General features: G+C 31.7%; 2 protein-coding genes and 1 long non-coding RNA gene across 5 annotated transcripts; 1 reads left to right on the plus strand and 2 right to left on the minus strand.

The window, feature by feature from the left end:
* The first annotated feature begins 38,957 nt into the window (after positions 1 to 38,957).
* On the plus strand, positions 38,958 to 42,991 carry LOC129905972 (pro-resilin). 2 transcript variants are annotated; one of them, XR_008770680.1, is made up of 3 exons: positions 38,958 to 39,125; positions 39,180 to 39,347; positions 42,338 to 42,450. XR_008770680.1 is itself a non-coding variant. In XM_055981601.1 (2 exons), exons 1-2 carry the CDS (start codon positions 39,108 to 39,110, stop codon positions 42,989 to 42,991), a joined length of 672 nt encoding a protein of 223 aa, XP_055837576.1. In that variant the 5' UTR covers positions 38,981 to 39,107. The 2 variants fall into 2 exon arrangements, 1 of the variants encoding a protein (XP_055837576.1); XM_055981601.1 differs by lacking the exon at positions 39,180 to 39,347 and having other exon boundaries at positions 38,981 to 39,125; positions 42,338 to 42,991.
* On the minus strand, positions 41,185 to 42,981 carry LOC129905973 (uncharacterized). 2 transcript variants are annotated; one of them, XR_008770681.1, is made up of 3 exons: positions 42,872 to 42,981; positions 42,501 to 42,803; positions 41,185 to 42,431 (listed from the first exon to the last, which is right to left on the minus strand). It is a non-coding gene; the product is annotated as an uncharacterized LOC129905973 (long non-coding RNA). The 2 variants fall into 2 exon arrangements; XR_008770682.1 differs by having other exon boundaries at positions 41,185 to 42,803.
* Positions 42,992 to 49,016: 6,025 nt separating the features above from the next.
* Positions 49,017 to 50,996, minus strand: LOC129905971 (uncharacterized). Its single transcript, XM_055981600.1, has 2 exons — positions 49,961 to 50,996; positions 49,017 to 49,900 (listed from the first exon to the last, which is right to left on the minus strand). The coding sequence occupies exons 1-2, from the start codon at positions 49,970 to 49,972 to the stop codon at positions 49,154 to 49,156; spliced, it is 759 nt and encodes a 252-aa protein (XP_055837575.1). The 5' UTR covers positions 49,973 to 50,996; the 3' UTR covers positions 49,017 to 49,153.
* Between the last annotated feature and the right edge of the window lie 19,138 nt (positions 50,997 to 70,134).

A 70,134-nucleotide genomic window follows, 5' to 3' on the forward strand; every position in this document is an offset into this window, starting at 1 on the left:
AAATTCTGACTCTACTTCATTTTTCAATTAAGATCTGCTTTCGATCAAAAGAAAGAACATGTTGAAAAATAGAACTTTAATTATTTATTACCGTTATTTCAAAATTGTGAATACGAAACTGATTGAAAAAATAGTTCTGTCTGTTATCTATCTACAGTATAAATTTCATTCATATACCTGTTGAAGAAAAAAAGATAAAAATAAAAAACGTTTAAAAGCGATCAAAAAACTTGGGACAAAAAAACTTCTTTTTCCAGTTATTCGGTCAAAAATTATTTAAGAATACAATTTTTTTTGAACATGCATGCGCACAACTATGAACTATTATGTTCTATAAGTTTGAGATTTTTTGAACTCTACACAAAATTGCCAAAAATTAAAACCCATCTAAATATACCCCTAAAAAAGTTGTTTTTCAAAAAATTATACTTGGAAACGCAGATACTTAAAAATAGATTTGTTTTAGATCCCTAATTTTTTTTCATTATCTTTTGAATGGCATCTTTCAAATTGTCAAAAAAATTTCCTCTACCTATAATCACTACTTTGTCAAAGGTCTTCCTCATGTTTTGGTTTAAAAAAAAAACTACAGTTGAAACTCGATTATCCGAGATTCGATTAACCGAGACGCTGTATTATCCGTGATTATTATTTGAATTTCTTTCTCGACAATAAAAAAAATGTATTTATTTAAACTCTATTATCCGTAATAAACTCTACTATCCGTAACATGAGGACAGAGGAAGATCCTTCACTTCTCCGAACTATTGGAATTTCGTATTTATTGCATCTTACAGACACGCATGTTTTGTTTTGTATCTAGGTTTGTATTGGATAATATTCAGTTTTAGTTGGAAAAGCGCATTTACATTACCTAATTAAATCGAAGAAAAACATTGGGTAAGACCCCAGTCACATAATAATGCAACAATTTTTTAATTTTCTGTAAAGTTCATAATATTCGTAATTAAGCTCGTGATTTTGTAATTTACATATCGTCGGCACAATGCCAAAACCGCATTTTTTGACATTTTCCTTTTATTGCGTCATTTAACTTTCATCGATCCCTCTATTCCCTTTATCGATCCCAATCTTCCATTTGTTGCCTAGAAGCTTAAACCATCAATTTCCTTTGCACGAGACTCCATAAGATTGCTTGAGCTTCCAAAACTTTGAAGCCTTTTTCTCAAAACTACAATTTTCAAGATTCGTGGTTTTGGCTTTGTGCCCACGATATATATAGGTATTCAAACAAAAAAATTAATTGTTACGTATTTTGGAATAAATAATTTTCTGTTTGTTTTCTATTTTTTGAAATAATTTTTTTAATAAAAACTTATATGTACATATAAATTTTTTCTTGAACAAAAAGTTCTATTATCCGGGATTTTCGATTATCCGTAATGAGCTCGGTCCCGACCATCCCGGTTAATCGAGTTTCAACTGTATTTATAACTTGGTTTCGAATTAAAAAAATTTTTTTTTTCAATACTATTGTCATTCCTACAATAAATTTATCTATCGATTAAAAAAAAATTCAACTTTTAACAACGTCGCGTTAAGAAAATAGCCATTTTTTGCAATATTGTTTTACCCCTATTTACCCTATTAAATGATGGAATTTTTTTAAACTTTTGTATCTTCAATATAATCCAGTCAAATAAGGGTTTAACCTCGAAATGAATGTTAGTAGACATTTTTTTGCTCAATATCTTCCTTTTGCCATTCTATAAAATATCTCAAAAGTCTAGAAAAATCTCATGTCCGCTTGTCGCGATTTCAAGGTCAAATCGCGAAATGGAGATTTTCAAAATTAGCAAAAATAGGCTATGATATTATATACACATATGGTACATGATTTCAAGGTATTTTTTAATGCTGGTTCCAAAAAATCAAGGCAATCTGACGTCTCTGAAAAAAGTAATACCTGTTTTTCATCTTTCAACCCATATTATTATAACAGTTGCTAACTTACTACCGAAAAACCCTTAAAAGTAATGGTAGCGGAATCATATTTTGCATGAGGGTTTTCATATCCATTATCATTAAGAATCAGAACAATTCAATGCAAAAAAAACATTTATATCTATGACAAAATGGTATTTTTTTAGAAAAGGGGAAATTTTGAGATGTGCGCTAAGAAACATCCTGGTACAATCTTGGAATTAGTGCTAATAGGCTAATTTTTTTGTTTCTATCTTTGTTTGGATATTCTATAACTTATGTCAAAAATCTAAAAAAATCTCATGTCCGCAAGTTCTAATTTTCCAGGTTAAACTAAGTTAGGTGCAGATTTAAAAAAAATAATAAGAACACTTTAGGTTCTTATATATATACCAACATAACCCATACCATTTCAAGGTATTTTTTAACGCTGATTCCAACAAAACCCACAAACAAATCACTATGACCATCCCTGGAAAGTAATGTACCATATTCATGTTGATCTGACACAAATATCTGAAGAGTAGTTTTTCAATTTTTTCAAATCTGCACCTTATCTTCAAACCAAGAAAATTAGGACTTGCGGACATGAGATTTTTTTAGATTTTTGAGGGTAGTTAAAGAATTTTGAAACAAAGATTAAAATGAAAAAATTAGCCTATAAGCACTTATTCCTAAGATGAACAAGAATCTTCTTTAGTGCATATCCTAAAATTTCCCCCTCCATCAAAAAATACCATTATTTCGTAGGTATATATATTTTTTGTAATGGATTGTTTTGATTTTTAATAATGATGGATTCTAAAATCTTCATGCAAAATTTGGTTCATCTACCATAACTTTTAAGGGTTTTTCGGCAGTAAGTTTGCAACTGTTATAATAATATGAGTTGACAGATGATAAACAGGTATAACTTTTTCCAGAGACGTCAGATTGTCTTGATTTTAGATTTTTTGGAATCAGCATTAAAAAATACCTTGAAATCATGTATCATATGTGTATATAATACCATAGCCTATTTTTGCTAATTTTGAAAATCTCCATTTCGCGATTTGACCTTGAAATCGCGACAAGCGGACATGAGATTTTTCTAGACTTTTGAGATATGTTATAGAATGGCAAAAGGAAGATATTGAGCAAAAAAAATTTCTACTAACATTTATTCCGAGACTTACCCTTTTTTTCTCCTTATTTTACTGTAGTAATAGTTTATTTTTAATTTTTAATTGAAATTTTTGCCGCACTGCTAAAAAATTCAGGCGGAACGGGAGAAAATGGCGTCACTTTTTCATGGATGCTACCTTGGTTCATCGATTTATAAGACGTTATCACGTCAAAAATAAAAAAAAAATAATATGAATGTTTGAAGTGTTATAACACTTATATAAAATCTTAATGGTGAGTGATACAAGAATGCTTTATATGAACATTTTTTTGTAAAATGACCTCAGCTACGAGTTTGAACATAATTTGGATCTACTTTTTTTTAAATAAAAGCTTTTGTTACCTTTGACTCCTCTATAACGAGCCTAGAAGACAGATTAAACTTTTCGCAGATTGTAGACCACCCCATTAAAAACTTCATGTCTACAAAAAAAAAAATAAGCCTGTTACAATTTTCCTTTCTTAGACTAAAAACTTAGACTTAAAATTTATTTTGAATTTAAAATTTTAGGTACGCATTTTCCAGGGAGCAAGGCTTAGAATTATGAGACTTGATATTTGGGAATATTTTTTGAAGTTATCCTTTTTTGCGGCGCGCGTTGGGGTATGAAAATTTTCTTTTTCAAATGAAATGTCAAATAGTTCAGTCAATGAGGAGTAAAATGCAGGGGATCTGAAAAAAGTTGTGACGTCAGATAAGTTTGGATGCAGTATTGAAGAGGGGTTTATTCTGAGTATTATAAATCTCAGTTTGCGTATTGTTTTTTCTTGTCGGGCATCCCCCATTTTGAAAAACGCATTAGTCTTAAAATTTCGAGAACTACTGGTCGGATAGAAAATTTTTTAGATAAAAATAAAATTATCTTTCCTTCTCTAGTATAGTATGTACATCATTTTCTCATACTTTCTGAGTAAGAGAACCGCAAAGAAGTATATCATTTTCAGTTATTTCCCATATAACTTTAAGGGTTGTTTAAAATATTTAAAATATCAAAAATTGCACTATTTGTGGTACTGTAATTCAGAAAGTATAACTCATAGAGAAAAATAATGTACTAAAGAAAGAAAGATAATTATATTTCGAATTTAAAAAGTTCTCCCAAATTTTCCGTCCGACCAGTCGTTCTCGAGATATTAATGAGTTTTTCAAAATGGCGGACGCCCCACAAGACCAAACAATGCGCAAACTGAGATTTATACTCAGAATAAAACTCTCTTCAATACTCCATCAAAACGTCACAACTTTTTTCAGTTTTCCCCCCATTAACTGAAATAAAAGCGGTTAACAAGAAGCACCATCTACAAATTATGTGCCCATAATTATGCCAACATTGTAAAAAAAAATAAATAAATACAAAAAATAAAACTACAAATAGGAACATCAATATTCAGGTGTTGATTTTCGTTCATAGAAGTACGTTATGGCGCACAGTGGATCGAAACTGTGAAAAAGTGGTCATGGGGCTGTAACTTTTGATCTAATGAACGGATTTTAAAACGGTTTTCGCTATATTGCTTCTTGAAATTCACAGAATTGAATTCAGTACATTCATTACAAAAACTTTTTAGTTCTTTAATTTTGTTTTTACCTAAAATATCAGTTAGCATACAAATATTACCAAATCCTTATTTAACTACATAGAAAATTATTATATTACATTGTTGTCTCATTTATTAATTTAAAAAAAGAGTTTATTTTGTTTAGTTTTCAAAAAAACTTCTTATGAATAAAAAATAGATTAATAATAATAAAATTTGATATATTTTTTTAACAAATTTTTAACAAAAAAACTGGATTAATAGTTATCTTACTTAAGTTTAAATTTTTCAAAAAACAAAAAAAAAAAAAAATACATTCTATTTTCTGAAACAAGAAAAAATTCAAAGAACAAATTTTTTGTAAGACAAATTTTAATTCGAAGCCACCAATTTGTTTTTTTTTTCTTATTTTAAGCTTACTTAGTACGCTGCTAAAGCGAAACGAAAATGTTTCTAAGTCTCCAAGTCAATATAGCGAAAGTCAAAACAAAATAAAGTCAATAAATTTAAACTAGAACATAATTTTGAAAACAAATAACTGGAAATAAAAATTCACAAGGCGCAAATTTCTTTTGGACCAAGAAATTTGACCTGAACAAATCTACTAGTAACTAAAAATTTTTTTTGCGTGAGGTGACATCATATTTTACACAATTACTTTATATTCATATATCTAACGTTTTAAATAATTGCTGAATAGTTGATTGCATTATTTTTATAAAGAAGCTTGATGAAAAAATTATTTTTTTAGACGAGAATATTTTTAAGAAAGTTGGCCACTTAGGTTTCTATAGATTTATTTTATACTACAGGTGTTTAAAATTTTTCATAAAATACTTTTTTTACATTTTGCATCAAAAAACAGATTTCAAATTTTTTTTTACGAAAATGTGCAATAGCTATGCAGTTTTTAAAAGCGTTTATGTACTCATATGTACAATTATTGTAGAAAATGATAAAAAAAAAAAATAAATAAAATTCATTCATTCGTGGTTGCAGTGAACGAAAACATAAGATGATAAATTTTAAAATACACTGAACGAAAAAAAGCCAATATTTTATGAACTGGTTGCGATAGAACATTTTTCTATCTGTTTTTAGAACAGTCATAAGTGTAGTTATCAGCCGTTTTAGGGTTGTCCATTCTCTATTGCACACCCTGTTTATATTCAGACATATTCTAAACAAAAATTCCCAGGGAAATGGTTTTGGGAGAAGGGCCCCAATCGGAAAAATGGCGAAAATTTCCATTTTTTTGCTTTCCCCATATTCTTAACCATTGAAGAATGAAATTCAACTTAAAAAAATAATGAAATTTCAGGAACTTTTAAGTTAGGAGTTTTTTTTCAGAATAGGCCTGATTATGACGTTTACAACTCAACTTCAACTTTTTGAATCGTTATACCTAAGAAACGGTAGGCCTTAGGAAAAAAAGTGTCATGACACTTTTTATATATAATAATCTGGTCTACAATTCTTGCATTAAAATTTTTTGATAAGACTTACCGTTTTGCTGAAAATCGTGAAAAACCAATTTTTGTGACCTTTGACCCCCCGTAAATTTTTTTCCAGGCCTTGGATCGATGAGGACTTTTTAGATTTAATTTATGATGGTGTTTCCAACAATCCTACCAATTTTCAGCTTGCTGGGAATTAATGTAACCTCAGATGTCTAAATTGACCGGACTATATATTCTTTCATCAATTAATTAATTGCCAAATTGACGCTCCTGACTTATTAGGTTGCCTCGGCGTTAACTATCCGGGAGGATCTCACCACCTACGAAGATTTGAACTCTTACATATTGACTTTCATAGAACAAACTATGGTATAAACGAGCCTCTTAACCGAATGAGCAAACTTTATAATTTAAACGATATTGACTTTAATATGAGCAAGATGAAATTAAAACCTTTATTTCGAACCAGTGCTCCACAGACGTTATTGTCAGTTAATGTTTTAATTAGATTTTTAAATTTTATTTATGTTAGTATATCATTTTAGCTAATATTAATTGTATATTGTGCATGTGGATAGTATTTAATTGTTTTTGTCCTACTAACTACTAACACATGGACTAATGATGAACCATCTCTAAGCTGACTACATCAAAGAATCTGAAGTGAAAAAAAGAAATTGCTTGAGCGGTTTTTGAGAAATCTAAAAAAAAGTGTACTACAAGTTATAGGTACGAAAAAAATCGATTTTTTTGTGGTTCAAGAATATGTTTTAAAAAATATCTTGGAATGCAATATTACTAAGGATCATTGTTAGTATAATTGTGCTAAATTAGAACAAAATCGATGAAGCCGTTAAGGAGATATATGGAAAAAATCAAAAAATCAGACGCAAAGTCCAAGTACTAGAATTTCACCTTGTTACAGGGGGAGTAAGGGGTATAGATACAAATCTGAAAAATATTAGAGGATTTTTTTTTATTTATTTGGAGACGATTGAGCGGATGTCTTCATAAACTTTGTGTTAAGGACCACCCTAATGTACATATATAAAATTTCATATAATGTTCATTTGTTGGTCGATCTGACAGTGCTTTACTTAAAAAAAAACTTAAAAATTAATTGTTTTTACTCATTCTTGCTTTAGTTTTTTGGTCAATCTGCTTGACATTATGTATTCAGTATTTATATTCTTGCTTTTAACTACCCCATGCCACTTTTAGCTATAGCCAAATAACACCAAGCCTTCCCTTTGCAGATTGGAAAAATACTACCTTAAGGCCCATTTCACACGTATGGCGGCTGCTCCCGATATTCTATCATCCCAACAAATTGGGTCCGTTCACGTACCGATCCAAGGGTATCTGGATACCTTTGTGTTGTTGTTATCCCATATACAATCTCAGCTGATCGTAAACATGTGTACAAGCAAAAAAATCCAAAGGTATCCTAAAAATTTCTGGATTCTCGTGTATATTATGGGAGATTTGAAAGCTGAAACACAATCACGCTTTGCCGTCGATTTTGACAACTGCGAAAAGTTCAACTATAGGAAATCTGTGTATCCTCACACAATGACGCTTTTCTTACGTACGCTTTTTTTGACAAACGTAAGGAAACGTAAGAAAGCGAGCAAAAGTTCAACCAGACTGAACTTTTGCTCGCTTTCTGACATTTAACAGACATAGTTGCAGTCACCCACATTATTATTGCGCCAAATGTGAATTTAAAAAAATAAATTATTGCAAAACTATGTGTGTTTTTGAATTTCTCTATATAGATTTTGCACAAAAAAACGACATCGAGATATTTTAAATCAAAACAATTTACGTATTAAAAACAAAAAAAAATTAATGATGTTTTAGACTGAGTTTTATTGTTAAAAACAATATATTTTGATTGGTTTTGTTTTTATAACTATAGGATTAAAGAATAAACTAATTTCTATGCATTTTTTAAACACATTAATATCCTTTTTCATTTTTCCACAATTAAATCAAGATAAAGACTTGGCCCAATAATTTTGTGAGTGACTGTGTTCTTTTTTATTTGACAGCAGATTTTATGTTGCAATCAGCTGTTCAAAGTCAAAGTGACAGAAGCGCGCTTTGAGGATTTCTCAACGTAACGCAACGAAGCGACGCCCTAAAGCGTGATTGTGTTTCAGCTTTGAAGAACAGCTGATTCGTGTTCACAAACGTATCGGATACTTAGGTATCTTGGATAGGGTATCTGTGCGTACGTGAACGCACCCATTGGCTCTTATGATAAGCACATTCACCTAAACACATTCCAAGAAAAAAAATTTGTCACGCGAAAAACACGATTTCATCCTGTTAATGTTTTACAACAAAAGAAGGATTACCTGTATAGAAATTTAGAAAATGTAATTATTAGCTGTGTTCTATTATTCATGTGATCCAGAGCAGGTTCTCGTTTTGTTATTGTTATTTGTTATTGTCCAGACTTCAAACTCCCTACAATTAAAGAGGTAACACTTACTCTATCCGATCAAGCTAAATACCTAGGTCTCATTTTTGATAAAAAAACTGACCTGGAAGCTCAATATTGAAGAAAGAGTTAAAAAAGCCAATGTGGCACTCTTTTCATGTAAAAAAGCCATTGGTGGCAAATGGGGATTTTCTCCTAACATTGCACACTGGCTGTACACATCGGTCATAAGACCAATACTTACATATGGGATGGTAGTTTGGTGGACCGCACTGGACAAAACGATAAACTTAAACAAGCTTATCAAAGTCCAAAGGTCAGCAAGTATGTGCATAAGCGGTGCGCTGAGGTCAACCCCTTCTGACGCCCTAGACATACTTCTAAATCTCACACCCCTAGACATCTTCAGCAAACAAGTAGCAGCTAGCTCAGCTACTCGTCTAAAAGCAACCTCTCAGTGGACCAGTAATCATATTGGCCACACAAACATTCTAAACAACTTCGGATTCCTTCCGGATCGTCTAGACTATACCACACCTCAACTGGTGTTCGATAATAATTTCCAGAACTCCATTCCCTCCAGAACTGAATGGGAGAACCTTAGTACTCTGGATAATGACTCTTTACACTTCTATACTGATGGTTCAAAAACCAATGAAGGTGTAGGAAGTGGCATATTTTCGGAAAAACTGAATCTCAGTCTCTTCTTCCGCTTACCAGACCAATGTAGCGTGTTCGAAGCAGAAATTCTGGCGATTAAGGAGGTTCTCTCTTGGCTCAGAGAAAACGTAATATCCAACACGGATATTCGGATCTTCTCGGACAGTCAAGCAGCCATTAAATCTCTTGCCTCTGTCTCTACAAACTCAATCACGGTCCTCGACTGTCAAACATCTCTAAGGGAGATGTCTGAGCAGTTTAACATTCACCTCGTATGGGTGCCGGGACATAGAGACATCCCAGGCAACTGCAGGGCAGACGAACTTGCCAAACTAGGAACAATTACTCCTCTTTAACCAGAAAGGAACAATATAGGAACACCTATCGCTACATGCAAACTTATGCTAAAGCAGGACGCTTTAAAGAAAACCAACCTCAGATGGACTCAGAGTAATACTTGCCTAGCTACTAAACAAATATGGCCTTATATAGACTTGAAACGTTCAAAGGGTTTGTTAAATTTAAACAGAATGCATATTAGCTGCACCGTAGGTGTCCTTACAGGACACTGTCTAATAGGTAGACACGCAAAAAGAATGGGCGTGTTCTCTAACGATTTCTGCAGAAGTTGCATGGATGAAGAAGAAGAGGAAACTGTTCAACATCTTCTGTGCACCTGCCCTGCTCTATCTAATAGAAGAAAACTCTATCTAGGAGAATTCTTCTACGATTACACTAGTCATCTAGTGAAAACGGACGTTAAAAGTCTATCTTCATTCATAAGAAGCACCGAGTGGTTCGGCTAGTGAGTCCCAACTTGCTAGTCTTTTGTGGTATCACAATGGATCCATAAGGGTCTAAGTGTGTCGGGTAATTTGCCTGACAGCCACTACTACCTAACCTAACCTATTTGTTATTGTAACTAACACAGAAATAATAAAACACAGCTGTTGTAGCCTACAACTACAACTTGTACTATAACTTGTCACGACGCGTCGCACATAGAGGTATTTCAACAATCTATTTTTTTTATTTTTTTTTATTTTAACACACAAATTACAAAAATCAGTTGTTTTTGTTACAAAAAAAAATTTTTACGAAATAAATGTTTTTTTTTTTGAAAAAAAAATTTTTTTCGTGAATTTTTTTTTTGAAAATAAATTAAGAAAAATGTTTTTAAATGCCCAAAATACAAAACTTTTTGATTTCCGGAGAAAAAAATTCATATTTTAATTTTTTTAATATTAATTATGCAAATATATTAAAATTTTCTATGTGCTGAAAATTCGCCCAACGGCTGTTAAGAACTTGTTAGGTAAGGCGTTCAAATTTTCATATAAATAACAATAATTGCGGGATCTAGCAGGATTCACAAAGAAATTTCTTTTCATACATAAAATTCTTATTTTGGCTCTCTAAAAAAATATTAAGGTAAAACAAATTTCATAAAATGAATTGTATTTGAAATGTCTAATACCTGTAGTTTCCATATCCATCACTATTTTCACCAGAAATAGTTCAAACACCGGAATTTTAATAAATAACTAACCAGCGTTGCCGCGAAGAAAAAAGCAGAGAGGGCCATTTCGAATTTTTTTGAACAAAAATAATGTTGTAAATTCTTTAAATAGATTACTCCATTTAGTTTTCGTTTCTGAAGATTTAAATACAAATATTTTTGAGTCACTTCCACTTCTTTCTAACTCTGTACATCATAAAGCTATTATTTTGTCTATTTCAATCTATAATTAAGATTATATTATAAATTCAAGAAATCCAATTATTTCATAAATTCAACATAAATAATTTAGATTTATTGAAATCTCATTTAAATTGTATAAATTGGCGTTCTGAATTTAAAAACAATGAGCTACAATTTAATTTTTGTAAATTAAAACGATTTGTAAGTGCAGCTTTAAATAGTTCTGTTCCTTTGGTTAAAAAAAAGCCGAATTCTAGTCCAAAGTGGTACAATTACCGCCTTAAAAAAACTTAAAAATGCAAAAAATTCGGCGCATAAACGTTATAAAAAATCTAATTTTATTAATGACTATGTAGTTTTCTGTTGTTTGAGGAAAGAGTTTGTATTCCTTTCTAAGTTCCTATATTGCAATTATGTTCAATCAATTGAATCTAAATATAAATCTTATCAAAACAGTTCTGGAATTTTATTAACTCAAAGCGCAAAAGTGTAGATTTTCCTGCGACAATGCATTTTAATCAGAGATTTTCAAGTGATCCTAATGAAATCGCTAATATGTTTGCTGATTACTTTCAAGGTATATATAATTCTACGTGTACTGGTGAGGTAAATGTTAACTATAGGTGTGTTTTTTATTACCACCGGTCTTAACAGGACAAAAAAAACGCCTCGGGGCTTAACCTGAAATCTTGGCAGCACTGTATATTGAATGTTCCGAAAACAGCAGACACAACAAAAATTTAGAGTTGTCATATTTTTCGCTTTCGTCGTTTTCTTGTATTTTTCATGTATGTTTTACAAAGAGATACAAAAATGTATGCTAGCAAAACTATTTTAATACATTTTGTCCTTCCAAACGTGAGTTTTCAGGTTTTTAAACAAATTCTAAACAATTTATGAAAAAATTAGTTTGGTAGCACAGATTTAAAACTCTTCAAAAAGTTAAGCCCAGAGAAATCTCCGGGCTAAACAAATAAGCCCAAGGGGCTAAGGTGTTGTTGTATTTAACATGTAAATTGCTTAGCCCAGACTGCGTTTTTTTTTGTGCAGTTAAGACCGGTTGTAATAAAAAACACACCTTATGTTAAATCTATTCCATCCATAATTGAACATTCAGCCTTAAAAATTGATCTAGCTGATTAGCTAAAACTCCTTAAAGAATTAGAACCCAGTCATAAGCCTGATATTTTAGGATTTTATCCCATAGTTTTACGTTATTGTGCTGATATACTTTGTGTTCCATTAACTGAGCTATTCAACCAATCGTTGTCTTCTGGAATTTTCTTAGAAGAGTGGAAAATATCGGTAATAACGCCTGTGTATAAATCTGGGAAAAAAGATGAGGTAAAAAATTATAGGCCAATTTCTAAACTTTCTATCGTTCCAAAGATGTTAGATTGTCAAAGATATATTTATCAATCTTATAAATGGTCTTGTGTGTAGTTCCCAACATGGGTTTTGGAAGGGCAGATCTACTGTCTCAAATTTAGTTGAATTAACTAACTTCTTTATTAACTCTTTAGAAGAAAATAAACAAATTCATACAGTTTACACGGATTTTACAAAGGCATTCAGCAGGGTCAACTTAAAAGTGCTCATAAGAAAACTTGAGTCCTATGGAATTAATGGGTCATTGCTGAGTTGGTTCGGTTCATATTTATATGGTTCATGTCATTGACGACATCTGTTCCAATAGGATTCAAGTTACCTCTGGTGTTCCTGAAGGAAGCCATCTGGGTCCTCCTATCTTTCTTTTATATATAAATGATGTGTCTAACATTCTCAAATTCTGCAAATGTCTCTTATTCGCAGACGACATAAAGTTTTTTGCAGTTATTTCTAGTGTCAATGATTGCTTGCACTTTCAAAACGACCTAGATGAATTTTGTAGATGGTGTAACCTTAATGATCTCAAACTAAATATCGATAAATGTGTTTCCATGTCCTATAATAGGTCCTTATATCATATAGTTCCTTTATATTCTTTGGAAAATGTTGATCTTAAGATCGTTCATGATGTTAAGGATCTAGGTGTCATCTTCGACGAGAAACTAACATTTAAACTTCATATTAATTCTGTTATTTCCAAAGCTAATTCGATGTTGGGATTTTTAAAAAGAAATTCCGTAGATTTTAAAGATCCTTATACTCTTAAATCCCTTTACTGTAGTATTGTTAGGCCTTCGTTGGAATATGCTTGTGTTGTATGGAACCCAACAACACAATGTGATGTAAATAGGATTGAAAGTGTTCAAAGGAACTTTTTGCGCTTTGCGGTAGTGATAACACAATTCATCATTCGTATCAGTCAAAATATTTGTTACTAGGAATGCAAACTCTGCTTTCACGCAGAGAAATGTATAGTGTAACGTTTGTTCGTGACATTCTATGTAGTTTTGTAGACTGCAAAAAATGTACTTGCTTTAAGGGGTAATATCACCTTGTAAACCACGAAATCGAGCGTCATTTTCATTAGCGTATAAAACAAAGAAGAAATATTATTTTCTTTTGGTGTTTGTTTAGTTTAATTAAGTATATTAATAGGTAACAGAATAGGCTAACGTTAAATTCTTTAATGATGTGAAATTTTTTAAATGGCGGTGTAGTCCAGGATGTTAGTAAAATCCTGTGCTCCCATCGGGCGACCAACTAACTCCTACAGTTTTTAACCGATTGGGCTGAAATTTTGTGTCTAGCTTAAAAATACTATTCTCTAGTGAAGTACGTAGGATTTTTTTGAAATATTAATTTTTAAAGAAATGGCATAAGTTTGAAAAAAATTATTTCATTCCAAAAAACAAAATTCGTTGAAAAAAGACCATAAAATCGTTAAATTTCAATATTTCAAAAAAATCTACGTACTTCACTAGAGAATAGTATTTTTAAGCTCCACGCAAAATTTCAGCCCAATCGGTTAAAAACTGTAGGAGTTAGTTGGTCGCCCGATGGGAGCACAGGATTTTACTAACATCCTGGACTTCACCGCCATTTAAAAAATTTCACATCATTAAAGAATTTAACATTAGCCTATTCTGTTACCTATTAATATACTTAATTAAACTAAACAAACACTAAAAGAAAATAATATTTCTTCTTTGTTTTATACGCTAATGAAAATGACGCTCGATTTCGTGGTTTACAAGGTGATATTACCCCTTAATTTCTATATATGCACCTTCGGGAGCTTTAAGACAAAGGCAATTACTATTTGATGTTGCACATTGAACATGTTATGGATTTCGTGAGCCCATAAGCCTTTGTTGTAGATTTTTTAATGAAGCTTATTATAATCTAGATATAAGTTTAAAAAGAAATGTTTTTAAGAATTTGTTGTTGGCTTATTTAAACCACAAATGTATTTCAAGAACTTAGAATTTATATTTTCAAATCTGTTGATTTTGTATCGTAGATTAAATGAATAAATAAATAAATAACTCCATTAAAATTAATTTTACAAGAGAAAGAAAAAACTTCTCAAAATGGTTTGGTTCTTGTCAATTTAAAAGAAAAATCCAAAATACTATTTTTTGTGTTGAGTAGTGCTCTTCATACTTCATTTCTATGTGAAAGTAGCAGGGTTCAAACCTTGCTCCAATCGGAGCAAATTTGCTCCACTTTTGAGGAACAAAAGCAATCTACTCCAAAGCTCCGATTTTTCGAGATTTACTTCACCTTTTCCACACAGAAAAATTGTTTTACTAAACTAACCTAACTAACCGCATTGATATGTTTGAAATTTAAATTGTATTTATTTTAGAATTACAAACACATTTTCGAACCTTCACTTGCATTTATGAGGTTTATAAAACAATATAAATTGGTCCCAGGTGAATTTATCTGAAAATAATTTTATTTTATGAACCAAATTTGCCCAAATTCATAGTTGTTGTTTAACTAAAACTGGAGTTTATCCAATGCAATTCAAATGGGATAAACTCGAATTCTTCATAAAAGTTTCTTAAGCAGTGTCCATGCATACGCCCCGGGCTCCCGGCCCCATTGAAAATTTTCTAAAAAATTGACTTAATTTAGAAAAAAAAATATCACAAATCAGCGGTTACACCAACTATAACGTGATGTGCCTTTTTTGTAAATCCACAAACCTCGTCTATTTTCTCGTTTAAAGCTGTTTCATGAAATAGTTTTTGGAAAATTAATTTTCAAAATCAAAATTTTGATAAAAAATTACAAAAAAATTAGTGGAAAATGTTAATTCCTTTCGGATGAAACTTCCAACAGCTTTTATAATTCCGAAAGAACAAAAATACAGACTGACTTATATTAGGTTTTTCCATCAACTCATGTTAACTTCAGGTGATTTGAAGGACAACTATGTAATCAAGAATGAAGTTGTTCTTACATGTTAAGAGAATAGGTACTCTTATTTCTTATTTTATTAATGAAATAACTGTTGATTTAAGAAGTTTTGATGGAGTTAGCAGAAATTCTTTGGTAATAACGGAGTTAGCTGTTTTACTCATCACGCAATTTGGCTAACTTATAAGTGGAATTGAACGAAAATTTTGATGTCAGACGATGCGCCCTCCTTAGACCTTTCAAACTGCATACCTAACTCAAATTCGCCCAAAAGTGGAGTTAGCAGGTTTACACTCTAAGCCGACGCACAGTGTGTAATTTCGCTCATCTAGCGGAACTAAATTAATAGCTCTTACAGTTTGACTTTTTTTGTAGTTTTTTTTTTGTAGAATTATTGAAAAATAACTATGAAATGATATTTAACCACCGTTATCTTCATAAATAACCAATTTTGTATCTTACCGAGCTTAGAAATTATCTTTTTATTCACAAAGGCAGGTCCATTTTCAAATTTTAACAATGTCCACAAAAAGCGAGTTTTTTGAGAATTTTTTTTGTTTTATTCATTATAAATAACTGATATATGATATAAAAATAAAATTATTTTTATATTTTGCATTTTTTTTTTAACGGGAGCTTTGAAAAACCATTTTTTACACTGAAGTAGGACCATAAGGTTTGGTAATTATATAAACTTTTATAATAATAAAAGTAATAATTTCTGTTCTAAACATACAAAATGCATATTTTTTTTATTATAAAATGAAATTGTAAGCAATATACATATTTATAATAAGTTTTGTTTTAACAATATAAAACATAGTTTTCTAAACCAAATTGTTGGATTTTACTACTTATTATACATTTTAATATTAAACAAGCTGAACCTGCAACTTCTGATCTTATTTGTTACAATTAAAGGCTCTACCTTCAGGATGAACGTCCATTCTAAATATTTATAAATAAATGTCTGATTAGTTACGGATACTACATCTTTTATCTGAACTTTTACAATCTTTACCTCTTAATGATATTTTTGTAGTTTTATTATTATATGATATTGTGGTATTTAATAATTACCAATGTCGTCATCACTATCATCATTGTAACTGTCATCAGATTCGTTGGAACTCGAATATGAACTTTCAGAAACCTTAAACAATTTTCTTGTTTCATAAAGTATGGATTGTTCTTTCCGAGAACCTCTTGAAAGACTAGGGGTCGGAAGATAATAAAAATCAATTCAGGATGTTCCTATTAGTGTGTTCTCTAGAATCTTTACGGCTAAAATGTTCCCGAAAACGTCTGTATTCTTTGTTACTGCTTTCTTGGGCCTCTTCTGAAAGCTGTCCCAAAGGAAAAAAACAGCTTCGAATAATCTCTTCACGATGGTATAGTATTTTGTGAATACTGGCTGGCATGTAGTACCATGAGTAAAATCTCAAATAAATATGTTTTGTTTCTTCAGCATATGCTGCAAACTTTTGTGGATCAATTTCATTATCACTAGCTAAGGCTTCAAGAATAACTCTGAAATGATGAATCAAATTAACATCAATTCCAGTGATCTCAGCAGATGTTTGGGTGTTTCTAAAAAATTTTCGGGCAGTATTGCCGTCATTAGTATTTCCACAAGTTTGTTTCGGCATATCAATCAAAAGGCCCATTTCCGATCGAAATTTTTCCTGCAAAATCTTCTTTTTTCTGGCCACAGAATTTTTTTCTTCGGCAGTTCTTGCTTGCCATTTTTGAATTTCTAACTTATATGAAATATGGATAATGCATTCAAAAGACCTGATCTAGGAATGCAAGGGGGAAATACCAAATGAATACATTTCTTCATCTGGCACGCGAAGAGCAACTCCAGCTTGATTCATTTCTTTGACTATGATTACATAAAATTTCTGAGTTGGCGATTTTAAAATGAGTAGGAATTAGGTTTTCAATTTGCGTTTTGATGTTTGATGTTTCTATTGCAGTCACATCTTTCGTTTCCTTTTTATATACAAACCGTACCAGCCTGCAAAATGTTGTCGAATTAGGACGGGGATTTTGCCAGTATATTTTTGACGAATCGTCAACTAAGCGAAGAGGAAGAGAATCGTTTAAACATTGTTTATAACGGCTTTGAGCCGAACTGCCGTCACAGCCCCATTTCGTTAGCAGACGCAACGACAATGGCGAAATTACTTGGCTAAGTATTTCTTTTTGAAGAAGGCAGATTCTTTTGACTGTCAAATCCAGTAAGGCTTGTAGATTAATTTCAGCTGACATCTCAGTTATAGTTATCATATCTTCCGGCGGATAACATTCTTCTTTAGCTTTTTTAACAAGATGATATGGAGCATAGGCAATACATCCAATACTTTTATTACTGTCCCTTAAATTTTTATACACTCTAGTGCTAAGCTTATTATCTATGATAATGGACAAGGCCTGTTCAGGGGACATTCTTGGATGGGAAAGAGCTGATTGCCGTGTTTTCTTGATCTTAGTGGCTCGTGATGGTGAAGAAGTTGCCAATTCTTTGATCAAGTTGGCAGCATCTCTTTTTCCTTTTGCCCTAGTTGAAGTTTCAGCAGCTACTGTAAGCTCTTCAGATGTTACATGTTTTAACAGGACCTGAACCTTGCGTTTTTTAACGCTTGGGGTGGCAAGCACTAAATTCTTTCTTTGGTCGTCCTATACTACGTGAATAAGTATTTGTCAAACTTTTAGACGCTAGCATCTTGCTCAAGTTAATTGGAAGAGTTAATTCCCTTTCAAGCCATATCTCATTTGTAGCAAGAAACCGTGGAAGCTTTCGGTAACTGCTCTTCCATCTTATGTCTGTTTTTTTACTTAAACTGCAAACAAAAATTTTTAGACTTCTTAGGCTTTGATCTTCGGACTCTATAGTGAGTTTTTCTATTATATATTCATAAATGAGGTTATTTCTGCAATCTATTATGATACCGAATCTCAAAAATTTCACGATTTTTCATACTTAACATACCATCGAAAATTAAAAAAAGTTGTATGAGTGCCGCAAATATTCACAGCCCAATTAAACACAATCTGATAGACCATAAATTAACAGTTATAAAAAAGCTTATTTCACGAAAGGTACATGAGGATACATTTTTAAAACTCAACTTGAAAAAAATTTTTGTATATTTTTGGCTACTCAAATTGTGCTTTCAAAATGACTTGCTTATATAGTCCAGTGCATTTAGGATATTCATATATGGACGACCCAGCAGTTTGTACCACCCCCAAATTTTTTTTGCTCATTCGATAGAGCATTGGCTGAATATCATTACCCTGATTTTTCGCACTCGTGAAATTCACCTTTCGGCCGCCATCTTGGATTTTAGTTTTTGTTGAATATCTCGATTTCTATTTATCCTACATAAAAGTTGTGTATACAAAAAACGTAGGCAATTAAATTTCGCGTCTTTTATATTAAGAACAATTTTTCGATATTCTGAATATTAAAAAAGTTACAAGCAAAAAAAGTAAAAAAAAATCAATAAAATGACAATTTTAAAGTTTTGAGCACTTTTTATCAAAATTATGAAAAAACGTTCCGAGAAAGGATTATTCACCTTAAAATTCTCTATATCTCTGCTTTACAACTTTTTTTTCTATCTCTATAAATACAAAAGTTATTAATACTTTTTTTGTTAAAAATGCTCTTTTTTGTTTGTGTTTTTTATATTTACTTTTTTCTTAAATTTTTTTTTTACCAAATCTTGAATTTTAAATGATTAGTGAGTATTTTATAGCTTTATCTTACAAGAGAAAATTCGGGATCTGCAATTTTTTTATATTTAAGTCTCTTTATTTCGTAAAAAAGGGGTATTTTTTAACAAAAAAGTATTAATAACTTTTATATTTATAGAGATAGAAAAAAAAGTTGTAGAGCAGAATTATAGAGAATTTTAAGGTGAATAATCTTTTCTCGGAAGGTTTTTTCATAATTTTGATAAAAAGTGCTCAAAACTTTAAAATTGTCATTTTTTTCGGTTACTTGTAACTTTTTTGGCTTGTAACTTTTTTAATATTCAGAATATCGAAAAATTGTTCTTAATATAAAAGACGCGAAATTTAATTGCCTACGTTTCTTGTATACACAACTTTTATGTAGGATAAATAGAAATCGAGATATTAAACAAAAACTAAAATCCAAGATGGCGGCCGAAAGGTGAATTTCACGAGTGCGAAAAATCAGGGTAATGATATTCAGCCAGTGCTCTATCGAATGAGCAAAAAAAATTTGGGGGTGGTACAAACTGCTGGGTCAAAATATAAATGCACTGGACTAATACTTTAAATTATGGGTTTATTATTACCTGGATGCTTGGGACTTCAAATAATATACTTCCAAACTTTTACACTTTTAACTTATATCACTGAGGCACACGCTTAGTTTGAATATCAAGAACATATTTAACGTTTTTAACGATTTTAAACAAAGGGGTCACTTTCAGCGAGATACCTTCTTTGTTTATGTATGGATGATTAAAAATTTAAATGCCAAGTTGAAAACCGGTTTTCTATGAATCATCTTGCAAATTAATTCAACGAATACATTAAGTGTTTTTTAAAAAATATACTTTATTTCAAATAACCCAGACAAGGGTTGCTTATAACTTAAGACTCTACTAAAGACTGAAATACATTTATTGAATTAACTTATATCTAACTGATTGATCGATATCCAGAAGGTGATGTCATCTTCTGGAGCACTGCATCTCAGGGGTATCAGTTGCAATATTCCGGATGCTGGAGTAATATAATATTTGTATACAATTTAGTAGGCTGATTGAGGTAGCTTAAATATGATTAATTTGACAATATTTTCAATGGTTGCTTAAATGTAAATAGAGTGTGTTAACTCCCCTCTTTCTTCAAGAAGAACGTCCCGCTTCTTCTTCTAATTGTTTCGTGAGAAAATTAATTTTTTTTGTTTATATTATTGAACATTATTTCCTCTTGGTTTTGCTTTACATTTAATTGCTTGTTACATTTTTTGTTTTACATTTTTTTTGTTTTACATTTAATGGTTACATTTAATTCATTAATTGCAATATGTCAATGGTTTCCAAAATTTATAATTTTAAGTTTCAAATCTTAATTATTTAGGTATATCCTTATATTTTGTTATAACATAATTGTTTATATAATTACTTTTACATAATTGTGTACTTAATTAGTTTTACATAATTGTTTTCATAATTGTTTTTAATTTTATTACAAACTGTTTGGTATTACATAATTTTTCTTATTTCGTTTTTGTTACAAAATTATTTTTTAATTGTAAAATTTTGATATGTCCTTTGAAGTCAGTTAATGTCATATTTGTTAGTGATTTTATATTTTTTGAGTGTCTTTCAAGTTAAAAATGCTCTTATTTAGTATTATAGCTTTAACTAATGTAATAATTGTCTGATTCGTTATTTGTAGTTAATGTTATTCTTAAAGTGTCTTATAGTAAGTTACATTTGTCACCTGAAAAATGTCTTAATAAGTCTTCAATAATTTCTTATGATACAATCGTAATTGTCATTAGTGCAATTAAGACGTTCATTTTCTATAAAAGAATGTTTTTATGTTTTAATATTGTCCTTATGTATAATTCTATTTTTCTTATGTATAACTACATTCCTGCCTAAGTCTTCTTTAATTTTTTGTTTTTTATATCTAGGTAGAAGCTTATTTCTACATCCTGCAATTTTTTCATAAATGATTTGATTCGGTTTGTACTCTTTAGTATTTCTTTTTTTATTATGTGTCTGAAGCATTTTTCCTTGTGCTTCTGAAAGTCTTATAGGTATGTCATCATGTGTTTTTTTGTTGTAAAATATTTCGTAAGGTTTTTCATTCGTCACTGAATGTATTGTTTTATTGTACTGTTGAGCAGCTCTAAATATTGACTCTAAGTCACTTATCAAACTGAATTCTTCTTTAAGGCATCTAGCTATTTCAATTAAAGTCGAATGAACTCTTTCAACTTGTCCATTTGTAGTACTGTGATGTGGATCACAATAATAAATAATTATTCCTAATCTTTGCATTAGTGTCTTGAATTGAAGTGTGGAGAAACCTGGTTCATTGTCAACTGTTATATGTTTTGCTTCAGGGAAAGCTTGAAGTAATTCTAATACCTTTTCATCTAATTTTGTTTTATCTTCAATACTTTTAATGAATAAAAATTTAGAGTATGAATCTATACATGTTATAAATTTGAAATTTTGTGCAAAAAATATATCTATATGTAAGTGTTCCCCCTCTTTCTTCGGAATTGGAGCCTCTCCAATTTGTATTTTTTGTGGATGCCTGTCATATTTGTTTTTATTACATATCTCGCAATTTCTGACAAATTCTTTTAACTGTTTTTTCATTTGTGGCCAGTAGTATGAACTGTAAATTTGTTTTATATTTTCTCTATGATTTCTATGAGCTCTGTTATGTGTCTGTTCGATTATCATCGCTTGATCGTCTTTATTTATTATGTCATTAGGAAATATTTTTGTGTATAAAAATTGATTGTTAAATGTTTCTTTTAACATTTTCTTTATTTCGTATAGGTCTTCTGGTGTGCAGTAGATTGCTACTACTCCTGGTTGAATGAATTCTTTCAAGATTGTTTTTAGATTTTCTAATGTATCGTATTCTATTACATGTCTAGTCCTTCCAAAGTTTTTAACTTGTTCATGTATTGTAAATGAATTTTTGCTTAGTAAGATTTGCTGTTTAAATTGATTTAATGGTCTCGAAGTTTCTTTAATATCTTCGTTATCGCTACTTTCAGCAGAATGCTGAGTTGCATCTGTTGATGAATCATCAGTAATATTGTTTAAATTTTGCCTGGATAGGGCATCCGCAACTACATTTGTAGTACCTGGTTTATAAACTATTTTTGGAGCGTATTCTTCAATAAAATTATGCCATCTTTTCAATTTTGCATTCGGGTTTCGTGTAGAAACTGCAAAGGTTAAAGGTTGATGATCTGTGTGAATTTCTAGATCAGACACACCGTAAAGGTAATTTCTTAGATTTTTGAGTGCATACACTATGGCATATAATTCTTTTTCATTAGTTGCATAATTTCTTTCTGTTTTATCTAATTTTTTTGATATAAAAATGATGGGTTTACCATCCTGTGATAATACACCGCCTACAGCGTCATTTGATGCGTCAGTAGTTAAAATAAATTTTTTATTAAAGTCTGGTTGCGATAATTCTACTACATTTATTAATAAATCTTTAAGTTTTTGGCAAGCTTCAATGCCGTCTTGATCTAATCGTATAATTGTTTTTTTAGACATATACTGGGATATTGTACCGTTTTCTCCGCCTAAATGTTTTGTTAACGGTTTCGCAATTGATGCGTAATTTTGAATGAATTTCCGGTAATATCCGGTCATTCCTAAGAAACTTCTTAGCTGTCTTAATGTTGTTGGAATGGGGAAACTTGAGATTGTTTGTATTTTTTTTGGATCTGTTTTAATACAGTTTTGTCCTACTATATACCCTAAAAATTCTACTTCTTCTTTATAAAATCGTGATTTCTCCAATGAAATCTTCATATTAGCTTCTTTTAATGTTTCTATCACTTTATTAAGATGTTCTGTGTGTTCATCTTTGTTGTTTGAGTAAACGATTATGTCATCGATATATACATGACAGAATTTACCTATGTATTTTCTCAAAATATCGTCCATTGCCCGTTGAAATATACTTGGTGCATTTTTCAAGCCGAAAGGCATTCGTAAAAATTCGTATTTACCATTATTTACAGAAAATGCAGTTTTCTCTGTATCTTTTTCATGCATTTGAATTTGATGAAAACCTGATTCTAAATCTATTGTTGAGAAATATTTAGATTTCCCTAAATTTGATAAAATAACATTTGTATCCGGTATGGGATACTTATCTGATATGGTTTTCTCATTAATTTTTTTGTAATCTATAACCATTCGAAGCTTAGGTGTACCATTCTCATTGATACCTTTCTTTGATACAACCCATATAGGTGAATTATAAGGACTCTTGCTTGGTCTTATAATTCCTTTTTCTAATAAGTTTTTTATTTCATTGTTAACAAACGTGTTAACGGACAGGGGGTATGGATATTGTTTACTCCATATAGGAGTTTCAACAATTGTTCGAATTTCCGCTTTAACATCTGTTCTAAATAAAGCATTTAGATTAATGGTTGAGTGCATTGACTCTATTTTTTGTTTTACTTTATTTCTCAAGTAATCAATATCGTTCTGGTTTGTTCCAGATTTTGTATCTCTTAAATTATTATTCTTTAATGAATAATTACATTCTTCTTTAGGAATGTAAATTTTTTCACATTTACCATTATATTCTAAGATTCTTTTCTCAAAATCTATTTTCACTTCTGCATTTTTTAATAAATTGCAGCCTATTAATAAATCTGCTTCTAAGTTATTTATTTCATAAAACCTAACATATCTGTCAAAGATAAGGGCGTTATAATAATGTGTTATTATAGTATAACCATTTATTGTTTTCACTCTTTTATTTATAATTAATTTTTCTTTAAACTTTAAAACATTTGGTCTACAATAGCAACTTGTAGCTCCAGTATCAATTAAGATTTTTAATTTTCTTCCGAGAGGACCATTTCTGTAAAGGAAGGGTAGTCCTGGCGTTGATCTAAAAAAGCTTCCTCATTTATATTATTTACTCTCTCCATTTTTTGGGGAGGTTTTTGTAAACTTTGTTGCAAACTATTTTCACGTTCTCTTTTAAATACTGGTCTTTGGGGGTTGTTATACGTATTGTACGTCGGTTTTTGCCATCTGGGCTGGTTGGCATTATTTTGGAAATTATTATTTCCATGATTTTGATTGAAGGGGTTATAATTTCTTTTTTGATTTTCAAATCTTCGTTGATCGTGCCAAGTTATTGGCCTATGGGCAGAACTTCCAAGTTCCATTGGTTCGGGATTATTAAATTTTGGTTGTTGATTATTATTCCGTGTAGGAAATCTCAAATTGTTATTATTATGCCTGATATGTTGTTTATTATGATTATGTGCTGAATTTGCACGATCGAATTGCAAAGCGAAGTTTGCTCTCATGTTATTAGATTCTAATTCTTGTGCTTTCGCTAAAGCACTAGGTAAATCATCCGGAGATAGGGAAAACAATATGTTCGAAAGTGGAGCATTTAGTCCAGTTATAAATATTCTAAGGGCATTTCTACGATTAGCCAAATTTAATTCCTTTGTCAAAGAAGACTCTGTACCGTGAGTCATTATTGTTTTATTTATAAGAAGAGTTAACTTCTTATTTACCTCATTGTAAAAGTCAATAATAGTCATGCTTCCTTGTCGAAGGATGCTTAATTCTTGCTCTATGATGTGAGCAGGGCGCTTATCTGCGTAAGCAAAGTCGAGTCTAGCGATTATCGCATCGTAATTAAGTACTGTACCATGGTTGGTTAGTACGTCATTTGCACTGTGCGTAATTTTGTTACGTAAAATTGTCAGGGCAGCAAAGTATCTGCGACTGCCTTTTGTATAAAGGGAAATTGAATTGTTAGCTGCTTCGCGCCAGCTAACGTATGAGTTAATATTTATTCCTGAAAACTCAGGTAACGATTTTATTACGTCTAAACATTCCGTACATGTTATGTTGTCGTCAATTGTTTGAGTCTTATATTCAGTCACTACGTTTGAATTTGTTAGAGTTTGAAGTGTGTTTTTTAATGTCAAAATTTCTGCTTGAAGGGTAGCAGTATTTGCTTGTATTAGTCGAGCGACTACATTTTCAATTTCGTCTGGCATTTTGGTGTTTGATTTGTTGTGAATTTTAAGTTTTTGAAATTGGTCGAGTAGTTCGTCCAGTATGTTAATTTTATAATTTTTTTAAAATTTTCTTTCTTTTCTTTTTCTTCAAAATTATTTAACCTTTTTTTTTTATAATATAATTTTTTTTCAACTTTCTTTAATAATATAATTTTTCCTTATATCTATTTTATTTAATATAAACAACTTACAATAAATATATTTTTATACTTCTGCTGCAGGTGTTTATTCCACTCTGGTTTCTTCAGTACTGAGTTTTTTTCCTGTCCTTGTTTCACTATATATGTAGAATAATAATAATAATAATTTTTTATTATCTTTCTCTCTCTTTCTTTCACTGTTTTCTTCTTTTTTATTCTTCACTGTTTTTACTGCCACTATTTTTGTTTAGCTTGACTTCACTGAATAGGTACATTAAATATTTTTCTTAAATATTCTTATTTGTATATATGTATATTTTATTTAAAATTTTGTATTTATTATTATTATTATTTTTTTTTTCTTTTTTGCTTTTTAGACGTTATTATTTTTTACGTCGTCTTCATGATCTTTAAACACTTTTTTAATTTTATTAACTCTTTCAATGAGCTCTTCGTTGTTGTTGTTGCTGTTGTTGTTGTTGTTGTTGCTGTTGCAATTGTTGTTGTTCACTATTTGGCATCATTTTTCATTTTTGTTTTGTTTTTTTTTTTTATATAATATATTTCACAATTTTATATTTCCTGTTTATCTGCACTGAATATATTTTAATTTTACACAAAACCTTTTTTAATTTTGTATTACTATTTTTGTTCACTTTGCACGTTTTTCTTTTTGTTTCGTATTGCTTTTTGTATTTAGATAATTTTTTATTTATTATCTATTTTTATTTTATTTTTTTATTATTCTTTTTTATATTTTTTTTTAACGTTATAATTTTTTATTATATTCAAGTTCACTTATCACACCAGTTAATTTAATTAATTTAATTTTGTTGATCACTTTTATTATTTATTATGGGATTGAATTCCCTTTGTTTACAACTACCTCTATTATATTTCTTTGCGATCTTTTTTTTATTGATCTTAAATACACTTATTTTATTTATTTTCTCCTTTTTTGAAGGATACTTTTAATTTTTCACTAATTTGTTTATATAATTTTTTCTCCTTTCCAAAAGGATACTTATTTGTTTTCACTTTCACTTTAAATTTTGTTTCATACTTTTTTCTCCTTTTCAAAGGATACTTATTTCTTTTTCCACTAATCACACAATATTTTCATACTTTTTATTTCTGAATTTTTTTATATTGTGGATTCACTTCACTCAGTGACAACTCAACATAAAACCATACTTTGCGTTTTCTGGTTATCTTTATGTGGTTGTCCTGTCACGGTCGCCAATTAATTCAACGAATACATTAAGTGTTTTTTAAAAAATATACTTTATTTCAAATAACCCAGACAAGGGTTGCTTATAACTTAAGACTCTACTAAAGACTAAAATACATTTATTGAATTAACTTATATCTAACTGATTGATCGATATCCAGAAGGTGATGTCATCTTCTGGAGCACTGCATCTCAGGGGTATCAGTTGCAATATTCCGGATGCTGGAGTAATATAATATTTGTATACAATTTAGTAGGCTGATTGAGGTAGCTTAAATATGATTAATTTGACAATATTTTCAATGGTTGCTTAAATGTAAATAGAGTGTGTTAACTTGCATACTTTTTTTTTATATTTAAAGCAAAAAAAAATTGAATTAAGTCATATTGCACACTGTGCGACGATACTTTAAAACTAAATATGAAAAAGGATTGCAGAATTAGTCTTTGAAAGAAAAGTTCTGTTGATTTTCTTCTTTTTTTTCCGTAACATAGAATAAATGCCGAATAATATGGAAATGGAGGCAATGGAAACATTAATGTTTCCACTCTTCCTGTTTATTTAAATTTTTGTTATAAAAAAATTTGTTTTAGTTTTTTCTGCGGCCTACACAAATTTTGATCTCGCTGTTTCGAGATATACGCAATTCACTTGTAAGATAAAAGTCTAAAATAAATTCTGATAAGATTGTTTACAAATGTAAAATTACTAAAGTTTTGTCGAAAAATTAGAAAAAAAAATAAAATAGTTTCGTTTTGTTTGGTTTAAAAAAAATCGAAAAAATCAATATGGCTACCTTCAAACGCTTATAGCATAAGAATGCCGCAACTTATGTAAGAGGTTATGGTCTTAATATTGTAATGTTTTATTCCGGGTTCACAATAAAACTTATTTCGTTTATTTTAATTTCCACTTATATTTCCGTTCAAATCAGAACACACTTTATTTCAACTCAATTTACTTTTATTATTCGCTCAAACAAACACACGTTTAAATCACTTTATTTACTACTAACAATTTCCAACACTTAATTTAACTTTGTACTGCACTCTTTTACTTTCAAAATTAAACTGTATCCGGTCGGTGTTCAGTGTCCACACTGTCCTTTTATACCGGAACATCCTTTTCAGGAGGGGGAGCTTCATATTTCCAGTCCAGTGGGATATTTTGGGATATTCAGCAGTCGAATTCTTAGGGATGTGTTCAGAAGGTAGTTTCTTAATTATTGAAGGTACGTTCACATTTCTACCTTTAATGTAGTAGGTAGTGTGTTCAGACATTTATCTTAAAAAGAAGTTCTGAAATTCGTTACAATATGTAGCTTAGAATTTACAAATGGTTTTTGGTTTGAACAAAAAATTTGTTTTGCATCCAACAAGGATGTCTGGCCATACAAATGGTTATTGGTTAAAAAAAAAAAAAACAAAAAAAAACAAAAAGGTGAAATGAGAACCCCCCTCCCTCCAAAACGGAATGACCCAACGAAAAAACTTCTCCATACTACCAAAATTGGCATTTACAGTTTTTCGTTTCAGTACACCTTTGAACAATCACCCTCCAAAATAGGTTCCATCTTTCAGTACTAATTTCTATACAAAAAACAATGTCAAGGTGAAACGATGACACGGTACAGAATCCCGGAATTAAAAATCCAGAAAGCCCAAAATCCAGAAAACCCTAAATTCCGAAAACCCAAAAACACAAAATCCCGAAAACCCACAATCCCAAAATCCTGAAAACCCAAAATCCAGGAATGCCAAAAATTGACAGCTTCTCCATTTCTCATAAAAACTACGTTTGTGTGTGAGAATAAAAAAATAGGTCTGTTCGTTGTTCCCCCCTCCAGGGCACTCTAAGTCATTTCAATTAACTGTGAAAAAAATCTGAGTTTCTCGGGTTTTCATTTTACATCGAGCACCTCAGAGCTTTAGTTTCATCAGTGAACATCGAACACAGAGGAAATAACTCTGGTTGAAAAAGGAGCTACAAAAAACGCTTGACAACGAATTCGGAGCGACCCAGAGTGCCCTAGAGCTCACAACGAACAAACCTTATACTTATAAAGGTATGTTGTTTTCGATTGGCCGTCCGGAAGCGCCTGGAATCATTAAAAAGCGTGCTGCAAGTTTTTTATTCTCCTAGTGAAAAAACAAAAACAAAATATTTGATTTTTCACCAATACAGATATTAAATTTTAGAATTGGGTGAAAGCGATTCAAAGTTTTTTATTGGATTTCAGAATGAGTGAATCATTGAGTGATTTCAATCGAAAACGACATTAATGTACCTAGTTGAAAAAGTTTTTGAAAAAATATTGTTCAAATAAAACCAGCTGTACCTAATCTTTAAATGTGTTTAAACAAAAAAGTCAGAGATAAAGGTAGTCTTGTCAATTGAGCCTAAATGACATGAATAATTAATTTTTTTTTTTAAGTTAACCTTTTTAAGCTAATACACTGCACATTTTTAATAAATGCATTAACAAGTATATGAGAGGTAAGACATAATCTGCTATTGCTTTTTTTCGTGATTTTAAAACATTGTTTTTAGATGAATTTTTTTTTAGAGGCGCCACTTGCAATCTTGCCCAGGGGCGCCGGTAGTGCTTAAACCGGCACTGGTCAACGCGTCCCAATGGCATTGACAGAGAGTGTACAGTACAAGGTCATCGAAAAAAGTCAATGCGTTGACCCAAAAATGTGTGTCAACGCGATTGTCATCGTACCCGTCAACGCAATGACAGCATTTTTCGTCGACGATCACTCGACAATCACTCGACGGCGACGTGACACTCTTAGGACAGATTGTGACGTCATCATTTTTACGTTAGGGAGTCAACGCGTTTACAGGATTTCGTTGACTGTGTAATCAAAGCTATTCTTTAATTTAATGTCAAAATAAAAATTTGTATTCAAAAAGCGTTTAGCTTATAATGTCTCTATTCAACGTTGCACAAGTTTTATGAATAAGGTTTTCGTCCTCAGAGGCAATATAGGCAGTGCATAGTGTTATGAGTTCCCTATGATGCGTTTATTAATATAGGCTGCTAATCTTTAGCTTAAATACTATACTATAAATGGTACTATTATCTACCTACCTCATACATTTTTTTTACAAAAAAGTTGACAAAAAATTTTAAATTTTTTTTTATCAAAAGCACAAGAAATGGAAGCTCGCAAGAAATGGCAGCAAACTCGTGCTCCTCAACACAAAGCTAATTTAAATCACGTCAGTTATTTGCTTAAAAAAATGATATCAGATTTTAAGAACCGCGAAGCTATAAATTACCTTGAAAATTTGACGGCAGGTAAAGAATCTAACTACTCTCTATGAAAAGCTATAAGAGCCAAAATGAAAGACCAAAATGAATGGGCAAGAAGCGACAAGGAAAAAGCAAACGTTTTCGTTGATTACCTAGAGGAAACAATCAAACCATTCAATGGGCAAGCATTGAATGATAGTATAAATATGAATATAACGTCATGTGAAAGCTTCATCACAAGAAATGTTACGCTAGCCTAATAAACCTGCTTTATATAATGAATGCCACTTTAAGGTTAGAATATATTCCAAATCAATGGAAAGTCGCAGAAGTAAAAATGGTATTGAAACCTGCCAAACCATCACACGAAAAGAAATCATACAGACCTATTTCACTGCTTCCTGTAGCATCGAAGGTTTTTGAGAGAATATTTTTGCAGCGTCTTCCTACTAGAAGAAAAAGGTCTTATACCTGAACACCAATTCGGTTTTAGAAGCAAGCACTCGACGATTGATCAAGCGCATAGAATCACCGATGTCATTGAGAAAGCTCTTGAAGACAATTTGTTCAGCGGTCTTTTTAGATGTATCTCAAGCTTTTGATAAAGTATGGCACGAGGGTCTCAAATTCAAGTTAAGACAAGTCCTACCTGAAGGACTCTTTAACATTATTAGAGAATATCTAGAGAACAGAATGTTCCGCGTTAGGCACGGAAATGATTACTCAGCCCTTTTTTAGCTCCCATTCTGTACTTTCTATTCACACGCGATATACCTCAACTCGTGTTTTTTTGAGAAAATGAGTTTAACTGCAGTTCTGCTGTTCATAAACGTCAGTATGTCGTCAACATCGGGCAGATTGCGCAGCCAAAATTTTATTGCTGCAGTACTCAAGAAGAAATTTATTTGACTCTTGATTCGATTTTTTTTTGTTAATAAATGTAAATATTGTTAAAAAAAAAATAATAAGCAAACATATTAATTAGGGTGGTGCAAAAAATGTTTCTTTTTTCATTTTTCAAAAAATTTAAATTTTAATGACACAGAAAATTTCGAAATCGTGTTTTTTGAGATAATCTTGCCTATTACCGAAGACGCAGTGACTCACTCCCCGGGAATCTACTCGATCCGCAACCGAATCAAATTTCAATCTGTGAACTCCCCGGGATGAACTGTATTATCGATCCACGAAAACACACTTAACTGCTTACCGACATTATGTCATTGTTGACACTTACATAGCCAAATGTCATTCTATCACTTCCGCACCGGCGGCTTCTGTAATACCAAATCTTGTGAAAGTGACTCTCACTCCCGCCGCAGTGCATCTGCGTCTTCGGTAATAGGCATGAATGAGTTTATATTAATTTTTTTTTCGTATTAGGGTGGCTCTTAAAAATGTTATCTTCTACAGTTGCTTGAAGAATTAAAAAAAAAATCAAAGTGGATATTGTTTTGACCAAATTATCGAAGAAAAAAAAATTTCCATTAGGGTGGTTCAAATTTTTTTTTTAACTAATTAAAAAAAATTATTTTTCACTGCAGAGAAAGCTTGTAAAACATGGTTTATGAAATATAATGTAAAATTGGGGTAGGTATTTTCGAATTTGGGGGCTCAGCAAAAATGGTATATTTAACATTTACGCTTGGAATTCAACCAAATTCAATTTGATTAATTTGGCATGAATTTAATATTATTATATCAAAATCATTTTTTTTTTTTTCAAACGCATAAAAAAACTTTCTTGAACACCCTAATTAAAAATATTTTTTCCATAGATATATGTTTTAAATGTGAACTACTCGGTGTTTTTATTTTTTTTTTTTTTTTTTTAGAAGAAAGTATTTATTTTAGCCACCCTAATGCAACACGGTTTACAAATTTTTCGTGTTATTAAAAACAATACTTTCGGCAACTGAAAAAGAAATATTTTTTTGCTTAAACAAAACTCATTCTGTGGTAATATTTTTATATTTTTTTTTTCTGATGTTCATGAACACTCAGTGACTGCTGAAAATTGTACCAACGCAGGCCTGCAAACATTCTTCAGAATCGGTGTGTTCATTAATGCAGCAAAGCAGAAAGACGATTGGACTGACGCAGATTTCCGACGTTTATGAAAACACCCATGCTCTTAATAATGTCAATGAATGGACACAAACATGGCGAATAGCGCTTAACGAATTTAGGTCAGTCCACGTGGACTTTACGTATAAGAAAATAAATAGACTACCTGTTTTTATTAATACTACTCAGGTCCCATTTGCAAATGAGGCAAAATATCTCGGGATGGCTCTCGACGCGAAATTAAAATGGAAACCGCATGTTAAAAATAAATGTGATCAGTTAAATATGAAATTAAGAGAAATGTACTGGTTGCTAGGACAACATCCTAGACTTAGACTTATTGAAAACAAATTATTAGTTTACAAGCAAGTACTTAAGCCTATCTGGACATATGGTATTCAACTCTGGGGTTGTACGCGCGATACAAATTTAAATAGATTACAAAATTTTGAAAATAAATTATTAAGATCATTTGTAAATGCGCATTGGTATATAAGAAACGAAGATCTACACAGGGATCTTGGAATCCCCACTGTTCGCGAAAAGATAAAAACTTTTGCCCATAAGCATAGAAAACGGTTAGTCGAACATACAAACAATACTAGAAATTCTCGACGAGACAAACTTAGTACGACATTTGCGAAGTACTAAACCTTCCTATTTGGTACATTGAAATTTTTCAATTTAATCCCTTTATTTCAAAATATCGGCATTGATTAATATAAATTTAAATGCTTATAGATTTTATTTGTTTAATTTCCTATAAAGTACTTTTTTTGATAACAAAAATTATAATGATTTAATGATTTAATTTAAAAAAAATATTATTTAGCTATTTCTAAATATAATCAGTAGGAACTTTTACCGGAAAGTTACCTACAACACGTAACTTAACTTCGAGAAAGATAAATTGCTAGATAAGTTCCATCTGAACTTAGTTGCAATCGGGAGGAGGAGGAGGTTTAAGTGGTTAAGAGTCCCACATATCTATGAGCACGCGTTTTCCGGTCCTTCTTGAATCTTTTGAAGATTTCAACACCTACCCACGGACAAAAAAAAAAAAAGCACACAACCTGTTTTCTTATAACGTTATCATGTAATATTATCGTTCGTAAACCGACTTTACAGACAAGAACATTTTATTAATAAGAACTGCCTTTATACGAGTACAAAGCTTCCATTAAGAAAATCGCATGTAAGAGTAAATATCATTGTAGAGTTCGAAAATAGCTAGATTTAGTTTTGTTAATTCGTAAATCTGTCCCTGAGCTTTACTATGCCTCCGCTCTTCCCGTGCTTTTAAAAATGCTACCATCATCATCGAAAACCTCGGAACACAATAACACACTGATGTGTTCCAACATGATTGTAATTTAAGGTAGGATGGTAGATTAGGTATATGCTTTGATCCGAATGTGTCCACGATTTTAACTGCACGTGAAGTGAACGTAAACGATGTACAATTGTACAATCTACTCATTGGGGGTCAGACCTCTGTTCGTCTCTATTTTTTCAAATCGTCGCGACGCGTCTTCAATGTGCAATCGTCAAAAAAATATTTCAATGATTGTTGGTTGTGGTGCATAGTGCTAAAGTTGTGACTTGCGCAGACGTCACCATACCATAACCGCTGCACATTCTCGTTCATAAAACGATTCCGAATGCGAACAAAAAATCTTCAAAGTAATGTCGATTGACGAGTGTGCTTCTGCGGCTGCTGCGCCTACAATAGTTAGATAATGAACATAATGCAGATGACGTTATGCGTGCCGACGGAGCAATTTACTTGATGAATTATCAACAGCTGGGCGACAATTACTATAGCCAGTAAATAACTGTTCTTGTAATTGAGGGCAAAAGGCATTGCTGATGGTCAAGCAAACAAGAAAGCTATGGCAAACTAGATCTTCACATTTTAAAAATGGAGGGAACTTAAGGCTTTTTTTGTATGTACGTACTTGAACGCTATCGCGATTTCTGGCAATTTACACAGAGTTTGCAACTTTATGGTTTTTGAAAAGATCCATGAACTAGATTATGTTACATTAAATTCACACTAATCTGACAATGGAAAAAGTTAAAGCAGTAGATGAGGATATGTTTCTATTGTATAGTACTGCTGCTTGTGGGAAAATGAGGATGACTCACTGTAGAGTAAGGTAGTTTACGAGGTTTGTTAATTGCTTGTTTTGTTTGTCATATTAGATTTTCGTCACGAATTTAATTCGTATGTTAATGCTAAAAAGTGATATGGTAGTTGATACAGGTTAGAGACTTTTAAAGATCCGCAATCAGCAATCCTTACTTATTTCATTTATAAAATGTAGGTATTCTAAATTAGTAAATTTATTCCTAAAGCTTTATGAAAGTTGCAGAGTATTTTAGAGCGGATATTATTTGTTTTAATAAAAATGTAACTGTACAAAAGAATAAAAATGCAGCAGCTGAGGTGGCTATGACTAGATCATGTGGTGGCTTGATAAGCTTGTTGGATAAGGTCCGAATCCATAATGAATGGTAGCACCCCCTTAAGGCGCTGGTCGCACTAAGTAATAACATATATTTTATAATTCACTTGGAAAGCATTATTGTTGAAAATCTGGAAGAATGCGAACTTTATGGTTCCCTGATTAGATTGACAAGAATATGATGAGCAAACAGTAGTTTAGTTTTGTTAATTGACTTCAGAAGTTAATAAAAATTATATTTTCTTAATTTTAAGATGATATATGTAACATGTATGTAAGTCTTTAAATGGTTTGACCAAGAGCAGTGTTGCCACTTCCAAACAAAATTTTCGCAGTAGATCCATACAAAAATGCAGTAGATTAAAAAAATTCGCAGTAGATTATATATATAACAAGCAAAATAGCCGTATGTTGAACTAACAGTCAGAATACTTTTCTTATTACAACCAAACTCATGTACAGAATTTAAATTAAGCATTTGATCTTCCTTTTAGATTTTTTTTCACAAATCCAGACTCTATCTGTTGGGAAAAACATTTTTAACAGTGTTAAGTGTTTGGAACAACATCTACTATGAGATGTTACATTTGTGGAAAAACGTCCAAAAGCTTCAATGATTTTGAAAACACAAATGAAGAGGATCCGCAGTCATTAAGATTCGGCTTGTCGATTCTGCATTCCAGAATTCGTTTATTTGAAACAATACTACATCTTTCATATAAACTTCCTCTAAAAAAATGGCAAGCCCGAACTACAGAAGAAAAACAATCTGTTAAAGAAGTTAAAGCAAGAATTCAAAAGGAATACAGGGAAAGGACTGGACTGATAATTGATATGCCAAAAGCTGGTTTTGGAAATTCAAACTCTGGGAACACGTCTCGAAGATTTTTCGCCGATCCGGATTTAGCTGCTGAAATAACAGGCATAAACAAAGATTTCATTGTGAAACTCAAAATTATCCTTGAAGCGATGTCATCTGGTCACAAGATTAATGAAAGGAAATTTGAAGAATTTTGCAAGGATACTGCAAGAATGTATGTACAACTTTACGGTTGGCATCCAATGACGCCAACTCTTCATAAGATCCTTGTACATGGATCAGCAGTAATAAAATACGCTATCCTACCTATCGGCCAGTTATCCGAAGAAGCTGCCGAAGCCCGCAATAAGCATTTTCGCTCATACCGCCATGATTTTGCAAGAAAATTTTCAAGGACTGTTTTGAATAGGCTTCTGCTCACATCCGATCCACTCCTGAGTTCTAATCACCAAAGGAAACGCAGCAAAAGCCAACCCTTTTTAACTGAAACCATAGAGCTTTTTGAGCCAGAAGAACCAGATAATGAAGAAATAGAAGAAACGATAAGACTGGACCACAGTGATGAATCAGACTGACTAAAATATCATACTTTTAATTTAACTGTTTTGTTATTTAAGTTTTTAAAAATTTTAGTACATAAAATACTTATAAAAAAAAAAAAATTTTTAGTAACTCACAATTTTTTTTTTAAACCCAAAACAACACTTTTTACTTAATTAAGTTAAGATATATAAGTAGATTTTGTGTAAAAAAAATTGTTGAAATCGGAAAAGCCGTTTAGGAGAAATCTATACACTAGCACATTCTGGTCACTCAAACTAAGCCAAATACCAGACTTTTTATTTCCCTGTTATGATATTTTTGTGTTTTTTACATTATTTTTTCGATAAATATACTTTTTTATGTTTAAGTATGTGTTTTTATTAGTTTCCAACTAAAAAAAAGTCTTAAATAATTTTGACCGGTTTTTGAGGTCAAATGCTCCTTAGTGCGGCGGCGGCTTCGGTAATACGAAATCTTGTGAAAGTGACTCTCACTCTCGCCGCAGTGCATCTGCGTCTTCGGTAATAGGCATGATTATAATAGTCACATGCCACAGCAAAATAGTTTAAAATAACTATTTTGTAGAGTTACAGAAAACGATCTTGTCGAAGCTTGCCACAGCGGGTACAAGTTTCAAGTCGTGTGGGGACTTTTATTTAAAAAGAATTAAACCTGTTTGTTTAATTCTTTTTAAACAAAAGTCTCTATTTTCGTTTCGAGGAAAACCAGTGTCAAATCATACATTTTTTCAGAGTGTTGTTCCAAATAAAAGTATGAAATTAAATACCTAATTATTAATTTAATTTATTAACTAATTTTTCAGTGAAACAAAAATTAATTATGAACAGGGAGTGCCCTTATTTTGGCATATCAGCAAACTTCGTTTGGAACCATCACTTTTGGGACATTCTATAAAAAATGACTCTGAAGTCTGAATAAAAAAAAAAACAATTTCATAAACATTTTTTCATTTCTAGTGTTTTTTTTATATAATTTCCCCTCCCATAAGTGGAGGGAGATATATCCACCCCCCCTCCCCCTATAAAAAAAATGCATTGTACATATATAGTCCCCTCCTTCCTTGGTTAGCTCAAACCATCCAACATTTTCTTTAAGAATCGGCATTCTTTGTAATTCCGCTGAAATTAAATGGTAATTAGATCCGATTCAGGAGGGTACACACTATTGGGGCAAGTGGGCCGGTGCCCCGGGGCCCCAACACGCCAGTTACTTATGAGTAGATCTAGTACTAAATAAACACATGATCGTCTACTCCAGGAAATAGAAATGTGTAGTGGTTGTACTATAGATTTCTACTCACGAGTAAACTACCACCTCCAATGGAACAGGGCTATTATTGAACATATTTGCAACTTCTTTATGGAATTTGTTACATTTCAATCGCCATTTTCTATTGTTATTGAGTTAGATAGATTATATTACACTACAATATTGTTTATAACTTTCCACTATTCTCTGGGATTACCTTCTGCACTTCTTAATCTGTTATTTAGGTAAATATCACGGTTAAGCTTAATTTCTATATTTAGGTACTTTTTGAAAAATATTCTTGTGAGGGGTTTTCAAATAAGTGTTTAGGGGGTGCTTTCTATTTTTACGAAGTTTATGTTTGAAGAAGGGAGAGTTATTCACCCATGGATTTAACTTCACTTTTGAACTTTTTTTTTAATTACATCATCTATTGAACTATTCTTATTAAGGCCGTGTGTGAATTGCGTTAAATAGTTAACCACGTGCAAAATTTTTGACACTATTGAGGTGAATAAAAAATTTTCACATGTTAAAAATTATAATTTATAATAAACTGGGACCTGGTTAAATTTTGGTTAAATTTTTTTTTGTAGATGTGTTTGTTTTGTTTTTTTTTTATTAAAAAGGAGTATCATGGCAGAAAAGAGGCAGGTAAAAATATTAAACAATAAGCCATACAGGTCAAAATTTTTTACTCACCTCAATAGCGTCAAAAATTAAACAGGAGTTAACTATTTAAATCAATTCACACACGACCTAAATCCGTTAAACCCTGTTAAAATAAATCATATGCCTTAGAAAGATTTTCTTCCGCATATACATACCTCATCCCAATTTGCATACAACATACTCTGAATTAATTCATTCAAATCAATTTCTTCCGCCTACGTACAGGAATATTTTTTTTATGATTTTTTAAGGCCCTAATCATAATAAAAGTCATTGAATGATCTCATATCGATAGAACACAATACCAAAACAGTAATTTTCCTTCTACCCCGATCATCCTAGACAAAATTTCACTATATCGTCGCCCTAGTATTGAAGTGCCGTATACGCCATTTTTACATTTTTGGGAAATCGCATTTAAATGTTCGGAAGATAATTGCGAAAGAACTAACCGCTGGTATTTTTTGATATTTTAGTATGATATATAATTAAAATGTGTCTTTTATATACATGCTATTGGACATCTGCAATTCGTTTTATTTTCAAAATATTTAAATTTTTGTCCAAAATGAGTTTGCCGTATACGCCATGAAAATCAGAAGTTTCTTTTATTCATATACACGTACGTCAAAGAAAAACATAATGTACGCCAAAACAATTCTCAAAATTTTCTTGCATTGCATAAAAAATTTGACGTATATGCCAAAATTTCTTGTTTTTGTCAAAACAATAGTGAATATCTCGGCAACGAAAAAAGATAGAAAAAAACGGATAGCAGATTTGAAAAGAGCAACTTCGAAAACATACGACTGCATACCTAGTTCAAAAAATGCAATTTGGCGTATACGGCACTCCAATACTAGGGCGACGATATATCAAAGTTAATTTAAGTACAAAATTTGTTGATGCAGTTAGGTTCCTTTGATGGAGGAGAATATAAAACCACAGTTTTACACCAAAATTTGATATGGCGTATCCCCGAAAATGACCCCTGACCCCTAGGTAGTACGGAAAAAGTGATTTCAGTCGAATTTAATAAAATTTTAGTATGTTGTAGTTCATGTGAAGCTCATTACAACTCTCTATGGATGCAACCCCCTTGCCCCAAGTATACCTCCTCTTACCCCCTTTTTTACCCCATTTGTACTCTTTTATAGGGTTGAGTACGATAACTTAGGCGCACAGAATTGATAACGGTTTTTTGAAGAGGAGTTCAATTCAATAATTTTTCTATACAAGGATTGATCTATTTACCCCCCACTGCCCCCGTTTAGGTGGGAGGGGCAATTTTCTAAAAAAATATTTAAATTAAAAAATTATTAAAAAACAACGGCAACACTTACAGCTATGAATGATACCATTTTCAAAAGCCAGAACTGCACACTTTAATTTAATTTATAAATCAAGTTTTAATGAATTGTTTTTGAAATATTAGATTTTTAAGTCAAAATATTGGAAAAAAAGTTTTTAAAAAACACTGAACACTGAAAAATCGATTATTTCAAAAACAATTCATTAAAATAACTTGTTTTATAAATTAAAATCAAGTGTGCAGTTCTGGCTTTTGAAAATGGTATCATTCATAGCTGTAAGTGTTGCCGTTGCTTTTTAATAATTTTTTAATTTAAATATTTTTTTTTAGAAAATTGCCCCTCCCACCTAAACGGGGTAGGGGGGGGGGAGATAGACCACCCCTTCTATAGAAAAATATTATTTTATTGGACTCCTCTTCAAAAAACCGTTATCAATTCTGGGCGCCTAAGTATCGTACTCAACCCATTAAAAGGGTACAAATGGGGTAAAAAAGGGGGTAAGAAGGGGACTAAGGAGGGGGTATACTTGGGGCAAGGGGGTTGCACCCATAGAGAGTTGTAATGAGCTTCACATGAACTACAACATACTAAAATTTTATTAAATTCGACTGAAATCACTTTTTCCGTACTACCTAGGGGTCAGGGGTCATTTTCGGGGATACGCCATATCAAATCTTGGTGTAAAACTGTGGTTTTATTTTCTCCTCCATCAAAGGAACCTAACTGCACTAAAAAAATTTTTACTTAAATTAACTTTAATAAAAATTTCTAGATTGATCGGGCTATTCACTTTTAATTAACGGCCGAGCACTTGATCAAGACAATGTTTCTGTAATAGGCATTGACATTAGAAACTTGAATCCGTGAGTTGCAAAGCGTCATATCCATGTCTGAACTATAAGATAGGAGGTCTAAGTTCATGTCACCCAAAATTCTTAAATTTACTGCTCGCTTATGGTAGAAAAATAGAAAATTTTATCCGTCTCCACAAAATCTTTCATTACCCGTATAATTGTCGTTTTATCTCCGTTAGGTGCTGGAACATAGAGACATGAATGAAAATAGTATAGCTGATCTAGGGGTCAATTCCTGATCTGTGAAACTGTGAAGTGATTAAAAATTTATCATTTCAGTTTTCCTATGCAAAATTTTTGAAGTTTGTGATGTGATGAAATCACATCACAAACTTTCAAATATTCTCGCTGCTTGCAGAATTATTTTAATGTGACCCTTTACAATCTGCACCGCCTTAAATCATAAAAGTCCATTCCGGTTCAAAGCTTCAAAAGGTGCGATTCTACAGACAGGTTCATGTGGCATCACAATGAGCCATTCTTAGATGTGACGTCACAGTCGTCAGCCATTTATTCCTAACCTAATCTAGATTCTTTCTTTTTTGTATTGACAGGTATTTAAAAAACGAATTTAAAATATTGAAGTATTTTATATGTTTGTTGCAGCTGATTTTTTTTTCTAATACTACTCAATAGCTACTCATTTTTTCATTTGATTAACAAAGCAAAAACAATTAACAGTGTTTTGTTTTTATTTAGCGAACAAAACAACAAAATTGGTGGCCTGGTACTGAGTATAAATAAATTCGGCTAGTAAAAGCACAAAATTATTTCAAACCCCAAATATTAAGACAAAAAACAGATTTTGTACCGAATCCGATCACGGTCTAAACTACTATGGCATTAGCTAAAAAGATTTTGATAGCGTCGTGTGTTATACTCTAAACATAAACACCTTCACTATTCAGTGTAGTGTATGAATCTGCCATAAAAAAAATATAAACAACAAAATACTCGTCACTGCCACACATCTACTATCGCATGTTAGACATTAGAAGTGTCTGCACTAGATCCACTGTAATTTAGTCTGCCCTAGCAGTTGTCTAAACTAAGTGCATTTGTATCTTCAAACCATAGCCAAAAATTGTATTGTACCCATCATTGAGTTTCGCATCGATCCGATGAACCTACGTGAGATCCACACTCTTCTGACGGTCTTATTTGATTGGTTAGATACTTTTAAGCCAAAACATCTTGAGAAAAGTAACAGCAAGAAAATGTATCTAAACATATTTCAACTGTTATTGTGTGGATGTAGGTAGGTAAATGGATATTGGGTTTACAAAAGTGTTGCTCTTCTTTGTTTAATTTTTTTTTTTTGCATCTTGAAGCATCTCAAAAGATGTGTTACTGTGATACCGATATTATTATGTTTATTATTTTATAGTAACAACATTAACGAATGCAAGTGGTAACGTTCATTGTGAGATTTTTCCTCTAAACTTTTATTATAACTATTATACCGTTCGTTTTTCTATTCTTTTTGTTTTTTTTTTTCTGCTAAGATTTTTGTTTTTATTTTATTTGTTGAGAGATTTGTGAATAAGAAGATCTGTACTTGGAAGATGATGATTGGGATTTTGCGCTGCAAGTGGCGCGTTAAGGTTTAATGTATATTTGTTGAGATATAAATACTGGTGTCTGAATGTGGATCAGTATCAAATCTTGTTTAACCATCTTCGTTAGAAGACCAATAAGGATTATTTAACTCTTTTGAGTTTTGTGATAAAAATTAAGTTTTAAAAATACGAAATGAAGGTATGTATAAAATACCTGTGTTTTTTTAAAAAGTCTGTATACAAAATTATCCTAAATAGAAACACAAAATATTCCTTAAATAAAAAAAGAACATTCAGTGAATAAAGTGGTTCTATAATAGGTATTCAAAAAAAAAAGAATGGTATATAATATCAATTTTGTGAATTTTGCCCTGTGTTTTGATTATTTCTTGCTGTTCCATATTTTCACATGTTCAAAATTACAAATCAATATGAAAAATGGATAACCATTACCTGACTTATTTTCTCTTATTTTTAAACTTATTTTGTGAATAAAATAATAAATAAGCATTGCAAACCTATACCAAAACTTAATGATACCATTTGAATTTGCTATGCATAGTTTGCATACCTCTAACATATGTATTTAAGAGAAGCTCATATATACCAGTTTATCTTACTGAATATATACATTCTAAAAGTACTTTGAGCTTAGATTTTCAAGTTATATTTGCTTTAATAATAACATTTAAAAGGATGCCATTGTTTATCCTAAACTTAATCTCATCATCGATTTTTTATTTGGCTCTTAAATAAAACACCTTCGTTAAGACGATGAGTCTTAAAAATAACTCATGCTATACCCATACCCATGCTTTACCATGATCCATGCTTGCATAATGACAAATAGAAAATAAACATCAATAAACGTGCGGTATTGATAAATGTATCACTTGTGCATTGTGCTGATTCCTTTGATGTATTTTCTCTATACAATCACCATCTGGCAAAAAATATAATAACCATCACACCATAATTAAGCCAAACTGCCGCTCTTTTACCAATTATATTTAACCATTCACTTTTTTCCAACATTACTCAATCTTATTTTATGCTGCATTTCTGCTTTTACAGTGCTTTACAACGATAGCTGTTTTGGCGTGTGTGGCCTTAGTAAGGTGCGAACCTCCCGTTCCACAGAATTCGTATCTTCCACCTAATCAACAATCTGCTGAGCCAACAAATAATTACTTACCACCCACTCAAACATACCAATCACCTGCTAACAATTACTTACCACCCCAAAGAAGTCAAACCTCTGGTACCGCACCACAAAACTCGTATGCTGCTCCAGGTGTTACTTCAGCCATCTTCTCAAAACAGCAACAAAGTGGTTATTCAGCCAATCAAGGATATCCAAATTCAGGATATAGTGCTGGCAATAACAATGGCTATGGCAACGGACAGGAGGAAGAGAACTATGGTCCAGCTAAATATGAATTCAAGTACGACGTTCAAGACTACGAATCCGGCAATGACTTCGGTCACATGGAATCCCGGGATGGGGATAGAACTGTTGGACGTTATTATGTATTGTTACCTGATGGCAGAAAGCAAGTTGTCGATTATGAAGCCGACCAAAATGGATACCGTCCAACCATTACTTACGAACAAACTGGAAACGCTTACAATGGTGGTGCTCAGAACAGTGGTTCTAGCGGTCGCGGTGAAGGTGGATTCAGTGGCTACGACTCCAATGCTCAAAGCAAATACCAAGGATACAACTAAAGACTAACTAATCATCATTTACTTGGTTTGTCCATTATCCATTCTAGTATCCTTCTAAAGGAAAAGAACCTAAAGTTGTCGACATTTTGTGTGAAAGGTTTTAGGACAGTTCCTTTGTGTGAATTTATTTTTATGTATTTTTGTTTTAATTTTATTTTTGTTTATTTTTTCATTTCAACATCACAATAACAATTGTATTATCAAGTTTCTCTTTGTGTACAATATTTCATTTTTTCTTTTGTTTTCTTTTTAATCTGTCAACAATTGAATACACACAAAACAACACAGTAAAGCCAATTGCCATAATTTAAAAAAGTTACTTGTTAAGCACTCTTTTTGTATATTTTACAAAATTTCACAAACTTTTGTACACATTTAGTTTTTAAATATTATTTTTTATAAAAAATATTATTTTATGCCAACTACATTCACATGTACATATATTTAAATTTTAATAATTATAATACAGAATACGTGACGTGCGTAAAAAGTTATAAAATTGTATTCTTTTTTTATTATTTAGGAATAGGCTGATTTTAAATAATTTCACTCGTAAAGGAAGATACATGGATTGTATGTATATGAGATTGACCACAAGAAATTGATTTTCAGATATCAGTGGCCAAAACCCTCCAAAGTGACCATTCATTGCAAAATTTTTATTAATCCAAGATTTATGTACGATTGAATTCTTTATTAGTGTTGCCTATAGAATGCAATTGCAATTAGCCGCGTTCCTTTCGTAGAAGTGCTAGATTACTCATGAGTAGATTAGTAGATCTAGACAAAGACAAGCATTACAATTAACACATGATCTTCTGCTCGAGTTGTTAGGATATATACAGTATGTGGCCACATGATTATGACCGATGAAAATTTTCACAAATTTGTTACGCTAAAAACTATATTTATTTTATTTTTTCTGTACAGTAAGCATTGATTACTAATCAATCAGTATTACGGCTTTCTAATATAACGCTAAAAGTGCCACGTCCTTCCTAAGTAAGAAAAACAGGCTTGGTAATTTTCCGGCGATGAATTCCACAAATAACGCTCTTTGGGGATTCTTTGCGAAATGATGCAGAAAAAGGTACTAACTGGTGGAAAAGCTTAGTGGTGAGTGGCTAAATCATAACAAGCACGAAAGAATAAGGCATTTTTGCAACAAACGGAAAACACACGAAATATTGAAAAAATTGATCGTCATCAATTTTTTTGACTTTGCCTCTTTAAGGGGTTATAATGTTATATCTATTAGTAAGTGCAAAAAAACTTTCTTTTTTGTGGATTTTTTGTGAAGAGGCATTTAATTATATAAACATGAAGAATACATGTACATTAGGGTGGATCAAAAAAATCGATTTTTTTTTTGTTGATTTTGTACTCGGAAAAATCGATTGCTAGACACTGACACAACAAATATGAGCTCTTTATATCAATAGACCAGTGCTGATGCCTTCAAAAACATTAAAAAGTACAAAAAAATCATAGTACAATGGGAAGGTCCTCCGCTTCGCAATTTTCCATTTTTACATCAAGCTTTTACCAAAAAAATCATTTTTTTTATAAATCGACTTTTTTGCAAATTTCTTTACATATTCTTGTAGAAAATTGAACGATCTACAAAAAAGGCCTCATACTTATTTTTCGTTTATTTAACCGTTTAATAGATATTTGAGGTCTAAAAATTCTTTAAAAATTCGTTTTTTGTTCTTAATTTTGAAACAAATTGAAAAATTATAATAATCAAACGCGCATGATTGATTCCTGCACAAAAAATATCCTATTAACTTTTTTTCATTTATCTAACCATTCTAAATATATTCGAGGTCAAAGTTAAATGATATTATAAAAACATTTTTTACTTTTTAAAGTTTTCTAATTCACTGAAAATTCATTATTTTCAAATATGCAAGATGTAGAGGCTGAAGATGAAGTCCTTGGCATCAAATTAATTGCTTTACCCGTTTAGAAGTTATTCGTATCCAAACCAATGACCACTGATTTCAATAGTGTTCTTATGACTCGTACGCAATGCGATTTGGATACGATTATCTTCTAAACGGTTAAAGGAATCAATTTGATGCCCAGGAATTTTTTATAGAACGTTTAAGCCATTACAAGAATACATCCTGCTAATTTGAAAAAAAAATTTTAATTAAAACAGTCAATTATTTTCACAAAACTAGGTTCACATAAAAGACGATAAAAGCTAGACGGGCCCTAACGGGTAGAAATTTCTTTTTTGTTTTTGCTTTTTGACATCTTCCTCTTTAATATGATACCAAAAATGTTACCGAATAATTACCGATGTAATTTTTATAAAACTGAACCACATTAAAAGATAACAATTAATGACTTTCAACTGATGCTGTGGCTTAGTACATGCATAAAAACAAACAAAAATTACGGGACATTATTCCGTGGGTATTTAAAGGGCCCAACCCATAGCATCCGTTGCGTCGAAGTTTTCAACTGACAGCTCTATAAAATACACACGTTCTTATTGGAAGCGACCCATAAGCGACGGATTCGACGGAAGAAGTAGCCCAACTTTCTACTTTTTCATCCATCGTATCCTTTGACATTGGTTGTCAACAATAGGCCAGTTCGATTTTCTGTTTCTGATTGCACACCGGAGAATTTCAGAACTAAGAACTGTGTTCTTTTCTTCTCCGATTTTATGAATTGTGAACTTTCACTGCTTATTTGTAAAGAAATTGCAATACAAGTAACATTTTATGATATATCCAATAATATATATCAATTAAATATCTAAATTCTGTTGTAGAGTTCAATTTTACAATGCCAAAGTCATACCTACAAATGATAATCTGTTATTAAAAATTGTTTTAAACTGAAGAGCAAGTACCTATGTACATCAAATCTAGTCGCGCATTTTATTTTATAAAAAAAGGACGACGAAAATAGTTAACAATATCGAGCACACCTTGGAATTTGGAGTGAGATGTGAAAAAGCAATCCGTCATGCGACGTATTCTATGGGTCACCCTTTCTGTCCCATCCGTCAACTTCAACGGATTGATTGACGCAACGGACGCAACGGATTCTATGGGTTGGGGCCTTAAGAGTCGCCATAAAAAATCACTTCTCAACTCCAAATTTTGCAAAAAAGTTAAATGAGCGGGTTTTGGAGGTGAAACGTGTACGCCGCGTAAAACTATGCCCAGGGGCATAGAGGAAGGAATAAAAAAAAAAGTTAAATTACTTTTTTATAGCCACTATTCAACGGTTATAACACTTTGTTTTGACGGTTATGTATTAGAAGAATTCATTTAAAGTATGACTGATCAAAAAAACTGATGGAATCCATGCATTTTTCATAAAATATTTTTTTTTACATTTTGCATCGAAAAACTAATTTCAATATTTTTTCAAAGAAAATGTGCAACAGCTATACAAATTTTTAAGTGCTAATGGTTTAAGTCAATTATTGTAGAAAATTATAAAAAAAAGAAAAAGGCTGTGGTGAACGAAAACGTAAGATGATGAAATTTAAAATACACTGAACGAAAATAAGCTAATATTTTCTAAACTGGTTGCGAAAGAAATTTTTTCTGTTTGGTTTTAGTACAGTATATGGTTTTAGTATAAGCCATTTCAGGCTTATACGTTTTTTACCGAACACCCTGTATGCTTAAATAAAGTCAAATTATAGTTTTCCCTAATTTTTGTTAATAAAACTTTTATGATAAGAGCAACTTTTACCATTAGAGCAAGTACGTGCGACCCCAGTTGTGCATTTTATTGAAATAGCATTTCATTTTAAAACATTCGTGAAATAATTTATGGTGCAAAGAGTTTTATTTTTATTTAACATTTATTTCTGATGCAATTAGGAAAACCATCTGCTCTTTAGAAAAAAAACTTAAAAATTAGCATATGAATATTTCCCCAAATATGAAAGTTTAAATATTTCAAAATAGTACAGGTAAAATAAGCATTTAAAAAAGAAAAAATTGTTACACTCATGAAACTTGGCAAAACGTTTGCTTTTGGAATAAGAACCAAGAACAAAAAAGTCTATAAGAAAAAATTGGGTGGAAGGGTGTTTTTTCGCGGACAAAAGGGAGGGGGTGAAGGTCAAATATATAGTGAACAAAAATGTTTGTGGAATATCATCATATGACACATGTTTTAAGGTATTTTTTGATGCTGAATCTAATGACATAAAAATAAAGTCAATACGATTACTATAAGAAAAGTTTTGCTGATTAAAAACAAGGGTGCTTGTTTTTTGACCTCAACAGGTAAAATATAACCGAAACCCATGTGAAAAACATGTTAAACTGATGAAATTCGGGATGGAGGTTTTAGATCTAGCAGGGACAAAGAATTCATAAAGTTCTCAAAAATATTTTTGGTGAAAGGGTGTTTTTTTGATGGTTCAGTTATGTGTTAGAAAGGTAACATAAAAGCTGACTTAAATTTTATTAATTTTTAAAACTTGGTGAAAAAGTTTTGTTTGGTATAAGAATTAATAATTATTAATTTAATTAATTTTAATTTTGGGACCAATTACAAATTTTACTGTCTCTTCGAAAAAAAAACACCCTTTCACCTAATTTTTTTTTATGAAAACTCTTTATTCTTGCTTTCTATCTCAAAACCAACCATTTATAAAACTTATTTTATCAGACTTATCGCGGGTTTTCCCTATTTCCCAAAAAAAAAACACAATTTCACATAAAATATTTGCATAGACTGTTTGGATTCTTGGTTTCTGTTATAAATGAAACATTTTTACCAATTTTCATTTGTGTAACAATTTTTTCCCAGTTTTTGTGGTACTAGTTCCGAATTTCATCATTTCTTGATTATAATCTATAAAGTGTACAAAATAATCTTGAGTGAAAGGGTATTTAATTTTTCAAGAAATGATGAAATTCGGAACTACAGTCGTCGGCATAATTATTTTGACTAATTTAAAATTCTCGATCTAATAAGAATAATTTCTAACGTTTAAACTTAATATAGGTAAAGTTAATGGTTATTTATTAAGTATGTTATGGTGAATCTCACGGTGGTCAAAGTAAGTGATATGAGTGAAATTTGGCTTTCAGACAGCTTTTTTTGTATTAGAAGATAGTGCTATTTTTTGAGCGGCATAAGTATTTTGACCAGCATTCTTTTTCAATTTTAGTAAGGTAAAGTAATACCTTTTGCTTATTTTAAGCATGCATCCAACTGTTGAACATGTTAAGGCTCAGATTCGTAAACAAAATTGGAAACATTTCGCAATTAAATATTGAAATTAGGGCATTTATTGTTACAAGTTAAAATTCCCGTTACCTGTTAAACAAATCAATGAAGAACTGATTTGTTTGCGTCAAATTATGTCCTAGCTAATAAAGAAACACAAAAGTACGAATACTGAGTAGAATCAGCCATGAATCTGTACAAAACAAAAAATTAGACAGAAAAAATTCAAGTTTTTTTTGTGGAATTCACTTTGAATCCCAGATTGGACCCTTATATCATGGAGCTGGAAATCAAATCCCTAGGGAAGAATTCCTCATCAGAAAGCAAAGATTTCCAGGAGACTTAGGAAACACAATTTTGGGACTTATCAAGCAAGAAAAGCACTAGTTAACCTCTTGAAAGCATGCTGAAAACTATGAGATTCGCAAAAAAGCACGGTGGCAAGTCTAATTTTTTTTGGATCGAAGTTTAATGGACCGATGAAAGTTTTTTTGCACTCCATAAATCACCAAGAGTGAATTTTGTTCGAATGCGGTCTAGAAAACTTTGTTCAAGAAAAAAAAAATTTTGCGAATCTCATAGTTTTCAGCATGCTTTCAAGAGGTTAACTAGTGCTTTTCTTGCTTGATAAGTCCCAAATTTAGTTGAAAGGGTGTTTTTTTTTCGAAGAGACAGTAAAATTTGTAATTGGTCCCAAAATTGTATAATAGTATTTGCATTTAAAGTAACGCTAAAACTTGTTAAATTAATTAAATAATTTGTTAGAAACTTTTTTTGAGCAAATGGACTTATCATATTTTGAAAATAAATGATTCAATTGTCTACAAAAATTTTTTAATTAAAATTGATTAATAGTTCAAAACATTAATTGATTATTAAAATTGTATGCATAAATTGACTATTTTCAAATAAATACTATTTTAACTTAACCCATTATATTTATTTCTTATATATTCGCACCAGTTGTCCCTGCTCATTATATTTATACAATGGCCCTTCAACTTTTTCAACAGGTGTGTACTTCAACTCGGCGGTAAACGCATTCGTCCGCGCTTCTTCTTCAGTTTGTGAGGTTTTATAACTGACCTTTTGCAAAGTCCTCTCTGGTGTCAAAACGAAATATTCACCTTTATTTACGAAACCTTCAGCAATATCCTCTTCTTTATTAAGTTCTTCTTGTGGTGCTTGATTCGTATAAACGCCAACTAATTGGTTTTTTGAAATTTTATATTGAGCTGACGGTTGCTCAACAATTTTGTTTTGCACTGAAGGAAATTTAATGGGCGACAAGAATTGTTGTGGCTGTCGAAACCTGGAGCCTTGACGTTGGCGATAGTACTCTCTAATATTTAGATGGGGAGATCCATTGAACTGCACAGAAGGTCTTCTCGGAAGTCCTTGAACTCGAATAATGTCTTTAATTAAAACCTGATCAGCTTCATCTGAAGGAAGATAAGCATTATTTGTAGAAATTTGAGGAGCATTTTGAATTAGTTGTCCAGCATGATCAACACGTTCTTTCGTGATCTCGAGTTCAATACGTGGGGCTATCTGGGGCTGTGTAAAAAAGTCTTCATTAGGTAAGTCAAAAGATGCCCCTTCTGGCTTCCATCCTGATGGTCCATAAGGAAAATCAGCTGCCAGTTCAGCTAAAGAAACTGCAAATAAAGTGCTAAGTATTGCAAACTAAGCAAAAAAATCCATTAATGAAGTTCGATTTTAAATAAAATGCAAAGTGTACTATACCTTTAAAGACATGTCCAATCACATCAACTTTGTTTACTAAATGATTTCACTTAAAGCTCAATTTTTGGCTTTTATACTTTTTATAAATATATTAATGCATCCTGCAATTTGTATGCAAGGTATGATGTTTTTTTACAATTTGTCATTGTTTAAAAACCTTCTTAATGCCCCATGGAAAAAAAACTATCACGTAAACATAGTGTCTGTCTTATAGTGCATGCACCAACCCTTTTAATGTTGTAATAATGGTCAATGGTCTTCAGCTCTAAATATTTTAGACAGCTGACGAATCAAGTTCAATGTCAGCATTAAATAATCGTGTGCCAACGACTCGGCCAAGAGCCCAACGATTCGACGGCGCCGCCGGCCGCGCGTGCATGCACGACCTGATAAGACATTTTAAATATTTTCTTCAATATGTTTGGGCTTTAAATTATATATGGTAAAAGGTACTCGTAAATAATGATTAAGAAATAATTTTAAACAGCACCCCATATCGTTTCGTAACTGTAATAATTCATACAATTTTAAGTTATTCAAAGAAGATAGTTTTTGTCTGTTTGCTTTTTTTTCGAATTTATTAAATGTTGCATTAGAAATAATTTTCCATAGTATGTTTTCAGCACATAGCTTAGTTAGTTCATATCTATTCAAATGAATTACGAGTCACGTTTGTCCTTCTGAAATTGAGTTACAAAAAGTTCTTACAATACAGCACACTACACATAAAAAGTTAATATCGTCCAAACTGACATTGGTCGCCAAATTGTGAAAACATGGCAATTTGGCGACCAATCGTCGACCCAGAATTACAGGGTTCTATCATGTGCACCGACCCCTATTTTGAGTTATTCAACTTTTAAGTTTTTGATGCTCGGATTTTGTATTAAATGACTATTAATTTAAATTTGAATGATGGCAAACGATAGATAATTGATTAAATATAATTAATTAGGTAAATAATAATAAATTTGTTTATTTATGAAGTGGTTTTCTTTTAATTGCAATTTTAATTTTTTTTTTCACAAAGTTCTATAAGCCACTTCAAGTAGTTCAAACTTCGGAGATGGTTCTATGTACCATCACATAGAACCATGTAATTGTTAAGTAAGCATAAATGGAGATTGCTTATAAAGCTATATAAAACTTTAATAAAAGCAGCAGAAATCGGTTTTTAAATGAATATCAAATATAAACTTGATTTTAACATAGTTTTAAGTAAAAAAAAAAAATAGTATTTGCGTAATTGTATGCAGTATTTTTAGGTACTTTATGTATAAAATTACTTAAATTCTTAAAATTAAAAAAGAAAAAGCTGTAATCTAAGTCATATTTGAATTTAATTTTAAAATAATATACCTAACTCCAAAAGCTTAAAGATTTTTCGAGCTCAAAGTCTTGAAAAATATCTCGGTAAGGCTCTGTGTAAATTGGAGTTGTTAAACATTAAAAAAAATGGTATTAATTTAATTATTTTATTAACTAAAGGTTTTACAATTCTGAAAAATTTACCCAACAACATAGAACCCTCCCATAGTAATTTGTTTTGTTTTCGATAATTTGATAACAATTACACTGAGGGAAAAAACGCAACGTAAAATGTAAAATGTTCAACATTGATTTAATGTTGAAAAAATTACCATGAAACTTCTTCAAAATAAAATTTAAACAACGTAAGAATTTTCTTTATTTTTGTCGGACTTCAGCTTTTGTTGCATTTTATCACTCTAATTTTCAACAGTGAGATAGCTCGTTGGTAAAGCATTCGCCTAGTAACCGAAGAGTTGTAGGGTCGATACCCAGCGGCTGCCCATTTCTCTTTTTTTTTAGTAAATTGATGCTTTTTTTTAAGTTGAAACAACTTTGATTTAAAGATGTTCTATAACGGTAAACCACTTTAAACTAACGATGTTCTACTTTGATTTTAAAATTTTAGTCTTCAACGCAAAATCATTCTGAAAAATATTTGAATCAACGTGGTTTTCGTTGATTTTAAGTTGTTTTTTTCCCTCAGCGTAGAAGGTTCTATATACAAAAATAAGAAACACAAAATTCTATGTCAATTAGATTATGGGTAATTTTTTACTGACTAAAAAGAAAATAACAAAGTTCTCTCAGATAATTTAGCTACACAAAACCTTGTAATTGTTAAAATACTACATTTTGGTTGTTAGGACCTTGGTTTTTTGTGTTTTACGCTTTATAGGATAAATTATGGTACATGCCCATATGCTCATAGCGATAGCGCTTAAAAATACGAATCCAACGATACCCATCATGGTATAAAAAGACAAGGTATAATCATTAGAGCCGCCATCTTACAAAATGGGGTAATAAGGTTTTGACGTTTGGCATTTGGCACAGTCAAAAGCAACAACAATTTCCAACACAAATTTGTTTACAACAACAATTTCAATGGGCAGCTGTCAAAACCTTAAGTAGCCATTTTTAAGTTTTGACAGTTCTCGATACAGAGTTTTTTCTAATGATCATACCTTCTCTTTTTATACCATGGATACCCATAACTCATTTTTGGTAAAAATGGAGCTAAGAACCTTGTAATTCTGGGCCGACGCAATGTCAGCTACCGTAATTTTTAAGTCAGCTATTACACGCAGCCTCAAGAAGTGCGCCTCTTTTCAAAACTAATGAGTGCAAAAGAGAAAATAGATAAAACAAAAAATCATCCGGACGGAGAGACTGAGACTCTTTTTCGACAATTCTTTTTCCACTTTTTCCTTTTTCAACATTCCCTTTCATTTCTTTTTGCTTCTTGGTGCAATACAACTACAACAAATTTTAAATCAAAAGAGAAATGTCAAATTTGAGTCCTTGACTCAAGAGGCATCGTGTAATAGTACGCGCCTCACAGTTCATAGAATGATTACCAAAAGAAAATTCGAAGAAAGAGTCAAGCGTCTTGAGGCTTCGTGTAAGCTGACTAAGGGTACATCCACGTTCTGAGCGGCTGAGCGTCTGAGCGTTAATCCTGAGCGGCAAAACTAATGTTGTTTTCGATTGGCAGTCCGGAAGCGTCCGGAATCATTCAGAAGCCTTCTGAAAGCGTTTTATTCGCACAAAACTGACATACAAAACGCTTCTCAGAAGAGAAATTCTCTTTCCGATTTAAATTCAGAAGCACTAATACCTACACGAACACTTAAATGTCAACAAAAAAATATTCAATCATTCTTTTTTTGTTGTCATTCAAAAATTTTTTGTTTTTTGAAATTAAAATTAATTACATAATTAAAATGGGTACCTTAATGCAATGGAATGATTTGTTTCCATTTTCTTCTTCATCGCCGTCTTCAGATTTATTTTTTTTTTTAATAATTTTCATAATTTTTTTTTCAAGAAACAAAATAAAATTAATATTTGACACTTGAAACTTCACAAACACAAAAAAAAGACAGAATTGAGTGGAAGCGACGTGACCTGTTCCATTCGATTTCAGAATGAGTGAATTCTTGAGTGAAACCAAATTAGAACGTATGAAAATGTATGGGGGTGGCCACCAGGGGCGAACACACTATTGGGGCAAGCGGGGCAGTGCCCCGGGGCCCCCACATGCCTTAGGGCCCCTTACGGAGACAATGCAGATGTATCACTTCGAACACAAGACAGACAAATTATATTCTTCAGTGTAATGCATAATGAATCGGTGAGCAGCTTTATATTTATTTCAGGGCCCCAACAAAAATAATTGCTTTTTTGAAAAAAAAAAAATGTATACCTATTATCTTAGAGCTCCAAAAAATATTATTAGAATAATCTTAGCGACCAACGAATGATACATCAGGGACCCAAAAAAAAAGAGGAGGGCGTTTACGTTTGGCCCCCAAAATTTAGTCTTGCCCCGGGGCCCCAGCAACTCAACGTACGCCACTGGTGGCCACATACACCCTGAGCGCCTGAGGGCTGAGCGGCAATCCTGAGCGGCTGAGCGTCAATCCTGAGCGTCTGAGCGACGTCGCTCAGCCGCTCAGCTCTGTTCTATTTTTTTTTTTTTTTTGAAATCCTGAGCGGCGAACTACATTATATTCTTAATTACCATGAACATTTTAGTAAATGGTGAAAATTATGGTTTTTTTTTGAAGAAAAATATTTAAAAATATTAATTTTTGTTTGTTAAAATAAAAAAAAAAAAATAGGCCCCGACAGGAATCGAACCTGGGACTCGAATCTTTGTCTGTTTAAGAAGGTATAGCCTAAACGTATGGATCAATTCTCTTCAAACTTGGTATGTAGCAGTTTTTGGAGATTGTGCAGATGATTCTATGGAATTAATTTTTTTAGAACCTTATCTAACCATACCTGTGATGCACCAATACTAGAAAAGTATAATTTTTTCAAAATTAAAATAAAAAAAATTAAGTGTGGGTTTTTGGACAACACCTATCTTTTAGCAAAAAAAGATTTTTTCGGAAGTCATTATTGACGGTATCTGTCAAAGAAGCGTTTTTTTAAGCTTTGAATTTCTCTCAAACGACTTTTTATCAACATTTTTTATACATAAGCATTTATATAGTCTAGTATAAATCAAAAATAAAATTTTGAAGAAATGCATTTTTGAAATTTGAAAAAATGTTGAATTATTTTTTTTAATCAAATTTTCGAAAACAGGGGGGTCATTCTGTAATTTTAAAAACGATAATCGAATCGATGATAATCGTTTTACAGTTTGAGAATCTTTAAAGCTATTTTAAGTCAATTCTGATTCAATATTTCCTAAATAGTTTATATAAATAAAAGTTTTCGTATCCTTAGAAGTCGTATTAGTCTAGGTGATTTAGTAGTTGCCTCTTACTCGGGTGGGTGTCTGAGGTTCGATTCCCGAAATTGAAATTGTTTTTTTTTTATTTTCTCATCTCAATAATCGTCAATAATCGTCAATAAATAAACGGTAGCTAAATAGGCAGTGCCGGTTTAAGCACTACCGGCGCCCCTGGGCAAGATTGCAAGTGGCGCCTCTAAAAAAAAATTCATCTAAAAACAATTTTTTAAAATCACGAAAAAAAGCAATAGCAGATTATGTCTTACCTCTCATATACTTGTTAATGCATTTATTAAAAATGTGCAGTGTATTAACTTAAAAAGGTTAACTTAAAAAAAAAAATTAATTATTCATGTCATTTAGGCTCAATTGACAAGACTACCTTTATCTCTGACTTTTTTGTTTAAACACATTTAAAGATTAGGTACAGTTGGTTTTATTTGAACAATATTTTTTCAAAAACTTTTTCAACTAGGTACATTAATGTCGTTTTCGATTGGAATCACTCAATGATTCACTCATTCTGAAATCCAATAAAAAACTTTGAATCGCTTCCACCCAATTCTAAAATTTAATATCTGTATTGGTGAAAAATCAAATATTTTGTTTTTGTTTTTTCACTAGCAGAATAAAAAACTTGCAGCACGCTTCTTAATGATACCAGGCGCTTCCGGACGGCCAATCGAAAACAACATACCTTTACAAGTATAAGGTTTGTTCGTTGTGAGCTCTAGGGCACTCTGGGTCGCTCCGAATTCGTTGTCAAGCGTTTTTTGTAGCTCCTTTTTCAACCAGCGTTATTTCCTCTGTGTTCGATGTTCGCTGATGAAACTAAAGCTCTGAGGTGTTCGATGTAAAATGAAAACCCGAGAAACTCTGATTTTTTTCACAGTTAATTGAAATGACTTAGAGTGCCCTGGAGGGGGGAACAACGAACAGACCTATTTTTTTATTCTCACACACAAACGTAGTTTTTATGAGAAATGGAGTAGCTGTCAATTTTTGGCATTTCTGGATTTTGGGTTTTCGGGATTTTGTGTTTTTGGGTTTTCGGAATTTAGGGTTTTCTGGATTTTGGGCTTTCTGGATTTTTAATTTCGGGATTCTGTCCGTCTCCCTTCTCTTTCCTTATTCATTATTAAAGGGGCACCTTTGCAAAAATTAAATTGGTAGGAGGAATATTAGGATTGCTTTAGTCTTTCAAAAGAAATTGGGGCGCCTTGTTCTTCAAAGATGAACGAAGATTTTGGACACCATTGTTCTTCCGGAAGCCAAATAAATAAACCCAAAATTGGGGGGCGCCTTCATTCTTCAAAAAGTTTAGGACAAACAATACGAGCGCCGTTGAAAATGTAAAATAGAAAAAAATTGGGGCGCCTTTGTGAATGTAAAAAAAAAATAAAACATCGATTGCAAAGACTTCGTTATTTATATAACTTTTGTAAAAGTTCGGGGCGCCTGCGGCGCCCCTCAATTCTTGCGCCCCTGGGCGACGGCCCAGGCTGCCCCCCCCCCCTAAAACCGGCTCTGTAAATAGGTCTCGTTTTTGGAGAATTTATTCGTTTTTGGATGCAATATTTGATTTTTTAAAAATGTTTATTAATTTATGCCAATCACCGATTAATTTGCAAACTCCACAAACAAAAAAAAATATTAATGATTAATTTCTACAAATAACCATAATGTTAGAGTAAATTATTTTAATATGTGTAACAAAATACCTTACGCATTTTCCAAAATTGTATTAAATGTATGTAAATTTTGACTTTTAGGTCATTAAAAAATACATATTGGTTCAGCTATAGCAACATTTTTCGACGTTTAAACGCACTAATTTTGGAAAATGAAAATTTTCAAAAATTATATAGGTACGATACGATTAAGAAGGCAAATTAGAAACAAATCAAATCCTTTGTCTCTTCCAACGCATATGTAAGTGTACATGACCATTTTTATAATAGCCGTTTTTTATTATCACTTGATCCATATAGATCATTAATTAAAATGTATTACAACAACTACATGAGATCTTGCAAGATCACGATTCGTGATCCTGATGAAAAGCAAGATCACGATTCGTGATCCTGATGAAAAGCAAGATCTCACGTAGTTGTTGTAATACATTTTAATTAATGATCTATATGGATCAAGTGATAATAAAAAACGGCTAATAATGCTCATAGGCCAGTCATTATATACATACATTTGAAAATGCAAAATGACCGAGAAAGCTAAATTTTGGATATGTTGTAGAGGATGCTTAAAAAAGCTTAACTTGAAGTTTTCGACCAAGATTTCCTATGAGCTTTTTCCGCCATTTTGAAAAAAAGGATAAAATTGGTTTTTTGACAATAACTCGGCTATCTGACGAGATGCGAAAATCTTACAGGGAGCTTTTTTGTAGCTTTTAACGAGTGCTACAATTCATGCATACACATTTTTTGTGTATCATGAACCGTTTTTGAGATATGGATTAAAAAAGTAAAAAATTTAGGACATGCCATTTGTTTTTTGACATAATCTATTTTTGGGTGATGAATATCGAAAAAATTATTAACATAAAATTTGTAGACCACATTCAGACCTACAATGTCGTATTTTTATATTTTTTTTTGGACAAAAATTACGACTTCCAGCCGGCCGCAAAGTCGTTTAGTCCGCTCCCACCGCCAAGCAAGCCGCCCGTTCGGTTGTAAAAAAAAACAATCATTCATGTTTTTTTTAATGTTTATATCATTATATCAGTAACACATACATACAAATGTATGTATTTATTTAATAAATAATGAGAAGAAGATGGTAATGGTTTTTTTGTTACCTCAATTTTATTAACCCAAATTTTGTAAATACAGTATACCGGCTTTTTGTGTTGATTGTGCATTTTGTAATTTGCTTCAATCTCTATATTATTTAGTTCATCAAAATTGCAATTAGATCAGTGCCAATAATTTTTTAAAATAAAAAAATTTGGATAAATGGTATATGAAAGCGGAAAAATAAATTGCCCACAAACTAATTGGTGGAAAGGGGGCGGGTGAATGCCTTGTTCGATTTCACTAGTCAAAAAGTTTTTTTTTATAGAAATCAAAGTATATTTTTCTAATGATTTTTTGTATGCTGAGCTCGAATCTTTTGCCTGATTTACAATATTGCGAGACGACGAGACGCGAGCGAGACGAGATTTTTTCTTGGTCATTTAAATCGTAAGCCATGTGAAAATATTACGATTTTTTTGGGTAATTGTTTGTTTTTGACAGGAAATAGAAGAATGTGTCAAAAAAGAAGGAAATTATTTGTGTCTCGTCGTCTCGCAATATTGTGAATCATACATTTAGTCAGAAAAATTCTATCACGTTGAGATATAACCATGCCAATACATCACAAAAATAGTGTTTTGAACGTTCAAAATTCAATTTGCACGTTAGAGTTATTCTAATGCTAGATTGAATTTAAGAAGGTCAAAGGCCATTAGAAAAGTATAATTTGGTTTCTATGGAAAATTATTTCTCGCCAATATTATGTCATTTACGGAAAAATCGATCTTAAAAATCGTTTTTTTTTTTTTCAATTTTTCTCAATATTTTTTAAATCAAAAGTATAGTTCTTCCATACAATCTTAAATAAAAGGTTTTAATCTACCTAAGTAACTACATTCCAAGCTTTTTAAAAATCAAAAACTTTTTGGATTGACAAATAGGCTATTTTATCAAATTAAATTCGTCAAAAATCCAAAAACTAACTTTTTGCTCAAAAAACATTTAAAATACATAGAAAACATAACAAAGAAATTTTTAACCAAGATTTGCATTTAACTTTTTTTGATAGGAGGTCTACTTTTGACAGAAATCGTAAAAAACCAAGATTTTCGACACCAACACTTTTTCGCCCACCCACCCTTTTCCACCAATTAGTTTGTGGGCAATTTATTTTTCCGCTTTCATATACCATTTATCCTAAGTTTTCCAACCACCCATATGCTGCTAAAAATTTTTTTATTTTAAAAAATTATTGGCACTGATCTAATTGCAATTTTGATGAACTAAATAATATAGAGATTGAAGCAAATTACAAAATGCACAATCAACACAAAAAGCCGGTATACTGTATTTACAAAATTTGGGTTAATAAAATTGAGGTAACAAAAAAACCATTACCATCTTCTTCTCATTATTTATTAAATAAATACATACATTTGTATGTATGTGTTACTGATATAATGATATAAACATTAAAAAAAAACATGAATGATTGTTTTTTTTTTACAACCGAACGGGCGGCTTGCTTGGCGGTGGGAGCGGACTAAACGACTTTGCGGCCGGCTGGAAGTCGTAATTTTTGTCCAAAAAAAAATATAAAAATACGACATTGTAGGTCTGAATGTGGTCTACAAATTGTATGTTAATAATTTTTTCGATATTCATCACCCAAAAATAGATTATGTCAAAAAACAAATGGCATGTCCTAAATTTTTTACTTTTTTAATCGATATCTCGAAAACGGTTCATGATACACAAAAAATGTGTATGCATGAATTGTAGAACTCGTTAAAAGCTACAAAAAAGCTCCTTGTAAGATTTTCGCATCTCGTCAGATAGCCGAGTTATTGTCAAAAAAACAATTTTATCCTTTTTTTCAAAATGGCGGAAAAAGCTCATAAGAAATCTTGGTCGAAAACTTCAAGTTAAGCTTTTTTAAGCATCCTCTACAACATATCCAAAATTTAGCTTTCTCGGTCATTTTGCATTTCTAAGTCGTTTTTTCCGACATAATGACTGGCCTATCACAGATTTTTTCAAAACTTTCGCATATCCAAAGAAGCGTTCGTTTTAGTATTAGAAACTATTAATTTAAACAACGGCCGCCTTTCAATATCTTGTATTAAAAAACGAATAGTTTTTCGATACACATATTAAAATAATTTACTCTAACATTATGGTTATTTGTAGAAATTAATCATTAATACTTTTTTTTTTGTGGAGTTTGCAAATTAATCGGTGATTGGCATAAATTAATTAACACTTTTAAAAAATCAAATATTGCATCCAAAAACGAATAAATTCTCCAAAAACGAGACCTATTTAGCTACCGTTTATTTATTGACGATTATTGAGATGAGAAAATAAAAAAAAAACAATTTCAATTTCGGGAATCGAACCTCAGACACCCGAGTAAGAGGCAACTACTAAATCACCTAGACCATCGGTTCTCAACCTGTGGTCCGCGGACCCCTGGGGGTCCGCAAAAAATTTCAGGGGGTCCGCGTCAGCTTTTCCATAAAGCATCAGAAAAACGTATTAAGCATTATTCTAATGTGACGCTCAACAAACTTTGTTCTTTTTATCTTTTTAACTAATTTCCTCGTATTGCATTTTCTTACCCCTCTCAATAATAGATATATGAATCTAATTTTAATTAATAAAGGATCACGAAGGGCTTTTCTATACATGGGCTTGCTGCCTACTGACATAATGACATGCTAAATTTAATGATTTTTTTAAATATATTTTCCCACCGCTAGGGGTCGCGCATTGCAATGCAAAAATGTATGTTTTCTTGCATTGTATTAAAAAAAAAATGTTTCACTTCAGAGCTGGTACTAAAAAGAATTATATAAAATATATTAAGGAAGTAAACTAAAGTTTTAAACTGAAACTTGTTTTATAAGCCAATTTGTTTTTTTGTATTTTTCAATATTCAAAGCGAATGCGTGACCGCGACCCATAGCGGTCATTTTAAAAATAAAAAAAAATCTTTTTATACTTTTTTGGATCAAATACAACTTTTGTGGGGGTATGTTTTTTTTATTTTTCAATTTATTTTTTTCACCATTCAATGTCGCTCCGGCCCAATGGGCAGGATTCACAGTCAGCAACAGTGTATAATTGTTAATTTAATGATTCTTAAACATAATAATAGCCGTGTTGTATTGGTACTCAGTATTTTACTGAGTAAAGATTGTTTTTGCGCTACAACAAACGACTACTTGTATTTATAATTAACAATAATCCTTTAAGGCTTGGCCACACCGAAGGGTACATGCGGTAGCGGTATGGGTACTTGTATGAAAAAAATTCCAAACTGACACATCAACGTTCAGATGTGGAATTTTTTTCATACAATTACCCGTACCGCTACCGCAAGTACCCTTCGGTGTGGCCAAGCCTTTATTGTTTAAGGGTCAAAAATGTACATGTTTAGAAAAAACATTATCTGTAAACCAACAAATAAAAAACTTTTGTTAATCCTTAGCAATGATTTGTTGTTGTTTCCCGTGCAAAATTTTACTAATCTAAGTACTGAGTTACCTACCAATAAAACACGGCTACTAAATTATATTTATTGTTGAAAGGGGTCCGTAAACTGACAATTTTTTTTTAGGGGTCCGCATACTCTGAAAGGTTGAAAACCGTTGACCTAGACTAATACGACTTCTAAGGATGCGAAAACTTTTATTTATATGAACTATTTAGGAAATATTGAATCAGAATTGACTTAAAATAGCTTTAAAGCTTCTCAAACTGTAAAACGATTATCATCGATTCGATTATCGTTTTCAAAATTACGGAATGACCCCCCTGGTCATTGGATTCTTTTGAAATTTTGGTTTTAGGTGTTGATCTATATTAACTACAAAACTGCATACCAACTTTATTTTATTTAGAATTATAAAATAAAAAAAAAATACGCACTTCTAGGAATCGAACCTGGGACTCCCGCGTGTGAGCCGCATACTCATCGCTCAGGACGTGCCCACTTCGTGGCTAAGGATTGCCGCTCAGCCACTCAGGGTGTATGTGGCCACCCCCACCCTTCAAGCAAACAAGTCCGACCTCGGTCCGAATCCGCTCCGCCTGAGTCCGACTTCGGATCAGAAACTGGTCCCAAGGCGGCTCAAATTAGTATGGAAATTATAATCACCGCGAAGTCGATTGCATATGTATTGGTGTGGTGAAAATCTCCATTCCGAGAAAACGGAGCCGAAGTCGGACCCGAGGCGGATCAGCGAAAACCTACCAGAAAGAGGAACAAAAAAGGGATGACGTTTCGCATTTGCGACCAAAAAAAGAACAAGATTTATTTTTTTTTTCACTGAAATTGTTTTATTTATTTAACTTTCACAAACACAAATGTTTACAATTATTTTCTGAAGAAACAGCATACAGGCCAGCGGCAGGAATAATTGATTTTTCAAAATTTTATTTGTTGAATGTTGTTCGTGGTTGGTGGTGGCGTCAGGCTGCAGGAGAAGATGACTTCCTACGAAAAACATAAAAAAGATTAATTATCGATTAGAAATTTGCTAAGCTACATTTCAGCAATGCATACCTGTTTTTTATTCCAATTAATATTAATAATATTATTATTATTATTTTTGACGAGTCACGAGCACGACACGCGAGGAATTTCAACAAATAACAAATAAATAACAAAATGGCGCTTTGTCATTTTCTTGCCTTTGCAAAGACATGTCTTTCTTTCGTCAGTTCTCCTTTTCGCATTTTTCACCACGCTTCTCCTTCGACTTTTGTGTTCATACACAAAAAGTTGCAAGTGTGTGAGTGCAACCCCTTTTTTCGCGTTCTGAGGTCGGAGTGTCTTTGTTGAACTCAGTTTTATTGCTTGAAGGGCATACATTTTCATACGTTCTAATTGGGTGCGTTCACGTACGCACAGATACCCTATCCAAGATACCTAAGTATCCGATACGTTTGTGAATACGAATCAGCTGTTCTTCAAATTTCCCATAAGATACACGAGAATACAGAAATTTTTAGGATACCTTTGGATTTTTTTGCTTGTCAACGCATGTTTACGATCAGCTGATAGTTTATTTATATGGGATAGTACAGGTAAAATAGGCATTTATAAAAAAAAAATTGTTCCACTCATGAAACTGGGAAAAAAGTTTGCTTTTAGGATAAGAACCAAGTACAAAAAAAGTCTATAAAAAAAAGTTGGATGGAAGGGTGTTTTTTCGCGGACAAGAGGGAGGAGCTGAAGGTCAAAAATATACTGAAAAAAATTTTTGTCGTATAGCATCATATGACACATGTTTTCAAGGTATTTTTTGATGCTGAATCTAATGACATAAAAATAAAGTCAATACGATTGCTCTAAGAAAAGTTATTTCCGACTAAAAACCAGGGTGCTTGTTTTTTGACCTCAACAGGTAAAATGTAACCGAAACTCATGTGAAAAACATGCTACACTGACAAAATTCGGGATGAAGGTTTAAGATAAAACAGGGACAAAGGATTCATAAAGTTTTTAAAAATATTTTGGGTGAAAGGGTGTTTTTTTGATAGGTTAAGTTGTGTGTGAGAAAGGTATCATAACAGCTAACTTATATTTTATTAATTTTTAAAACTTGGTGAAATAGTTTTGGTTGGTATAAGAATTAAGAATCTATAAAAAGTAAAAAATTATTTTTAGTGAAAGGGTGTTTTTTTTTCAAGAAATGATGAAATTCGGAATTATTCTCAGGATTGACGCTCAGCCGCTCAGCTGCTCAGCCGCTCAGGACGTGACCGTACCCTAAGTGTTTTAAATTGCCGACTAGTACAGGTAAAATTGTAGGTATGTACATAAAATCAACAAATACAAAATAAAATTGTTACACTCATGAAACTTTTGGGATGAGAAGCAAGGATATAAAAAAGTCTATAAAAAAAGTTGGATGGAAGGGTGTTTTTTCGCGGACAAGAGGGAGGGGCTGAAGGTCAAAAATATAGTAAAAAAATTTTTTGTGAAATATCCTCATATGAAACATGTTTTTAAGATATTTTTGAATGCTGAATCTAATGACATAAAAATAAAGTCAATACGATTGCTCTAAGAAAAGTTATTTTCGATTAAAAACCAGGGTGCTTGTTTTTTGACCTCAACAGGTAAAATGTAACCGAAACTCCTATGAAAAAAATGCTACACTGACAAACTTCGGGGTTTAAGATAAAACAGGGACAAAGGATTCAAAAAATTTTTAAACATATTTTTGGTAAAAGGGTGTTTTTTTTTTAAGGGTTGAGTTATGAGTGAGAAAGGTATCATAACAGCTGACTTATATTTTATTAATTTTTAAAACTTGGTGAAAATGTTTTGTTTGGTAGAAGAATTAAAAATCTATTATTTTTTTCTATGAAATGATGAAATTCGGAATAAGTACCACAAAAACTGAGAAAAAATTGTTACATCAATGAAAATTGGTAAAAATGTTTCATTTATAACAGAAACCAAGAACCCAAACAGTCTATACAAATATTTTAGGTGAAAGGGTGTTTTTTTGGGAAATAGGGAAAATCCGCGATAAGTCCGATAAAATCCATGGTATAAAAGGTACCCTTACGAAATTCATTAAATATGTTCTCTTTCCCATGGGAACTACAATTAAAGTAAATCTATAATTTTTTTTCATGTGAAAGGATGTTTTTTTTAGGTGTAGAGAAAATATGGGTAATGGGTATATTTCAAAAAGTGTCTAATACTAGAGTAATATAGGTACCCTATTGAAATTCAGATAATAGCTGTCAGATAATGAAACAAAAAACCGAATTTTATTCAAGATTATTTTTGAGTAGTTTTTACGTATAATTAATATTTTTGAAACGTTAAGCCTGGTACGCTGCTCGCGCTAAAATTTAGCTGAGATAAAATTCCCATACAAGTTATCGATAATTTGTATGGGATCCATTTTATCTCGGCTAAAAATTTTCGATAATTTGTATGGGAGCTAAAATTTAGCGCGAGCAGCGTACCAGGCTTTAGGAATAAAACAAACCAAATTAAATTCATAAAAACAGATTTTCCTGATTTTCAATTGTACACCCATCTGCATTTGTTCAAAGTTTTATTTTTTATTTTGGTTTTGCTTTCGGATAAGTTTTTGATATATTGGGGTATGTTCGTAGATTTGGTCAGTCTTGTATATAAACGGTGGCCCGTTTATATGTACGTTCGAAAGACCGAAATTGAAATTCGTATGTGAAATGTGGAAGACTTTTGTTTTATTTTGACAATAGGGGTCAAAATTTGTATAAATAACCTTTACTTAACTTTACATAACTACAGCGGTCACTTTTGGCAAAAAGTGGGAAATTGACATAAGTACACAAATTTTTGTATTTTCTAGCGTCATTTATTTTTGAAAAAAACTACAATTAATTGTTTTTGACAAAATTAAAAACAATGATGCAGAAAGCTTATTTCTTACGGCCATAATATTCACTAATTTAAAAAATACACCTAGATGTAAAATTGTCAAATGTTAAAAATAAATCCAAATCTAAAATATAGTTATCCCAATTTTAACTATGAAAATAGTTAAAAATTACTATTTGTTTTGTCTGCGTGATAGTGAATATCATGGATTTGGATTTATTTTTGGCAATTCAATTTCTTTACATCCAGATGTATTTTTTTAACTAGTGAATAATATGGCCGTAAGAAACAAGCTTTCTGCATCATTGTTTTTAATTTTGTGGTCAAAAAAACTTAATAAATTTTTAACTTATGTCGTTTTCTAATTATTGCTTTTGAAATTTTTGTGTAAAAATCTCAGATTTTTCCTGGTATTCACGATCTGGTGCAAGAACCCTAGTAAAAATGTAAAATTTTATTTTTTTACAATAGATCGTGAACGCACCTCTTTTATCTATAGTAAATACTGAAGCATGAACGAATACCAGCTTCACTACTTTTTTTTTTTGGGGTTATCCCTCCGCCGTTGTTTCTTCTTTTTTCCATTTTTTATAGTTTTCTTCTTTATTTTGTTCGGGTTTATTAATTTTTTCACACATTATTTTACAACAAAAGAAACAAAATAGCGGGACATGAGTGGCGACGACCATTACAAACAGAATAAATGAGATAATCTGTATATCAATGGCGATGCGACGAAGAGCTCTGTCATCTGTCAAAAACAATTTTACTCTATTGTATTTTTATGTTGCAAAGTTGCAATAGGGTTAGGGTATAGCTAAAGTGCAAGCAGGGCCGGTTTCAGAGCCCTGCTTACTTTCACAAAGGCGCCCAATTTTTTTCCTATTTTACTTTTTCAACGGCGCTCGTTTTTTTTGTCCTAAACTTTTTGAAGAAAGAAGGCGCCCCCCAATTTTGGGCTAATTTGTTTGGCTTCCGGAAGGACAATGGTGTCCAAAATCTTCGTTTATCTTTGAAGAGCATCCTAATATTCCTCCAACCAATTTTATTTTTGCAAAAGCACCTCTATATATAAATCACTAAATCATAGCTGGTAATGTGGAGATGGAGCGTGTTTCTTCATTATTTTCCGGATATGGAAAAGAATAGACCGACGGCACAAAATAGTTTATGGAGAATATCCAGACTGTAATCATGAATAAAGAAACAGAAGGGAGATGGACAGAATCCCGAAATCCAAAATCCAGAAAGCCCAAAATGCAGAAAACCGTAAATCCCGAAAACCCAAAAACCCGAGAACCCAAAATCCCGAAAATCCAGAATCCTGAAAGCCGAAAACCCAGAATCCCGAAAATCCAAAGTTGAATTCCTCCGCTCTGACAAAATACCCAGAGTTGTTCAGGGAGCGTACAGAGCGAACATCGAACACAGAGGAAATAACTCTGGTGGAAAAAGAAGGTACAAAAATTCGAATTCGGAGCGACCCAGAGTGCCCTAGAGCTCACAACGAAAAAACCTAATACTTATAAAGGTATGTCGTTTTCGATTGGCCGTCCGGAAGCGTTCGGAATCATTCGGAAGCCTTCTGCAAGTTTTTTATTCTCATAGTGAAAAAACAAAAAAAAATGTATTTGATTTTTCACCAATAGAGATATTAAATTTCACAACGAAAAAACCTAATACTTATAAAGGTATGTCGTTTTCGATTGGCCGTCCGGAAGCGTCCGTAATCCTTAAAAGACCTGCTGCAAGTTTTTTATTCTCATAGTGAAAAAACAAAAAAAAAATGTATTTGATTTTTCACCAATACATATATTAAATTTCAGAATTGGGTGCAAGCGATTCAAACTTTTTTATTGGATTTCAGAATGAATGAATCATTGAGTGATTCCAATCGAAAACGACATTAATGTAGGTACCTATTTGAAAAAGTTTTTGAAAAAATATTCATGCCTCTTACCCAAGACGCAGTGATTCACTCCCCGGGAATCTACTCGATCCGCAACCGCATCAAATTTCAATCCGTGAACTCCCCGGGATAAACTGTATTACAGATCCACGAAACCATCCTAAACTGCTTACCGACATATCGTCGGCGTGAAGCAAAATTCTAAATCCACTTTTTACCGAAAATGAGTTAACTATGCAGTTTTACTAATTTGAGGGTGCTCTTTCCGAATTTGAAAACCGTTTTTGTCAAAAAAAATTTCATTCCGCAGATAGGGTCAATGTGGGTAAATGTAAACAGGGGTAAATGAAAACATGGCTCATAACAAGCTTCAGTTAAATCTCTTTGATGCATACATAAGTACAAATCGCGGACGCATGTATCTTTTAACTTATACGTCAAGCTCATTGCTGTCAAGAGAGAATTCATTCGACGAGCGTATTTTCCGTGAAAGATAATTTTTTAAAGTGCCAAACAAGTCGTTAGTCTTTCAGAAAAATTATATATTTTTGCAGATTTAATTAAGTCAGTATAATTTGCAAATAATTTTTTGTTTTTAATTTTTAATAATTTAATACAAGCAAATTTTAAAATACATGACATTTATGTCGATTTGCATGTGTTTACATTTACCCCAGAATATTTTTCATAATGGGTAAATGTAAACAACATATTCTGGAGGTAAAATATAAACATATATTTTTGCTGAAATTATTGGTTTTAATAAAAATAACGTATTTTTAGTCAATTACTACTGCTAAAGTGCCGCGGAGTCACAATCGGTCTTTGACGTAAAAAAACAAAAAATATGACGTTCAGAGCTGCTCAGGATGCATATTGGGCGCCTATGTAAAGAATCAAAGGAAGAAAACAAAAACTTTTATTGGAATTTGAAAAAGTTTTTGTCAAATACCTTCTTGATCGTTTTTCAAGTTGTTATCCATATGATAAAGAGGAAATTCTAAATTTTAAACCACCGTTTACATTTACCCCGAATTTGTAAAAAAACACAAACATGGTGGGGTATTTGTAAACATGCCATATTTGACAGTAATGTAAACAATTTGGGAAATATTTGTTTATATTTATAAAGAAGAATTGCCATCATTTCATATTTGCATTTGAAGATACCATTCAAGTTGTTCCGTGAAAACATATAAAAATCTAAAGTCGAAAGAAAAAAAGACATGAAATTGTTTACATTTACCCACATTGACCCTAATGCAATTTAATGGGACATAGAACAATAAAAACAGGGAAGTAGCTTTTTGAATATGAGCCCGAGTATTCTTGATTGTTCTAAGTCCCATCATATTTTGTTCTAAGTCCACTTTTTATTTAAGAAAAAAACGAACTTGTATAGGAATTGCTCTATGTCCAATTTCGGGTTTTTAGTTTTAAAAAATATTAAAAAATAGTATGCACCTACTAATGAGGTAAACTTGCATATTTTATTCAAGAGAAAAGAACAAACTTTATAAAAAACATAACTTGAATCTTGAATGGCAAACAAGCAGAAAATTGACGTTTTAAACCAATTTGAAACTTAAAAATCGTGCCCTGTAAAATTTGCTTTTTGTGACTTAGAACAATTTTGCTTTACGGCGACGATATGTCATTCTATCACTTCGGCACTTCAGTAATAGGAAATCTGACGAAAGAGACTCTCATTCCCGCCGTTGTGTTTCTGCGTCTTCGATAATAGGCATGATTGTTCAAAAAAAACCAACTGTACCTACTCTTTAAATGTGTTTATACAAAAAAGTCAGCGATAAAGGTAAACTTGTTAATTGAGACTAAATTACATGAATATTTAATTTTTTTTAAAGTTAATCTTATGTACTTTAATAAACTGCACATTGTTAATAAATGCATTAATAAGTATATGAGAGGTAAGACACAATCTGCTATTGCTTTTTTTCGTGATTTTAAAAAATTGTTTTAAAATGATTTTTTTTTTCAGAGGCGCCACTTGCAATCTTGCCCAGGGGTGCCGGTAGTGCTTAAACCTTCACTGAGTGCAAGACTGTTGTAAAATTTTGATCTGTATAGGGGTATTCACGATCTGGTGCAACAGGCCTAGTAAAAGTGTAAAATTTTATTTTTTTTACAATAGATCGTGAACGCACCTCTTCTTATCTATATAGGGTTGCCATGCGTCCGGGTTTTCCCGGACATGTACTCTTTTTTGGCTGTGTGGGGGACGTCCGGGATAGTTTCTATCAATTGTCCGGGATTGTACTCTTTTGAAGCCTTTAAAAATCTCACTTTTTGTATGCTACTCTTAATTCGTTCCTTATTCAAAAAACGAATCGAGTTCATTAAAAGCGAAGCGTTTTTATTTTGCTCTATTATCTGCTCAATTCTTTTTTGTGTTCTATTCCATTATAATCAAAACTCAAAAATGTGCGTATGAGGTACTGGTTAGTGAATTCTCTGACCAACAAAAATTTATTTTAATAATTTATTTAAATTTTATTATTTATTACAGTAGGTACCTTATTGTAAGACTCAAGGTGCAAAATTTTAAACGATTAAGAAAAATATAAGGCCGCTTAAGTAAGTTCTAAGTCAAAAAGACCATTTCTTAACATAAATAGTAACCTACTAAAAATTCTATTAGCATTTAACTAAGGTGCAATTTTTCAATAGTCAGTTAAACAATCATTTAGTACTTATTCCTAAGGATAGAGAAAAAATCAATTATTCAACAAGCAGATATAGCTTATTCCTTAGAATAAAACTATCTGCTTTTTTCAGAGACGAATAAAAATTATTCTAAGGAATAATCTCAACAAAAATATTGTGTCAGTTGTCAAAGCTGTTTTGAAAGAATTTTGAAAAAAATACGTTTAATTTTAAATATTTTTGAATTTGACAATTTTTTTTTTGTTATTCTGGAGAATAAATTATTTTTGATTGAAAAATTCAATGTTTTTATCTGATTGTTTATGAGCCCAATAACTTTATTCGTCGAACAGTTAACTGACTGTTTATTAGAAGATTGAAAAATTGGCTCTAAATCGTTTAAAATTTTGAGCAATTGGATTTTAATGGAATTTAAAATTTTTTTTTTACTGTAACTACATTCCAACTTTTTTAATATTAGCTAAAATTTTTACTTTTATTTTTTTTTTTTGTGAAAAAAATAAGAAAAAAATGCTACGGGAACAAGGGTTAAAAATGTGATTTTTAGTTAAATTTTGAAAAGATTGTTCCGCTTTTTTTTGTTTTTATAAAACTATGCATTCCTTTTGTCCTAGTTTTGTACTCTTTTTTGTGTCCTTATTTGCC

This window comes from Episyrphus balteatus, chromosome 1 (assembly GCF_945859705.1).
Source record: "Episyrphus balteatus chromosome 1, idEpiBalt1.1, whole genome shotgun sequence".
In the NCBI taxonomy this organism is placed as follows: domain Eukaryota; kingdom Metazoa; phylum Arthropoda; class Insecta; order Diptera; family Syrphidae; genus Episyrphus; species Episyrphus balteatus.